General features: G+C 41.4%; 3 protein-coding genes, 1 non-coding gene and 1 pseudogene across 5 annotated transcripts in view; 3 read left to right on the forward strand and 2 right to left on the reverse strand.

The window, feature by feature from the left end:
- Positions 1-203, reverse strand: part of MRPS5 (mitochondrial ribosomal protein S5) — a 23,088-nt gene extending 22,885 nt beyond the window's left edge. For both annotated transcript variants that reach the window (XM_054586513.1, XM_054586521.1), the window contains exon 1: positions 119-203. In XM_054586513.1, coding sequence (XP_054442488.1) covers positions 119-179 — 61 coding nt within the window. In that variant the 5' untranslated portion in view covers positions 180-203. The remainder of the gene's footprint in view (positions 1-118) is intronic.
- A 25,607-nt stretch (positions 204-25,810) lies between these two features.
- LOC129080978 (U6 spliceosomal RNA) lies at positions 25,811-25,912 on the forward strand. Its single transcript, XR_008530249.1, has one exon. It is a non-coding gene; the product is annotated as a U6 spliceosomal RNA (small nuclear RNA).
- Positions 25,913-27,092: 1,180 nt separating this feature from the next.
- ZNF2 (zinc finger protein 2) lies at positions 27,093-38,654 on the forward strand. The gene is made up of 5 exons (XM_054586559.1): positions 27,093-27,204; positions 32,248-32,319; positions 33,520-33,646; positions 35,631-35,735; positions 36,203-38,654. The coding sequence occupies exons 2-5, from the start codon at positions 32,287-32,289 to the stop codon at positions 37,291-37,293; spliced, it is 1,356 nt and encodes a 451-aa protein (XP_054442534.1). The 5' UTR covers positions 27,093-27,204; positions 32,248-32,286; the 3' UTR covers positions 37,294-38,654.
- Positions 38,655-44,075: 5,421 nt separating this feature from the next.
- ZNF892 (zinc finger protein 892) lies at positions 44,076-54,809 on the forward strand. The gene is made up of 5 exons (XM_054586545.1): positions 44,076-44,144; positions 45,142-45,236; positions 50,347-50,452; positions 50,943-51,029; positions 53,245-54,809. The coding sequence occupies exons 3-5, from the start codon at positions 50,356-50,358 to the stop codon at positions 54,474-54,476; spliced, it is 1,416 nt and encodes a 471-aa protein (XP_054442520.1). The 5' UTR covers positions 44,076-44,144; positions 45,142-45,236; positions 50,347-50,355; the 3' UTR covers positions 54,477-54,809.
- A 6,289-nt stretch (positions 54,810-61,098) lies between these two features.
- Positions 61,099-61,483, reverse strand: LOC129080280 (ubiquitin-60S ribosomal protein L40-like; annotated as a pseudogene).
- Positions 61,484-71,752: the final 10,269 nt, after the last annotated feature.

Genomic DNA, 71,752 nt, shown 5'->3' on the forward strand with positions numbered 1-71,752 from the left:
ACGGCAGGACGAAGCCTGGCGTGAGGGGCCCAGGGTCCGCGCGGGGCTTCCCGCTTTTCTCCACTTGGAAGAGGCCCCCGCCCCACTCGCAGCCCCTGTCCCGCGTGCCGGCTCTCACCCACTGGCGCGCCACACAACGCTGGGAGGCAGCCCGCCGCGCGAACCGCCGCCGCCGCCATGTTGGAGCCCCGACAGCACCTCGTCCAGGCAGCCCTCCCCAGTGCCTGCGCGGACTGCAGCGCGCCGCACCGCGAACCTCTGCTCCCCGCGGCGGAATTCCCGAGGCTACACGACCGCGCCGCTGCGCAGCCCGGGATGGGAAACGGTGCCGACTTGCTGCTCCAGGGCGGAACAAGTCCGGCGCAGCTGCGGACAGCCTGCTAGGGTCCTCGCGTGAGGACCGGGCAGCGCTGTTTAGGCAAGTCGCCGCAGAGGGTTCCGAGTTCTCTCGCGGGTTGGGGTGGGATCAGCCGAGTCTCCAAGGTGACCGGGACGGGCCGGTGACCACCTTCTCCCGCCAGCGCTAGCTGAGCCCGGGGACCCTCCCTTCGTGCGGTTGAGGTACAGACGTCAGGGTAAGGGTCTGAGTGGAGGTCCACGGGGTAAGACGAGGAATGTGGAGAAGTCATTCATACCCACTCCAATAAGGCTCTTAAGTTCACTAGCTTTAATAGGATTGTAAGGTTTGGCCACACACTTCTATCCCACATCTGGTCTACAGTTTTTACTCACCTGGGCAGGGCTTCTTCTGGGCCTGCCAGGATGACCCACGTACTCAGAAGGTGAAAGATACTGACATCTTGCAGGAAGCTAGGAATACTGCTCAGACAGACCTCCAGCTTTTAAGCTTCGTGTAAAATAAATAAAGCTTCATGTAAAATGTTCAAACAGACAGAAAAGCAAGAATAGTTACAAGTTAAGAATCCAAGGTCATCAGGATTGATAGTTCATCTACTACTGTTTTTCCTTTGCTGAACTGAACTGGTTTCACTCCCACCTGTTCTATAATGCATCCCATTTACAAAACAAAACAAAAAAACCTTACAGCATCTCAAATGGCTTCATTTAAAAGAAAAGAGATTGATCACACCTAGTGCTGGCAGGGGTTTGGGAAACAGGCACAGAGATTGTTCAGGCACGGAGGACTGCTGCCTAATTAAGTCATGTATGGGAGGGTGCCTGAAAAGTTGGCCCCCAAAACCTCCTTCTGTTCCTGTAGTTGCATGTCATCCTTTGCCAAGTAATGGAGTTTATGTCCTCTACCTTGAATCCAGGCTGACCTACCACTACTTTGATGAACTGAGAGTGGTATTCAGGTATTGGTTAGTGTGTTTCTTATTTGTTTCTAACTTTTTATTTTAAAATAATTACAGATTCATAGGAAATTGCAAAACTAGTACAGAAGGGTCCCATGCACCCTTTATGTAGCCAGTTGTCCCAATGGTAACATACAACATTCAAACAATACCAAAGTTAGGGGATTGACATTTAGATTTTATCAGTTTTACATGCATTCATTTGGGGGGGGGTGTAGTTCTATTCATTTTTATCACATGTAGATGTCTGTAACCACCACCATCAAGATACAAAACTACTCTATCAACACAACCATCCCTGGTGCCTTCCCTTTGTATCCATATTTGACCCTCTTCCCTCTCTTCCCCCTAACCCTTGGCAAGCATTAAATCTATTCTCCATCTCTATAAATTTGCCATTTTGAGAATGTGATATAAGTAGAATCCTACAGTGTGTGTGTGTGTGTGTGTGTGTGTGTGTGTGTGTGTGTGTGGCCTTTGGAGGCTTTTTTACTTGCCATAATGCTCTTGGTGTCCACCCAAGTTGCTTGCATCAGTAGTTTCTGTCTTTTGGTTTAACCATTCATGCACTGGAGGATATTTGGTTTGTCTCCATTTTTTGGCTATTTGAAATAAAGCTGCTGTGAATATCCATGTACATTTTCTGACATTTAAAATTTTTATGTTTGTGTTAAAATGCACATAACATAAAATGTACCATCTTAACCACTGTTAACTGTACAGGTTAGAGGCATTAAGAACATTCACATCATTGTACAACCGTCACCAATATCCATCTCCAGAACTCTTCCCATCTTGCGTAACTGAAACTCTGTGCCTGTTAAACAGCACCCCCCTCCCTTTGTTTTCTGTCCGGTCCTTGGCAACCATCATTCTACTTTCTATCTCTATGATTTTGATTACTCAAGGTTCCTTATATAAGAGGAATCATACAATTTTTGTCCTTTTGTGACTGGCTTATTTCACTTAGCATAATGTCCTCAAAGCATGTGTCAGAATTTTCTTCCCTTTTTAAGGCTGAATTATACTCCATTGTATGTACGTACACATTTTGTTTATCCATTCATCCGACAACAGACCTTTTGATAATGCTGCTGTGAACATGATGGGTAGAAATATCTTTTTGGCTCCCTGCTTTCAGTACTTTGGGGTGTAAACCCATGGTGTATGTATTTTGTATACGCATATGCTTTCATTTCTCTGGGGTGCATGCCAAGCAGTGAGACTGCTAGACTGTGTGGTAAGTGTGTGTTAAGTTTTTAAGAAACTGCCAAACTCTTTTCCAAATGGCCATACCATTTTATATTCCCACCAGCCATGTGTGAGAGATCTAGTCCCTGTGTATTCTCAGTAGCACTTGCTATTATCGCTTAAAAAAAATTTTTTTAGCTGTTCTAATAGTTGTGTGTAATATTTCATCATGGTTTCAATTTACCCTTCCATAATAGCTAATGATATTGAACTTCTTTTCATGTGCCTATTTGCCATCTGTATGCCCTCTTTGGTGAAATGGTTGCTTACTCTTTAGTTGGATTGTTTGGTTTCTTTTACCATTTTTTTGAGCATTCTTTATTTACTACAGATATGAGTATATTTTCAAACAGGTTGTTCATAGATATTTCTCCCAAGTTTGTTGCTTGTCTATTCTTTTAACAGGGTCTTTTCACCAAGCAAAAGTTTTTAATTTTGTTGAAGTCTAATTTATCAATATTTACTTTTATTGATAAAGTTTAGAAATACTATTGATTTTTGTATGTTGATCTGATTGTATACAGAAACTTTGCTGAACCCATTCTAGTAGGTTTTCAGTGTATTTTTTAGGACTTTTTATACAAATAGGATCATGTCATCTCTGAATAAAGATAGTTTTGTACTTTCAGGCAGCTAATTAACATCTTATGGTAACGTTACTCTCTCCCTCTCACATTTCTGCACATTGCTGCAACATCCTGAATCCTGCCACTCACCTGCTCTGAACAGGAGAACCTCACGATTGTCTTAGCACAGTTGGGAATTTTCTGTACCATGCTCAGATTTATTAGAGACTCCAATTAAAAACTCTGAACTAATATTTTTTGTTAATGAATTACACCTCAAAAATGAAACTGGAGGATATCAAGCAGGATATGCTATTACTAATTTACATTCTTCTTTTAGTATATAGTCCTCTGCATGAAGTAAAATCAGCCCAAGTGGTAGAACTTATTGTTCTTACTATATATGAGGTCTGTCCAGAAAGTATATAGCTATGTGCAGTGAAAAATAGAGACATTGCCCTGGCTGGTGTGGCTCAGTGGATTGAGCGCCAGCCTGCAAACTAAAGGATCACCAATTTGATTCCCAGTTAGGACACATGCCTGGGGTGCGGGCAGGTTCCCTAGGGGCGTGCAAGAGGCAACCACACATCCATGTTTCTCTCCATTTCTTTCTCCCTCCCTTCCCTTCTTTCTAAAAATAAATAAAATCCTTTTTAAAAAAGAAAAGAAAAATAGAGATGTTATTGAAGAAGATACAAGAAACATGATACACAGGATAATGACACCTCAAGTCCCCTTCAAAGTAGGCACCTTGGGACCCCACACAGTTCTCCCAGTTGCCATCAGCTGCCCCCTCATATTTTCCTGAATCTCATTGATGGTCTGAAATCTCTTCCTTTTCAAAGGTGATTTTAGTTTTGGCAAAAGCTGGAAGTTGCAGGGCAGCAAACCTGGGCTGTAGCGGGGCTGAGTCACCTGGGTGATTTAATGTTGCACCAAAAACTGCACGAGATACGTTGCATGAGCAGGAACATTGCCATGATGAAGCTGCCACTCACCAGTTGCCCATAGCTATGGCCTTCTGAATCATCCAAATGGTTTCCACAGAGGAGTGTTCAAGCTTAACACAAAATTTGATACAGATTCGTTGCTTTACTTGCTCAGTCATTTTAAATGTGACAGTCACACAGCACACATGCTCAACAGTGTCTACTGTCCCCACTGACTAGTACAGTGAAGTTGTCATTGCTCACGCATGAGCCTTACAGTCAACTCTCCTTGGCTGCCAGGTTACACTGATGTTGTGCAAACCATTCTCATTATAGTAACAATGGCTGGACTTTTTCTGGACAGACCTTGTATAGTTTGTCAAGTAACCAAATACCAGAGAATTGGCATATACACAGGTAACAAATGTACTTGAGATCAGTACATGAGTTTGAGATGCTCTCAAATAAGTTTTCCTAACCTCTGGTGGATCCCCACCCAAAATGGACTAAGGCTAAGGAATTCATAGATTTTCACCCCTACTTCCTAGAGAGGTGGCTAGTACAAGGGTAGAGGCTCATGCAAAAGAGATAAGATGGAAGTGAAAGGAAATGCCCTAGCAGATCATTATGCCAAGTAAGCAGCCTTAACCAGGGTGAGGTTCCTAACTCTAGGAATTCGAAGAGGCCATTACACGGTATCAGTGGTTAGCCCCTGATTCTGAAAAAAAATGTTAACAGTTGGACCCTTTTACTTGGGTCATCTTTTGTTCTCCCAAGATGGCCACTTGGTGGCGCCAGATGATTTCAAATGGATTATCAGCTAATTTCCTTGAAACTACCTATTGTGATACAAATTGGTTACCACCTTAAATTAACATTGGTAAATAAACTTTTAAGACATTTTTAACAGGTTATTTTTAGGTCATGTGTTGCCTGTAAACATAATTCTTGGAAAAAATGTAAAGGAACAAAAAGCCTCAAGGGTCCTTGGACACCTTCAGATAAAGTTTATCTAGCTTTCACCTTTCATGAGATTGGAATATCTTTTAGTTATTATAAGTCTCTTTTTAGGATGGGCTGAAGCATTTCATTGCTGAAAAACTATAGTCCTTACAGTCACTAAAAGCTGATTGATTTTGTGTTCCCAGCCTGGGACACACATTTTACAGGAACCATTATAACAGAACTCCATAAGATACTAACCCTTACTCAAAAACGATGTCACCTTTACCATCCACAATATTCTGTAAAGGCTGAAGGAGCCAATGGCATTCTTAAAATTAGCAAAACTTTCAGAAACCCTCTAGCTCGCTATGTACTTCCAGAAACCCATATAGCCATGTGGTTCACTCCCTCGAGGATACATCAGTTATCCTCCTAAGAAGTGATAACTTCTTAGGCCTGTTTATTTAGTGATTTATTTCACTTTCAGCATGCAGACATGAAAATATTGCAAGGTATTCAAGTACTAGATACAGTGCTATCATCAACAGGTGAAGGCTACCTTCCCATAGAATCTTCCTAAATAACCTCTTTATTATCTTCAACCATGAGTTTGTCTGATGTCTGGAAGAGACAACAGAAAAACTGCTCTTGAACCTCATTGTATGGGACCTTATCAGGTACTGCTAACAAATACAACAATGAGACTCTAGGCTGTCCATTCTCAGTATATATTTAACAACTAAAGAAAAAGTCCAGAATCAACACAACTGGAAGCCTACTCCAACAGAGCACTTCAAACTGGGAATTCTCCAAGATAATCTGGAAGTAACTGATCTTCAGAAGTATGCAACCAAAGATCTTTGAAACAAATAGATGACCTCAGATAGTAGATGATTTCTGCCCAAGATGTCAGACCAAGACCCGTGTCAAAGCCCTGTTTTGTTTTTTCGTCTGCTTGCTTAGAGGTCCTGTTCTCATTTCCATGTATCTGTGGTTGTCATCACCTATAATCATGGCCCCTTTTCTATCTTCTGTCCTTGTTATTATAATTGTTAGGTCAAGACATACTCATTGTAACACCATTCTTAGATTATTCCAAACACTAGCCACTGCTTTTGGCCTTACCAACTGCTCGATATGCTATTCATTGCCAGACTATCATGATAAATAAATGTGAACAATTCTGGTCTTGTCAAATGAAACTATAGGGAATTATAGCCAATGGCTTTTCTACTTGCACCTACAGGGACAAATGACCTTAAAACAAACCAACCTGTGACTACTCTCTCTCTCCCAGAAAAAGAGCTAGTTATTACAATCTATTGATCAGACCCCAGGCAGTTCTAAATTTAAATTCAACAAGATTTACAGGATAATGGGTGAGTTGTCACCTGAAAGATACTAATATGGACCCAAATATGTCACAGCAAATACAGGATTTGTTCCCAATCTCATCATGAACAACTTTTTTTCTGGTTCTCTATGTGCCTCCACTGGATTCTACTTCACTGCAGCCAGGTCAACTTGTTTTGTTTTCCTCAGACTAAATCTTCATGCAGTTTAGGAATAGTATTCAAAGACTTGTCTGTACACAGAAATCCTAACTCTTAAGTCACCAATGCTGGAAATTCCAACTCAGCCAAGAGCTCCAAAATGGGATCACCCTTGATTATTCAGGCACTCTGCCTTGGGGATTGTTCATGTGAACAGTCAGCAGTATTTCCAATGGTGGGAAATACTATAAGAGACCTATAACTGCCTCTGGCAGAAGTTTATCAATGACAGCATCTCTTCCCTTGATGGAGGATGTGCAGCTGTACCTCAGCTCAATGGCACAAGTAGTTATGGGCAATTGCATAAACTTTTTTTTAAGCCTCACCTGAAGGTATGTTTATTGATTTAAGAGAGAGGGAAGGTGGGGGTAGAGCAAGAGAGAGAGAGAAACAGAAACACGGATGTGAGAGAAATGTGTCCGTTGCCTCCTGTACATGCCCCAACCAGGGATCAAACCCACAACCTAGGTTTGTGGGATTGACCAGGGATTGAACCCACAACCTTTTGGTATTACAGGATGACATTCCAACCAACTGAACCACCCCAGCCAGGGCACATAAACTTGTTATTGACTAACTATGGTAGCATCTGGGCCATTGCTATTACTTCTCACTGTATGTGGATCCATGGAACAGGCATGGTAGAACAGTCTCTGTATCACCTTAAAAAACACTTGGCTTAATGCTTCTGCACAACTTTTGTCTTATCACATGAGTGCCATGATGATACAACATGAAAGATCCATTAAGATCACCCTGGCCGGGTGGCTCAGTTGGTTGGAGCATTCTCCTGTACACAAAAAAGGTTGTGGGTTCTATCCCTGGTCAGGGCACATACCTAAGTTGCAGGTTTGATCCCCAGTCAGGGGGCATTCTGAAGGTAACTCATCAATGTTTCTCTCTCTCCCCCTTCCTCTCTAAAATCAATAAAGATATATCTGTGGGTGAGGATAAAGAAAAAATCCAAAAGATCTCATGATATTGTTTACTGTGGGACAATAGAACAATCACTGAGTGGTAAAGATCTGGATCTCTGAATTGGTCAGCCTCTCTCAAGCAAGAGAACGGCCAAAAGCGGGAACTGAGGGACTTACTATACCAGTGGACAATGGATACACCATATATGACAATAGAAATCTGACGTACACCCTTCCAGCAACCAGTCTGGAAACCAAACCATGGCATCTGCTGCTGTCAGCTCACAACAGCCACAGTTTGGTCAATGACTGCTAGTTCCCCTATTTACCAGCCACCCCACCCCATTCCAACCTAGGACCAATCATAGAAGCCAGATATGCTCCCAAACCAGTCACCTAAGATGTCCCGCTCCCTCCAGATTTCCCATGCCAACAACGTGAATTAGGGCAGACCTGAAGCTTCCTTTTTGTTTGTTCTCATTCTAATTACTCTGTTCACTCTACTCACTCTATTACTCCCTGCATGCCTTTGGTTCTCTGCCAAAAGCAGGTGATAGTGGCTGATCTTTTAGCAAGTTCAGAATAAATAGGCTCTTTGTTCTCATTTAGGGGTCTTTATTTATTTCCACAAGTGCAAAGTCCTTCATCTACCACAAGAGAAGACTGAGACCCAGAGAATATCATGCATGGGACCTCACTCCCAAATAGCTTTGGAGTAGTTGGGTCTGGAGGCACAGATTTCTGGTCATCTGTTAACACCCATCCTTCATTTCTTCTTTAGCAGTAGATCTCAAATTTTTAGCTGGGCCCATTGCTGACCAGGAAAGGACTTCAATTTCCAGACTCCCTTGGGTCTGTGTCTTAAGTTCTTGCCTGTAAGCAGAAGTGGTATATTGCAGTTATTTGTTAAGAAATGCCTAAAGTACAGTGTTAACTTTTGGGACTTGTTTATTTGAATAACTGAAGAAGCATTTTCACATTAATTTCTGTGTGTGCTTGTGTAATAAAGAACCTGGCAGACCTTTGTCCCAGGTCCCTGGAGGTAACTTCTAAATCCTTACAATTTTCTGAGAGATATTCATAGTGGGCCCCTGGGACCACACCTCACAGTTTATGCTCATAAGGTGGCTCAGGATGGGAGCTGACCATGCAAGAAAGACCAGCCAAGCATGAGAGGGCCAGGACTTTGAGCCATGTACTATCAGCCCCGTATCCAGGGAGGGGAGGGGCACTGGAAATTGAGTTCAACTGAATGGTCAATTAATCATTACAAGAAAATAAAATGTCATTAAAAACCCTGGACAAGGCTCTGGTGAGCTTCCTGGTTTGGCAGTACTCTGCATATTGTTACACATCTATATGCCGGCAGGATGATGTGTTCCTGGGGGAAATAGAAGCCTCACTTTTGGGATAGTTCCAGATCTCACCTAATGTGTCTCCTTAAGCTGGTTTGATTTGTATGTTTTTGCTGTAATAAAATTATAATAAATATAGCCCTTTCCTGAGTTCTGAGAGTTGTTCTAGAGAATTACAGAACATGAAAAAGTAATAGGAACTCCCAAATTTGTAGCTAGATAGTCAGAAGTTCACCTAGGGACCCCCAGACTTGTGGCTGGTATCTGAAGTGAGAGCAATCTTGTCTAGTTCAGTGTCCCTAACCTGTGAGGTCTGGCCTGCCTCTGGTTAGTTGGTATGAGGAGTCATGGTAGCACTACAAAAGAAAACAGCAGGGAACTTTTATGTATACACATACCAGTCCACTCCCAAAAGATGGAACAGTGGCAACCTATATTTGAATTTAAAAAATAATTACAGGAAGCAACATGATATTTTTCTAAGAAAATATTTAATTGGTGGTTTTCTAGAAGGAAAGCTTTTCATCTAGTATGAAACTGTGAAGTCAATCAGAAGCACAGAAAAAATCTGGGCAATAAAAGTTGTTTTCCAAATAAACACATGGTTAGTAAGGACATACTTTGTGCTCCTTTCTGAGAGGAAGTATGAGAAATGAGCTGCAGCAGCTGTGAATATAGCTCAGGAGCTAAGTGGCAAGATGATAAATGATTCAAATTAATAGATCAAGACAGTGGTAAGAATTACCTCAAGTCCAGATAGCTCTTATTTTTAAAACTGTATGGAAGAACAAATGCTTTTTCAATTGCAAATGATTAAGATATAGCTTCACATAGCTGTTAGAAGAAACTTCTCCCTTAGAAGAAACTTCTCCCTGAGAAGGGGGCATCTGAACATTTCTGACTTACTGGGCTTTAGGTAAGTGTGGAGGCACCTCTGAGGTACAGCAACCAAGCTCCTTTGTGTGAAATAGAGGTTCTTGTCAGGAGCAGCAGGATGTTAGGAAAGATTGAAGCAGGTGTTAAATGCCAAACTGAGGGGTGAGGATTTATCCTGTCAGCAGTATGAAGGCTTTCAGAGCGGGCAGTAGGTGCACAAGAATGTTCACTATGACAGAGTTACACAATAAGAAGGGACCAATTTCAGGCCAAGGCTAGTTACAAAGTTGTTGCACGCTTCCAGGTATATAAAGTGATTTGAGTGGGGGTAACAGAAGGGCACAGGGAGAAAAGGCGCAGTTCAGCAAATTAAGCTATTAGTAATGTAAAATATTTGCTATTTTTGCTCCTGTGATCCTTGGCTCTTTGGGAAGAAGCACAGATTTTTAGGCTTCCAGAGTGACATCCCAATCTCAGCTGTACAGATGGCTCCTGTGCATCCCACCTGCCTGCTCCCCTCTGCCTTGGCCAACCTCTTGGACCCCTAGATCCTCCTTGTCTGCATGGACCCACTTTGCACTGGTTCCCTGAATTCTAGGCTCAACCTCCTTATCTGGACTTTAAATGCTTGAAGGACTGTCCTAGTACAAGCTAACTCTTTAGTCAAGATGTCTCTGGTCTATGCCAGCTCCTGGTCTTGACTTCTCTACAGAAATTGCAGAGGCAGCATGATAAGAACTTGAGACCCAGTAAGCTTAGGGGTAATTATTACAATAAAATGTGATACAGAAGATACATAGATAGATTGATATAACAGATGAGAGAAGAAACTTAGTTTAGCAATAGTTGGTATATCTGTATATTTGATTTTTTTAAAGAACAGTTTTATTTACATAGCATAAAATTCTCCCCATTTTATATGCACAATTCAATGATTTTTAGTAAATTTACCAAATTGTTCAGCCATCGCCATAACCCAAATTTAGGACCCACCCATATAAGTAAGATTCCTTGGAACATTTGCAGTCACTCCCAACTGCCACTCACAGCCCCAGGTATTCACAAATCTGCTTGGTCTCTGAAGATTTGTTTTTCCTGGACATTTCATATAAATGGCCCTTGGCATCTGGCTACTTTCACTCAGAATAATGTTTTTAAGGTTTTGAATTTTTGTAATACCCATCTATTAGTGATTTTAGTACTTAAAAAGTTTTCAAAAATTCCAGTTTAGTAGCATAAAAATCTAATATAAATGTTTTTTTTTCCTCAAACTTAAAAATACCACTGCACTCTTAGAGAAAGGTGACATACATTAGAGAGAAACAAGTGCATGTGGGTTTTGTACAGGGAAGGCCTTCAGTTTCTCGCTCCCCAAACTACAGCTGTGAACCAGGGGAGGCCCAGCCCAGTGCAGGCCAGGGTGCGGCACTTTCTGAAGATCACTTTCCTTAGCTCTAAAGTATGGTTGGGCTAGATCCCTGGTGGACCTCTCAGCCACCATTTTTGTCGCTCACACAGTAATACCCCCACTCACACAGTGACAGGGTGGGGAGACAAGCACAAGTGTTCTTTTAAAAACAGTCCCCACCAGGTGAAAATCTCCACTTCCTTTCAGCTCTAGTATCAATATCTGGTCTGAAGGAACTTTTCTCACATTAAGCTCCCCCAGTTTCTCTTTTGGGTGAAGCCTGAACATATACTGGGGCCTGAAGTATACTAGTGGGTTTTCCCAGTTTCACTAAATTTGAAGTCACCCTAGTACAGGTTCTTTCATGTGGCAAAAGGGTGGGACATCCAGCAGAGGCTTTCCCACATGCATTCCATTCCCAGGGTTTCTAACTTGTAGGATAGTTTGCTGATGTTTATTAAGGGAAGAGGTCTGGCTGAGGGCTCGCTCACATTTACCATGTCCACAGGGTTTTTCCTCAAGAATGAATTCTCCAATGGTCAATGAGGGATGAGCTCCAGCTGAAGGTCTTTCCACATCTGCTGCTTTCACAGGGCTTCTGTCTAGTGTGTATTCTTGATAAGTAAGTTAAGAAGTATTGCTGAAGTCTTTTACCACACCTACAGAGTTCCTCTCCAGTATGTCACTGTTTTTTTTTGTTTTGTTTTGTTTTGTTTTTGCAGGAACAGTAAGTGACTAAGGGCTTCTCCTCAGTATGATGCTGAGTAATATGTATCCTCTGACAAAAGCCTTTGCAAATTCATTGCATTCACATGGTTTCTCTGACTTCAGCATGCTGATTCTGTGACCTTTGATGAGGGAGGAGGTGTGACTGGAAGCCCACCCTCCCTCTTGATACCAATAGCACGTCTCTTCAGGATGCACTATCTGGTGTTGAACAAGATGTGTCCTCCAATGAAGTCTTCCTTCATACATGACATTTATAGAGCTTTGCTCCAATGTATATTTTCTGAGGTTTAGTGACATATGTAATTCAGTTGAAAGCCTTCCTATATTCCCTAAATTCATAGCATTTTTTCCAGTGTGACTTTTCTGATGTTTAGTAAGAGATGCAATGTGAACAAAAGCTCTCCCACACTGTTACATGTGTAGGGTTTCTCTCCAGTATGAAACCTATAGTATCCGATGAGAGGTGAGCTCTGACTGAAGGTTCTCCCACATTCCTTGCATCCATAGGGCTTTTCTCCAGTATGAATTCTCTGATGTTTAATAAGGGATGATATATGACCAAAGGCTCTCCCACATTTATTGCACTTGTAGGGTTTCTCTCCAGTATGAAACCTATAATGTAGGATAAGAGATGAACTTAGGTTGAAGGCTCTTCCACATTCACTGCACCCAAAGGGCTTTTCCCCAGTGTGAATTCTCTGATGTTTAATAATGGATGAAATATGGACAAAGGCTCTCCCACATTCACTGCACTTAGGGTTTTTCTTCAGTGTGACATCTGATGGCACCTAAGTTCTGACTGGAAATGGACTTCCGCATTCATTAAATGTACAGGATTTCTTCCCTGGACGGGCTCTCTGAGAGTTATTTCTCCCTGAAGTCTCTCTGAATTCTGTATCATATGTATAGGATCCTTCTCTGGTAGTAATATCACATTGTTTAACAAGGACTGATCTTAAGCCTAAACCTCTCCCCAGTTCACTCCATTTATGATCTCCCCTAAGGGTGGAAGCAGATTTGTGAGTGAATGACATTTCTTTCACAAGTCTCCCCCATTTTTCTGGATGTGTCTCTAACTGGTCATCACAATCACAGGCTGCTTTGAGTTTGGAGGATCAGAGTTCATCTCTACTGTGTTTTTCCACTGATGCTATCTGGAATAATTCTTTGAAACGTCCCCGCCTTGGCTGGTGTGGCTCAGTGGATTGAGTACCAGCCTGCGAACCAAAGGGTCGCCAGTTCAGTTCCCAGTCAGGGCACATGCCTGGGCTGTGGGCCAGGTCCCTAGTAGGGGGCACATGAGAGGCAACCACACATTGATGTTTCTCTCCCTCTCTTTCTCCTTCCCTCCCCCTCTTTTTAAAAATAAATAAATAAAATCTTAAAAAGAAAGAAACTTCCCTGACTTAGCATTGATTCCTTGGCTTTAGGCCCTCTCTTCCGGTCTTGGGGGTGGGGGAGGCAGACATTCTAGTATTACCTGTTCTCAGTGCCAAGAGAAAGTGAAGTTCTAGAATGGCTGTAGGATAATTAACCTTTAAAATAATATCTAAAAGAGGTGTATAGCTTCTTCCAAGAATGGTGTATGTCTGAGGAAGCTTTTGGAGGTGTCAAGCAAGAGATAAGCATATGATTGGAGATTAGGAAAAGCTGAGAAAACAGTGCCTGGATTCTAGTACACGAGGTAAGTCCAAAGATTGTAAAGAGAGTACAGTAGGAAGATGACTGCCCAAGCCTTCCTCAACACCACAGTTCACACTGTACATTTATGCACATACATATAACATGTACTGTATTGCTATGATGTGGTACAGACAGAAGAATTCTCCCCGAAGATATCCATGCCCTAATCCCAAAAACCTTGTTAACTTACATGGGAAAAGGTACTTAAGATGTGATTAAAGGCACAGACTTTGAGATGGGAGATAATCTTAGATCATTCAGGTTGGCCCAATCTAATCACATGAGTCCTTAAAATGAGACAACACTTTCTGGCTTAGAGAGATGTAGTGTGAGAAGGATTCTGCCTGCCATTTGTGGCTTGGATGGTAGGGTGGAGGAAGCACACGTGAGACAAGGAATGTAGCAGTCTCTAGAAGCTGGGAATGCTCCTCAGTTTACAGCCAGCAAGAAAATGAGAATCTCAGTTTTACAACCACAGGGAACTGGTTCTGCCAACAATTCAAACAGGAAAAAGATTCTTCCCCAGACACTCCAAGAAGTAAGCAGTCCTGCTGATACTTTGGTTGTAACTATATGAGACCCATGCCAGATTTTTGATGTAGGAACTATGAGATAATTAACTGTGCCGTTTAAAGCCACTAGGTCTGTGGCAATTTATCTCAGCAACAATAGAAAGTTAATACACCTCCACAGAGAGAAATGACTGGTGAGGCCTAACCAGTGCTCCCATATGCCAGATTCTTGTTCTCATGTGGCTCCTGGGTACCTGAATGTCTAACAGGTTCCCATAAGAGATTCTGAAACACAGCCATACTTGTAGACCACTGTAAACAGATATAATCATGAGATTAGGCCCAGACATCAGACCCTTGCTCTCATTCTGGAAGGAAAAAAGACCAAGAAAGTAGTATTACAGAGGAAATCAGCATCTTTCCTCTCCATCCTCTGTTTTATAACGTTCCTGTGATGAGGCCTAGCCTGTGCGCTCAGTATTTGAGCGCTGCTTTTCTGAGCTTTAGATCTGGCCTGAGGCTATAACTCCGCCTTGGAGATGAACACTGGCACAGACTGTCATCAGCTCCAGTATGCTTGGGCTACCCATGGCAATCAGGAGAGCTTTGAGTCCAGAATTCTGCCCCAAGGAGTGGAGCCACTGGGTTCCCTCAAGTCACCTAGGAATAAACTGTCTCACAGAGATGCCATTGACAACATGCAAGGAGTTTTCCTTGTTCCTGGAAACACCTCTAGTGCAGCTCAGCTTAATCAATCTTGAAGTGTCCTCACCTGGATTTTCCTGACATCACCTGTCTGTCCTGGCCTATGACCCTTTAATTTCCGGCCTACTGCATTGTTCTGTTTGATCCTTTACTAGCTCCCTTTATTCTGCCAATATGGGATTGCCTGGCCACTTACAAATGTTGATTGTTAGATTCCATCTAACACTGTCTGACATCCACTGATGATGTGTAGCACCAAGAACCCAGAAGAGGTGAGCAGAGATGGGTACCAGGAAGCGTAAACACTAGAGGAAAAAATGAACATCTTTTCTCCTGACACTAGAGATAATTACAAAGGCCCACAAGTATTCCAAGTTCTGGAATTAAGGGTTCCTTGCAAGTGAACTCATCTTCTCAAAGGTAGCCTCTGACCAAGGGTTCAGGGCAATTTCCCACCCACAGCTGGTCCTTACTTATGTGTATTGCAGCTTAGGTCTCACTCACCTGCATGGACATCTGCTAAGATTTCTCTCTCTAACACGCAGATTTCTCCCACTTCCTCCAACTGGTAGATCACATATGGTTTGGCCACTGGAAGCCCTGATGGTAGAGAAAGAACGGGTTGTGCCAGTGTATGTTAGAGGCCAAGGCTTTGGCCCTTGGTCTTCAGAGTGGAGAAATATTACAGGTGTGGATAGCCTCCAAAGAATGGGCAATGTGAACTATCTGTGAACTATCATGAGGAAGAGTCATGAAACTTCTTCAATTTTGTAAGGAACAAGACTTTTCCTAGGAATAAGCAGCAAAAATACTGTATCTCTGGGCCCAAAAGATAATGTACATGTCTGATTCCAGAACTCCAGGGCAAAACTCAGCCAAGAGGCTCAGAAACCCCTGGCTTTTAAATACCACAGTAATAAAGATGGCCTGATGGGCAGGTTTTGGGCTTTGGAGGAGCTGAGCTCACCCAGGGAGGCCAGGTTCTCGGAGTTCTCCAGCGTGACCTCCCTATACAGGTCCCTTTGAGCATGGTCCAGTTGCCCCCACTCCTACTGGGTGAAATCCAGAGCCACATCCTTGAATGTCAACAGGTCCTGAAACACAGAAGACACTCTTGCACCCTTGGAAGCATACTCATGGCCCAGAGAAGAAGAGCAGCCTGTGTCTGAGCACACCCTTAGGATGTGCAAGAAGGGATTCCAAGAGTTCCTAGTTAACCCAATGCTCAGTTTTGGGCTTTTACATGTTAAAAATATTTTAAGCTATTTCAAGGATTGTAGCATCCCACTCAATGCACACATATCAACATCAAGCTGCTTAGAAATATAATCAGGGTCTTAAGAGAGGCGCACAGAGACATTCTGCTTAGGTGAGGGAGATAAATGCAACTCATTTCCTCCATTTTCATGAGATTTATTCTCAATTTAGTTGTATTTAATTAGAATCAAGTAATGGACATTAATACTACTGCATTTAAGGATGCAAAGAATATTCTAGTAATTTTCATTCTCCAATTCACTATTATTAGTAGTCTTCAAATTAAGTCTTTTTAAAACTTGTGACCTATGATTTTAATGACAATTCTTACTAAGGCCAAATCAAGTAATTTGGGGTTATAATAATTTATCCCTGCATCTGCTCGCCAGCACACAGTTCAGCAAAAGTAAACCAAGTAGCCACCTAGTGAATCAGTAAGACTTTTGTAAGTTTAATTGGCATAAATCCTCTCTATGAAAACCCAACTGTTTTATTAGTGTGAATCCTCCCCACCAAAACCTAACTGTTTTCCAGTTCCTGAATATACAAATTTAAGAGTGAGACCCTGGGCCCCAAGTCACCACAGGGACAATCATTCTGTGGGTCCCAGCCAGGACTATCCTGTCACCCACTACAACAGCAATAGAACACCTCCCATTTGATTTATATTGCACAGTAACCCATATACTATGAACTAAAAAGCAGACAAGTGAGGGTAGCATAAACTACCATTATGCTCCCCACAAAACGTATAAAAATCAAATCCCAATTAGTAATTATTCCATAAAATAAGTTAAAGTAACAACTTTACATTAACAAAAAAAAATCCAAAATAGTCAAAGGAAAACTCACTACCACAGTAAACTCTTGTGAAAAATAACTTCTTCAATATATTCGGTATATGCCCACCCCTCTCCCCAAGGATATAGCTTCACACCTCACTGATCTGAGGGTGGTTAAATAATCATTCACAAGTGGAATGTGGAGGAAGTGACATGAGTTATTATGAGCAAAAGCTTTTAGAGCCCGTGGGGGTTCTGCAATTGCTCTTTTCCCTTTGCTCTGAGAATAGCAAGTGATCCCATAGTGAAGTTGTGGACAAAGCCATTCCTTATGTGTGATGTGGGCAAGAAATAAATCTTTGTGGGCGTAGGTCTCTGAGGGTTTGCCATTGTTACCACAGCATAACTAGACTAAACTGACTCTTTAAAAAAACTGGTGCTCAAACTGGGGTTCTGCCCTAATAACCTAAAAGATGTGAATTGGCTTCAGGGCCAGGTGGTGAGGACACCACTGGCAAGATGGCAGCCTCTGTAATTTGGTGCTTAACTCTTTGGTAACACTGTTGCCTGCAATAAGTTGAAAGATAAACAATGTAAGAGTAGGCTCCTGATGTTATGAGAATAGGCTGGAAACATCAGTAATGTGAGTTGGTTGTTATTGGCAGCATTGGAACAAGTACTTACAAGAGGGGGGAAAAATGAGCTCAAGAGTTTTCTGGTTTGCAAAATAAAAATGGAAGGCAAAATAAAGTATCCAGAAATTCCAGGACTTGCAAGGTTGGACATTTAACCGATTCTCATTTCCAACTGGTCAAAGACATATATACAAGGCTTTTTGCATGACACTGGATGATAAAAACTCAGTGAAGTGGCAAGGACCAAGTCACAGGTGGGGTTGTCAAATCTTTTGCTTAAACCTCTGGATAATTTCAAATGGTTCCTAGTAACTCCTTTCAGTGGGACTGGATTGCTTAGAACGACCAAAAGTATGACTTTCCTAAGGAACCCCCAAAAGCTCCACAATTAAGTCTAAAGTGAGGGGCATATTTCAAAAAGGACTGTGTGTAAAGCTATTGACACATGGAGCTGATGAAAGCAAATACATAAAGAGCTGATTATGTTTTTTACATTTATTCTTAAATGTTCATAATCTGAAAAATATCCCCGGGCTGCCAACCTACTCAAGCAAGATGAAAAAGCTGTTTAGCCCTCAAGAGAGCTTCTTGTCCACTATCACCTCCTTCTGTAACCAAGGAGGATACTGCAAAAGGAAGTGATTTCCAAGGGAAGGGCTAAGAGCAGAGGAAGAGAGCACTAGACTGAGAGCTCCACCCAGGGAGCAGAACCATGGCAGAACCAAAGATGTTCCCACTCCCAAGGTCAATGAGCCTCACCAAGTCTGTCCAGTGGAATTTCATAATTGTCATGGCCCTGGGACTGCTGAGCACCTCCCATGCTTCACCTTTCTGAATAGGGGTGTTTATTGTGATTATCCTATCCCCACTGTTCCGCTGCATGTCACATATATGGACTCAGGCCACTTGTCCTTTTAGTTCACAGGTCTCCACACATTTAGAACAGGGACCCAGCCTCCAACAGCCTCCTAACCTGTCCACACCCTGCCTTCCCCAACCTTTCCAGCACAGGCTGGTTCTCCTTTTCCCACTCCACCTGCCATCAAACCTTGCATATCCTTACTGTGGCTGGGCTTCATCCTGGGTGCCAGAGTCCTCTCCCCATTGTGGCTGTGACACTCCTGCAAGGCTGGGGCTCTCTCATGCTCCTTGGTACCCACCACAGTGTCCACTGGAGAGATAAACCAAAGGTCTGAGTGTGTACTGAGCAGAGGAGAGAGCCCTGGGCAAGGGGCAAGAAGGCCAGCATCCACTTTGATGGGCTCAGCCCAGGAATTGGGGTCAGTTTCCAAACAAAGAGGCTCCAGAGAAAAGGATGCAAAGATATTCATACTTCAAGTGTTCAAGGAAAAATTAAGAGCCTCAGCTCATCTGGGGCCTGGTTTTCATGAATAAACTTGTTCCCTCTTCTCCCAGGTATCTCTCTGGAGGAGGAGCAGGGTCCTGAGAAAGGAGCACTAGGAAGGCATAAGGAAGGTTAACCCCTATGGCATTTATAGCTTCCAGACTTGCCAAGCTGGAGATCCCAGCACAGTTGGCACATTACCTCCATGACCCTGGGACAGAGCTCAGTCAAAAGGAGCTGAGGAGCAGCCTTGCCAGCCTATACTAGAGAGAACACCCTGTACACAGCTGCATGAGGCTCGCCACTATCCACAGGCCATAGCAGGCTATAAGGTGCTGAAGTGTAACCACAGTCTGGCCACATTCTACTAGAGAGTTGCTTTCTGGGCCTCCAATATGCAGGTCCTCCACTAGGCCTTGTGAAAATACAGACATGGTCCTGGCTGGTGTGGCTCAGTGGATTGAGTGTCAGCCTGCAAATCTAAAGGTCTCTGGTTTGATTCCCAGTCAGGGCACATGCCTGGGTTGCAGGCCAGGGCCAGGTCCCCAGATGAGGGAGTATGAGAGGCAACACAATGGCTGTTTCTCTCACACATGGATGTTTCTCTCCCTCTCTTTCTCCCTTTCTCTCTCTCTAAAAATAAATAAATAAAATCTTTTTAAGAAAAAGAAAATACAGATATGGACTCCTCCTGTAAGACAGGTAACAGCACAAAGCAAGTCCTGGGGCAAGTCCATGGAGAGATACAGACTTGAAGGGGAAGAAGTTATAGTTCTCCCATCACCCATGAAAACCCAGCACAGACGCTATTCTTCCTGAAAAGCTGCACTTGCTATTCCTAGAATCATTAGGACTCAGCATAACATTGTAAGAGCCCCTCTATTATAGGGCTGTGTACCATTAAAGCTTTAAACAGAGAACTAACTCCAACCAGCCAGAGAAGTGATTATGGCTGACAGTAACAGAAGCATGGAGGTGGGAAGGCCAGTGTAGCATGGTAAGTTCAGCACTCCTCACACCTCAACACGCGTGTGGATTCCTCAGGGTCCTGTGAGAGATACACTGGCTCAGTGGCTGTGGTGAGGGCTGAGAGGATGCATTTCTAAAGCGCTTCCTGGGCATAAGGGAAAAACAGGAGGTGGCAGTTCCGGAAATTGGTTCTGTCCTCCCATGGGCCAGTTTTGTAGCCTTGAGCATGTGTGCTGAAGAATAAAAAAATCAAATTAACAAGGCCAACTTGGCGAAGGACAGGAGATGCTAAAGTTTGAAAAGGAATGGCTTAGGACTTCCAGTCATGATGGTGGCACAGGCAAACATGGCTCACCTCCTCACACAACCACACCAAAATTACAGCTAAAATATAGAACAACCATCACTCAGAACAGTCAGAAATCGAGCTGAATGGAAGTCTGACAACTACAGCATTAAAGAAACCATCCAGACTGGTAGGAGGGGGAGAAACATGGAACAAGCTGGTTCCATATCCATGTGTGGTGGATAAAAATTCAAGAGGGATACCTCAGGATAGAGGAGTCCCAGCCCCACACCAGGACCCCAGCCAAGGGTTTCAGTGCCAGGAAGATAAGTCCCCACAACTTCTGGCTGCAAAAACCAGTAGAGATTGGGTTGGTGAAAGAAATTTCTGAAACAGTTCCTCTTAAAGAACCCACACACAGACTTACTCAGACTCACTCCCTCTGAGCTCCAGCACTTGGATAGCAGTTTGAAAGGTACCAGTGGCATATAGGCAGGAACTGAAATGTCTGGCATCAAGGCAAGAGCTGGGGGACAGCTTTTTCCCAGAAAGACAGGCAGAGGCGATTGTCTCTTTTCTGAACCATCCCCCGACAGAGCCACAAAGTGAGCAGGTGGGTGCCATATCTGAGACTCCATCAACCTGGCTAATACTGTTTGACCTGCCCTGCAGATCTCCTGAGATTCTGTCCCACCCAACTTATGGGCCCACCCAAGCTATTTACAGTGAATTTTCCATATGAATGGCTGGTCTTGGCTCAGGCTTCACAACTTCCTAAATCCTCTCAAACAAACAACAACCAGCCTCAGTCAGCCTCCAGTCTCCAGCCCCCATACCTCTTGCTAAGTGGCTCCAGGCCCAGCACTAGCAGCAGCCAGCCTAGATTCACAGTTTGGCTTTGCCCAGCACAAGTAGCAGCCATCTCAGATTGTTCCATAGCTTAGCAGGGTGGCCCCAGATAAAAGACAGGTGGGGGCTGACTTTGGCCTGCACCATCAGGATACCCCAGAGCCTGTGCACCCATTGGACAGCTACAGACCATTTTGGAGCACCACCACCCTGCCCTGTACAGCTGGTCCTCTACAGAGGGCAGAGGTTGGTGGTTAGTGGTCACAGCCAGTCCTTGCAGCTGACTGGCTAGGGTAAATCCCTCCTATTGACCTGACAACAGTAATCTAGGGCTCAACCACAAGAGGAGTGTGTACTCATCCCACACAAAGGGCTCACCTTTAGTACCCAGCTTGGGTGATAGGGGAGGCTGTGCCACAGGACCCCAACATGCAGCAGAAAGAAAGAAAGAGCTACTGCCCTTCGTGACAGCATGGATGGAACTGGAGAGCATTATGCTAAGTGAAATAAGTCAGGCAGTGAAAGACAAATACCATATGATCTCACCTATAAGTGGAACCTAATCAACAAAACAAACAAGCAAGAAAAACAAGCAGGACACCTACTACATTAGGCCACGCTACCAAGACAGAGTCACGGCAGCTCTACCTAATACATAGAAACAAACACAGGGAGGCTGCCAAAGTGAGGAGACAAAGAAACATGGTCCAAATGAAAGAACAGGTCAAAACTCCAGAAAAAGAACTCAACAAATTGGTGATAAGCAATCTACCAGATGCAGAGTTCAAAACACTGATTATAAGGACACTCAAGAAACTTAGTGAGGACCTCAGCAGCATAAAAAGATCCAGTCAGAAACAAAGGATACACTAAGTGAAATAAGGAACAACTTACAGGGAAACAACAGTAGGGCAGATGAGGTTGAGAATCAAATCAATGGTTTGGAAGATAAGGAAGAAAAAAAACCAACCAATCAGAACAGCAAGAAGAAAAAAGAATCCAAAAATAAATGAGGATAGTGTAAGCCAGGGGTGTCCTTTAGGCATCTCTGTACCACACTATAAGAAGAGGAGCTGTCTTGGGCTACACATTAAATACACTGCAAAATGTAATCACGAAAAAATCTCATAATGTTTTATATCAGCAAAATGAAAAGGGAACCAACCATCTGGGAAAATATATTTGCCAATGATAGCTCAGAAAAAGGTTTGATCTCCAAAATATATCAAGAACTCAAATGGCTCCACACCAGGAAGACAAACAATCCAATTAGAAAATGGGCAAAGGATCTGAACAGACACTTCTCCAAAGAGGACATACACAGGGCCCAGAGACATATGAAAAAGGATGTTCATCACCACTAGCCATCAGAGAGACACAAATTAAAACCACAATGGGGTACCATTTCACACCAGTCAAAATGGCCATCATAAACAAATCAACAAACAACAAGTCCTGGCAAGGTTGTGAAGAAAAGGGAACCCTAGTACACTATTGGTGGGAATGCAGACTGGTGCAGCCACTGTGGAAAACAGTATGGAATTTCCTCAAAAACTAAAGATGGAACTATCTTTTGACCCAGCAATTCCACTGCTAGGATTATACCCTAAGAATCCTGAAACACCAATTCAAGAGAACCTATGCACCCCAATGTTCACAGCAGCACAGTTTACAATAGCCAAGCGCTGGAAGCAACCTAAGTGCCTATCATTAAATGAGTGGGTGAAAAAACTATGGTACATTTACACAATGGAATACTACGCAGTAGAGAGAAAAAAAGAGTTACTACCCTTCATGACAGCATGTATGGAACTGGAGAGCATTATGCTAAGTGAAATAAGTCAGGCAGTGAAAGACAAATACCATATGATCTCACCTATAAGTGGAACCTAATCAACAAAACAAACAAGCAAGAAAAATATAAGCAGAGACATTGAAATAAAGAACAAACTGGCAGTAACCAGAGGGGCAAGGAGAGGTGGATAACAGGGGGAAGAAGGGGAAGAATCATCAAGGAACACATATAAAGGACCCATGGACAAAGCCAAAGAGGGGTTGGATTGAGGGTGGGAGGTAGGGGTGGGTGGAGAGGGGGGAACTGGTGGTGAGAAAATGGAGACAACTGTACTTGAACAACAACAAAAAGATAAATCTCATAATGTTTTAAGTAAATTTATAATTTTGTGTCGGGCCACATTCACAGCCATCCTGGGTTGCATGCTGCCCACCAGCCACAGGTTGGACACCGCTGGTGAAAGCAGCCTCTGGGACAACTTCAAGAGGTCCAACATTTGTAACATAGGCGTGCTTGAGGGAGACAAGAAAGGGAAAGAAATTGGGAATCTTTTTGAAAAAATAAGAAAGAAAACTTACCTAATTTGGTGAAGGAAATAGATATGCAAGTCCAGGAAGCACAGAGAGTCCCAAACAAGATGGATGGAAAGAGGGCCACTCTAAGACACATCATAATTAAAATGCCAAAGGTTAAAGATAAAGAGAGAATCTTAAAAGCAGCAAGAGAAAAGAAGTTAGCTACCTACAGGGGATTCCTATAAGACTGTCAGCTGATTTCTCAAAAGAAACTTTGCAAACTAGAAGGGATTGGCGAGAAATACTCAGTCATGAAAAGCAGGGATCTCTAGCCAAGACTGCTCTGCTCTACAAAGCTATCTTTTAGAATTGAAGGGCAGATAAAGAGCTTCCCAGACTAAGAAAAAACTAAAGCAGTTCACCATCACCAAACCATTATTTTATGAAATGTTAAAGGGTCTTACTTAAGAAAAAGAGATAAAAACTATGAACAATAAAATGGTAATAAAGACATCTATCAACAATTGAATCTAAAAAACAAACTAAGCAAACAAGAAGAGCAGAGACAGACTCATGGATACAGAAAGTGTTTTGATGGTTGCCAGATGGGAGGGGTGTATTGGGGAATAGATGAAGAGGTGAGGGGATTAAGAAATCAAAGAGGTAGTTACAGAATAGCCATGGGGCTGTAAAGTACAGTATAGGAAATGGAGTTGCTGAAGAACTTATACGCATGACCCATGGACATGAACAATGGTGTGGGGATTGCCTGAGGGAGTGGGGGGTGCTGGATGTAGGAGGGCAAACAGGGAAAATTGGGACAACTGAAATAGCATAATCAACAAAATATAATGTTTTAAAAAAGAGAGAATGACTGAAAATCAACAGGGTCACCTGAATTGCCCCATCCCCAACACTAATGGGGGAGTATGTGGCCACAGAAGGTGCCCACCTTTACACAGCTGAGCTAGAACATCTGGAAGAATATATAACTTAATGAAGTGATAAAGGGAGTGGGTGGCAAGGCTTCAAATGGCCCCACTGGCCTCTGCTCCTGGCCGAGAACCACTCTCCCAGGTGTGTTTACCCTCTGTTGTCCTCCCCTCTTTCTTCTAGCTTTTGGGAACAGCCTACTGGTGGCCTTCACCTTCACCTCCACTATGGTCTCCGGTTCCTGGGCCTGGAAGGTTAGTTGTGGCCGCAGTGAAAGCAGTTTCAGGTTTGGCCCTTCTTTGGGATGCCTGGCCTCTTCCCAGTGTCCTCCTCCTCCTAGGCCGGGTACTAACTTCCCAGGAGGGCTTCGCGGCCTCTGCACCCTGAAGAGTCAAACCTGATGCTGTGGAGTCAGTCCATAGCTGGGGCTAAAGGGTGACGTCCCTTCACTATGTCCAAGTCTGTCCTCCCCAAGGTTCGAAGGGCCAAGAGCAAGCTGGGTGACACTGGGCACTTCCACTCAGAGAGGCGACGCCCAGCCTCTCTGGGCCCAGCTTGCTGGGGGTAGGGCCCAGAACGAGGCTGCACACCTGGACTCGCCCCAGCGCGGCGCGGTGCTGTCCCGCATGAGACGCGCGTGTGCGGACCCCTGGAGCTGCTGGTGGGAGGAGAGGGGAACCAAGCTCTGAAACCCAGTGCGCATGCAGACCCAGCCACAGGGGTGTCAGGTAGAGCGGTAGCCACACCCGCGACCTCGGCGCCCAACACACCCCCGACTCCGGAGCCATGACTCCGGGAAAGGCCTTGCAGGGACACAGGCCACTCTGTCCCCAAGTCCAGGCCTCCACGGCCCCTGCAGGCGCCAGGCGGAACGACACTACCAACGCTATCGCTGTCTCAGCGCGGAGCCCGGAGCAAGCCTGAGGGCCGGGTGTAGCGGAACCCATAAAGCACCAACGACGCCTTCGCCTAGCCTGAGAAGACCCGTCCCGCGGCGCGCGGCGTTCCGGAGCGGCCTAGCGTACCAGCAACCTGCTTGGGGGTTTCACCCTGTTCCTTCCCCGGGCTGGGAACTGGGAGCAATTTCCATCTTGCGCCCGTAGCCCGGTTTGGAGCTGTGCAACTCAAGTCACTGAAACTGTGTTAAAAAGAAAAGCCTGAGACCTACCCTGAATCTGCCAGGTAAGGATTTCCAGGAGGCTTGGTGGCTTCTTGGGAACCAAGGCTGGCACAGGAGATTTTATTCTCTTCTGTGCTCTGTAACCAAAAAGGTGAAGGGATGGACAAATGAGAAAAGTTCTTTATCTCACTGGTGGCTCAATATGACTACACAGACGTGAAACTGCTTCATATAAAGTTGAGGGGCACTGCCTGTCCCTGATACTTTTCTTTTTGGCTTCAGCCAGTTAGTGTCTGAAATTTCCCACTTTTATTGAGGGATCAGAAAGATCTTGATCTAGAAGCTCATCTTACCCATTAGAGTTAATCAGGCTTAACGGAGATACCCACTTCCCTCACTCAGAGTGCTCTGGTTTGCCTCTGGATGTCAAGTACTGTTAGGGGAGCTCTGGTCCCCGGTAGCCTGATGTTTCCCTGTTACTCCCAACATTCCCTTTTGCTGCTTCTTTGTAGTCAAACACTTCTCCCATGAGAACATGAATGGGTGTCAGGGGCTTTATGATGAATGAAAAGTCACTCTCTGCCTGGCTTGGGCAGCACAAATATTAAACTTGTAAAAATACAGGGAATATTAGTATGGCCTCTGCCAAGGATGACCTGCAAATCCGTGCTCTATATCTTTAAACCCCAGATTCTGCTGTTATTAAAAAGAGTTTGGCTCTAGCTGGTGTGGCTCAGTGGATTGAGCGCTGGCCTGTGAACCAAAGGGTTGCCAGTTAGATTCACAGTCAGGGCACATGCCTTGGTTGCAGGCCAGATCCCCAGTAGGGAGCATGTGAGAGGCAACCACACATTGATGTTTCTCTTCCTCTCTTTCTCCCTCCCTTCCCCTCTGTCTAAAAATAAATAAATAAAATCTTTTTAAAAATGATTTTGGATGCTGAAAGAAGATCGCTCTCTTAAGGTTTCATATTGTACAATCCTGTTTATATGACATTCTGGAAAAAACAAAATAGAGGAGAGAGAAGTGGTCACAAGGGGTTGTGACAATGCCTTGCCTATGATAGGCAATTTAGGTTTTTTCGAGTATAGTGGTAGACTTGTTCCTGTAAGATTTTTTCATATTTTTTGTGTAATAAGCAGTCTTCCCTGAAGCTCTACCAGCTCATTGGTTCTTATCTTTAGCTACTCATAAGATCACCTGCAGATCTTTTCAAACTCTAGCTGCTCAGAGTGAGCCCCAGGCACCAACATGTTGTTATCTACAGCTCTTCAGGTGATTCCTGTGCAGCAGAGGTTGAGAATCCCTGCAATGTTTCCAACCAGGGCCTTTACGCGTTGTGTGCGCTCAAGCTGTTGGCCAGTTGGGCGGCTCCCCAGTTAAATACACATGTCCTCAGCTCATTTCTGGCGCAAAAATGTTCACATACGCTGCTTCAGGCCCAGCCTCGTCCTCAGAACGAAATTCTGCGTCTCACTGGGCCAAATTTCAGAACCAGATTCCTGAAAGTGGACAAACTCAAGCAGAAACAAACCCCTTCCGAGCGCCAGAATACTTGATACCGCCTTCAGTTTTTCCCTGGCGGTGAAAACCAGAAGTGGGAACGATCCCAAGGAATAGAAAGACACATTTCCCACCGCAGGACAGAAGGAATATGACATTACACGTGGTCAGTACTTCCAGGGCAACCACAAGCCTAGGCATCCACACCGCTTCCCTCTCCCTATAGCGACTACAACATAGCCACTTCTCACTAGCTCCACCGTCCACGGGTTCTCAGAGGCGTGGGCCAGCTGAGAGTGTCATACGTCATGTTTAAGCGCGCAGGCCGCTTAGACTTCTGGGAAACACAGTCCGTGTGAAGGCAGAGAGTTGATTGGGCGCGCAAGCGTCAGAGCCCTTTGCGCAGGCGCAGTGCTTTCCCAAATTGAAGAGGCGCAGTCTTCCTGGTTTCTGAGCACTGGTTATCGGAGGTGAGAGCTGTGGATTTGTGTCTTGGACACGCGGAGCGCGCAAAGCGGCCGTGAGAAGGGGACGCCGAGAATCTGGGGGTGGTGTTATGGAAGTAGAACAGGGTAACGCGGCGGAACCTTCCTGTGTGTGTGCGCGCCAGCGCGGAAGCGCGTGCGCACTCGGTTACATCCCGGCTCGGAGCGGTGAGGACTCAAAGTTGTCTCTACCCGACCGGCTTGTCTGCTGGTAGAACGGGGTGACACGAACGAGCTTATATGTGTGTGTCCGTCCGATGGGTTCAGGCAACAGCCACTGTACACTATATGATACACCCCAACTTTCAGGTTGGAAGTTTGGAGGCTTCCTCCTGTCAACGAAAACTTGAGACTTTTCTGAGAGACAAAAGACAATTTTGTTCAGATATGGTTTGCAGACCGGGAGACAGAGCCTCCGGGATGAACCGCAGGGGAAGTGGGGCAGAGTTCTTAAAGGCAAAAACCGCAAGAAGCTGACCGTTAATGGGATTAACTGCACAGGGAAGCAAAGCCATAGATATACACTATACGTATTCTGATTCGTTAAAGCAACCGGGCTTTCTAGTTTACGTTAATTCGTGGTCAGCAATTAGAGTTAGGAGATGTGGCCAAAGGTTGGCGTCGTGAGACGTGGGCAGCAGGGGGTATCACAAGACTGGGACCATTGCCTCAGTTTCCCTTGGAACTTGTAAAACAAGTAATGATTGAACAGACAATATAGGAAGTGCAGTTTGTGATGTGGACAGAGTCAGAGTCCAGGCTACAAAGTTGTTTAGTCTCTCAAGCAGAACCAGAAACCAAATTGCAAAATGGCCAGATATTTGACCACAAAGTTATATTAAAATACTCCTCTCCTCCCGTCCCTTCTTCCCACTGAGTGTTCACTAAACGTGGGTGGAGCTGATACTACATCTAGCATACTGTATGCCCACTCCAGTCCCCTCCTCTTTCCCACAAAGCTCCTCAGATTATTTAGTTCCCTTCCTTGGGCCTCCACACAAGTGTTCATGGGTGCGCTGGGTATTTATGGGGATGGTTGCATAGAGGATCAAGACAAGACACACAGAAAGGTGGATTGTATGGGTCTCATCTAGGGGCTAACAATAATAAAACTTTTAGGGGACAGTTGTTAAAGCGGTCAAATCCAGGACTAGAGAGAGGAAGGGACTAGTGGCAGGGAGCCAGTTAGGAATGGTTGGTAGTGGTAGTCACGCCAAAGCAAGCAGTTATGGGCCTCAATTTTGATGGTGTCAGTGGTAGGGAAGGATACAAATGACACTGCAAAAGAAGAGTCAAAAGGACGTGGTGACTGGCTAGATTTGGGAAGAAACAGAGTGAGGTAAGAGTGAATTTGGGGCACCTGGGAGAATACTAGAACATCTGAAAGAAATGTAAAAACTGGGAGAGGAATTGATATAGACAGTTGAAGAGGGAAAGATGATTTTGAAGTGCTGGCAGAATGCCTAATTCAAAAGTGCAGTCATCTGGAAATGCAAGGTGAGTTTGAAAGAGGTATTGGGACTAGACTGAGAACCATCTCTGTAGAGGTGGGAAATTGAGAGCCAGTTGTGAATGAACTTTCTTAAGGATAGCAAGAAGAACATTTTACAAAGACTGAGCCTTGGGCAACATCTGTGTTCCCAGGGCAACACTGGGGCAAAGAGTCACAGAGAGCTGCAGTGTTAGTGGAATGAAGAAAGTTAAGCTAGTGCAGTATCAGAGCAGCTACAGCAACTTGCAGAAGCAGAAACTCGTCAAAAAACAGTCAAAAGCTGCAGAGAAATAAAGATAAGGCAAAAAGGATCATTGCAACTAGAGCTCAGAAAGGCATTGTTAATTTTCAAGCATGCAGATTCAGGTGTGTGAAGGGTGGCAAGAGCAGAATAGTGATTCAAGAATAGATGGTGGTGGTGTGGAATGGATAGGTATATAGTACTCACCCAAGAAGTTTGGTCATGAAAGGAAAAGCTAAATGAGAACTGTTTTTTGCTAGAGGGAGGCCATGGGATCCAGTGAAGATAGTTGCAGATAGAGGAGGATTGTATCTGTTTGAACATATGGGAAGAAGGTATAGGAGAGATGGGAGATGCTGGAGGAAAAAAAACGAAAACTGAGTAATGCAGCGAGCTGATTCTGATTAGGTACAATAGTGAAAAAGGAAGTAAGTTAGAGTTGTGGGACACTAAGGTAAAGTCCTGGAAACACAGCCATTTCTCTTTTGTTGCCCTCACTCCCCTGCTACCTAGAGCATAATAGTCATTGAGTGGTAGGATGAATGGGTTTCTGTTGGGCAATAGAAAGGAAAGGAGCTTTAATTTATTGAACAGGCTGTAAGATAAATGTTTTACATTAATTGTCTCGCTATTTACAACTACTCCATGAAGTAGACATTAAACAGCTGGGACACACTGTTAGCATAATGCCAAGTCTATAGACTGCTTTCTATCTCATGGTCCTGCTTCCCTTGGAACTCACTGTTGTGAAGCTCAGTATAGTAAAAGACAATGTTCTGCTAAAATTGAGCGGTAGCCATGGAGATTTGGAATAGCTACAGAACTGAACAAGAATAGTAAAAGCTTTTAGGCAAGGGCTTATTTGAAGATCAAGAATGAGAATTTGAAGAGCATTTTCTCCAGAAACACTGTGAGATCCAGTAATGGCACTGTGCTAAGTACTCCTTATAAGGATAGTTTAATTCATCCTCATAAAGTCAATAAGCTAGGTACTGTGTTACAGTTTAGTAAATTTAGGCCTTGTAAGAGGCTTGAGTAGAATTTGAACTCAGGTTTGTCTAGTAGTTTTTTTTCTTCTTCTTAAGATTATATTTATTTATTTTTAGAGAGAGGGGAAAGGAGAGAGAAATTGAGTGAGAGAAACATTGACGTGAAAGAGAAACATCAAGTGATTGCCTGTTGTATATGCCCCGACCAGGGACGAGACACACAACTCAGGCATGTGCCCTGACTAGGAAGCAAACTAATGATCTTTTGGTTTGTGGAACAACACCCAGCCAACTGAACCACACTGGTCAGTGATGTCTAGCACTTTTTAACCTCTGTGCTACAGTGATTTATTTTCATGAAAAGAGCATAGCGCCTGGTCAGTAACAAATGCAAATGCTCAAAAAATGCTGGTTATTAATATGATGTTCAGTGTCGTTCCATTGTATAGATGGGCTGGATCATAAATTAATAAAATCTCCGATTTAGAAATTTAGGATATTTCAAATTTTGTCTGTATTATTGTAAGATTAAATGAGGTAATACACAAAGTGCTTAGAAGGTTTCCACACATAATGCTCAGTAAAGGTTAGTGTTGATGATTAAGAAGAAGCTTTGCATATATTTTTACTGATTTCCTTAGGATAAACTAGGAGAGAATGGCTGGGCCAAAGAATATGCATATTTCAACGCCCTTGATACAAATTGCAGTGACCTTTCTAAGATGTGATAATGACACTTCCATGCATAAATCCTTCATGATCCTCATGCCATGTGTGAGAAAGGGAGGATACAAAGCTCTCCTGGATCTCACCAGCTTCCGCCTGCTTCTCCAATCTCACCCTTTCCCACAGCTCTGCTCACAACCTAGACATCTGCCATTCTAAAGTCATTACAGTTGATAATCCTTTCCACGTAAAGACCTGCCTCCTTGTTTTCAAAAACTAGGTGTTTTTCCTGCCTAAAATCACTTTCCCCAAATCACAACTTATCTTAGTTTCCCATTTCTGCCCAGGTGCCCTTTTCCTCCGTCCCTGCCATTTGGGTTAGGCAAGCCTCTGATGGCTCTCATAGTTTGCTGTGTATATATCTTTACAGCACTTACCCATCCTGCAATGAAATATTATTTTGGTTACTTGCTTGTCCAATGTGCTAGGCTACATATAAGCTTTTAGAGGACAAGGAAAATGTCATACAGTTTTTGGCCTTGGTATCAATAGTTGGTGCTGAATACATGTTGGTTGGATAAATGGATGAATGAAAAACAAAGATCAGTGAGCATGCTCCCTTCACTGCAGGAGAGCAGTCAGTAAGCCATACCTCTTCCACCTTCTTCCCAGGACCACACTCTCTCCCTATCCCACTCATAAATCCCTGCAATGCTTGATTTAGCTGTATTTTAATTAGACCCTTGATAGTAAGAAACTGAGACATACTTAGCTAACTAAAGTTAAGAGGGTAGTGATAAGCATTCACAGAAAGCCTAAGAAAGAGGGTTGAAGTCTTATGGAAGTCATGAATATATAAGGCAGGTTTCTATGCAAATTGAAGCCCATGGGTGATACTAGGGAAATGGACAGACTTTGCTTCAGTGCTTTAACACTAATGTGACTGGGCTGCTCTTTCCACTGACTATGACTAACCCTACCTGCCACATACTCATGAGTTCTGCTTTCCGGTAACTTTGGTTCCCCTAATCCTTGTGGCTACTCTGTCCCTCAGAGTACCTTTTAGCTCAACATCCATTTGTTGGCCTTATGTTTCTTAGTTCACCTTCCTGAAGATGGATGTTCTCTCTTCTAGTTAGATCACATTTCATTCTGCTGGTCAGCCTGTAAATTGCCCACTTGTAGCCTATTAATGATTGGCTGTCGTTGCGCACAATGTTAGAGTATCTTTGAAGGGGCTTTCGTATTTACTTGACATGTTATCTGTGAAGTCATTTATAAAATTTCTCATGTTTTTTTATCCAGTAACCATCAGGGCAATATTGAATGAATTTATAAGTACAGAATGAGCCTTAACCTGTTTTTGTCTCCCAGGAACAAAACTTTGCCTCTAGAATCATCGTGAAAGAAGTACCGCATTGTGTTCTGAATAGCAATAGCCATGCCTTTTGCTCTAGAGCTGGGGCAGAGTGACTTGCCCCTGATCTTGCTTTACTTTACTTTCCCTTATATAGGGTATTGAGTTGAGGACAGATATAAAACTCACAGGTATATGGAGAATTCTTGTTTCATGGCTCAGAAAAAGTACAAACAAGACTGTTCTTTCTCATACTTACCTTCTCACCCCACACCTTTACTAGGACTCTGCCTTTTTCCACACGGAGAGCACACAGGAGGGAATGGCTGCTGTGGCTCCGGCTGCCAGATGCCAGGTGACGTAGGCTTTTCTGTTTTTGAAATACTTTATTAGTCTCTAGAATGTAAACCCTTTTCTTTCCCTGTCCTGGAGCTTTTTTGGTCGGACCCACCAGGTACATGAAGGATTCCATGGGGAGTGCTTCCTTCCTCTTTGACCTGTGGTGCCCTTCAGTGACCTTTTCTTGCCTTGAACTTGGGCTCACTAGCCTGTCATAAGGCACACAGGCCTTGTGGCCTTTGCTCTGAATAATTTTGTGTAAAAAATTATGGTACAGGTCTGACCAGAAAGTTTGGGGAACAGTGGGCTGGTTTAGTTCTGACTTCTCTTTGTACATCCATGTATGAACTGAAAGCAGCTCGCACATAATCCAGGGTGTGCTGTATTAGGCTGGGGAATGTGAGCACCTCAGTGAGGTCAAAGGAGTCCTGAGGAGAGTTTGGTGGGCAGAGACAGGTGCTTGCCCCATTTCCACGCAAAGGCAGAGGGTCTTGAATTCCAAGCTTTGGCCTAAAACTTCTGCAGACACACTGGAGACTTATCTGGGGTTTTAGGATAGGAGAAAAAGATGCAGTCTTACAGAATCACACACCTTTAGAGAAACAGAGAGGGATCCTAAAGACTTTCTAATCAACATCATTGCTTTAAGTATTTGTTACATTAAAAAAAAGACAATGGGTAGAATTTGAGTAAGGTTGTAGATTAGATAATAGCAAAATGTCGATATTATTTTCTATATTTTATAATTATACTGTAATTATTAAGGAGAATATCTTTGTTTTTTCAAAATGTATGCTGAAGTATTAGTAAAGGGATATCCTGTTTGCAGGTTAACTCAGGAAGTTCAGAAAGAATATAGGAGAAGATAAATACACTCAGAAAGACAGGAGGAATAAAGTAAATGTGGAAAATGTTAACATTTCGGGGAGCTGGGTGAAGGGTCCATGGGAATTCTTTGTTTCTTTCTTACAAGTTTCCTGCAAGTCTGAAAAAAGAGCCTGGATACTCAGAGGCTCAGCTATGACTATAGTGGTGTGGGGTTATGACCAGGGGGGGATTATGCTACTTTTTCCAAGTGCATCAGAGCTCTACTTTATCAGACCATTTTCCTTCCCCTCCCTCCACAACTTCCAGGGCTCTTGTCTTTATGACAGTTTTGTCTGGTCCATGTAAAGAGAAGGGTTATGAGTAAGGGACAATCTGATTGTGTTTCCAGGAATCAGTGACGTTCATGGATGTGGCTGTGATTTTCACAGACGAAGAGTGGAGGTATCTGATCCCTATTCAGAGGGACCTCTACAAGGAGGTGATGCTGGAGAACTATGAGAGTGTTGTCTCACTGGGTAAGAAGAGCTTCCCATGAGTAGCTGGACTCTGTACTGTGTTAATATGGGGTTGAGGGGCTAATAAATTGATACCTCTCCTCCCACTTGAGTTCTGAACCACTGAAGGACAAGATGGAAGAGTAGGAGGATGTGGCTTAGGTGTGCAGCAACAGTGGGCCTCCTAATCTTGAACCCCAGCATTGGACAGAATTGCTCCCTGAATGGTAAGCAGGGACCACCACAGGCTCCCTTGCTCAGCAGCCTGGCCCTGTAGCACAGAGGGCTTGGAGAAGCAGAGCAAATGTGTACCTGCTGCGGGGAGCTGACTCTCCAGAGGGGGTGAACCGAAGAGGCCGAGTTATTTAAGCCCAGCTCTTTTCCCAACTCATCAGTCAGGTAACTTACTCAGCTCTATCCAGAGGACTAAGGGTGGGCGAGGGGCCATCTTTTTGAGGGAACGTTTCTCCTCAGAGAAGCAGATGAGGAGAGAAGATGTGTTTTACTTTCAAAGAGAGTGGTGTGGGAGTGGGAATACTAAGTTGTGCCTCAGAGAAGGGCACTAGGAATGTTTGATTTTGAATATTTGTCTTAGGTGCAGTCTTAGATGCCCACAAAAGACACTCTATGATTAGAGACTTTCATGACAAAGGGAAAATTAAGAATGACTGCTGGTGTCAGGTACTCCTGAGAAGTAAAGTTGGGTTCCTGTAGGTAATGGAACCTCTTAGGAGCTTCTAGAATAAGAGGCTGAGAGAGTGGTCAGATTCAGAACCAGGCTTACAATAAGCATCAGGTAGCAGTAAAAGGAATCAAATTGCAGATTTTATGCGAGGCAGGTCAAAAAAGCAAGTGTAATACCCCCTGGATTTGCCTAAACAGGCCAAATATGGAAAACAGAATAGTGTTCATAGAGTATTAAGGGAGACTACTAAGCCTTTGTCACAGGCTTTGGTGGGATGAAATACTGGGGACCATAGAATGCAGGAGGTTAGAGACAGGAAACCCCAGGGAAATGATAGATGTGGCCGCATTGTCCACAGAGAATCAGCATACTGGATGGCTGATCCTGGGGCCCAGTAAGAAAGTGCCTCTCTTTCCCAAGTTGGGGGACAAATGCAAGGGAAGTTTAGAACTCAAGACACTTTCTAGGAGGAGAATTTGTATAACCAAAATGGATAGGTTCACTTCTAGAAATTTGTCCCAAGGAAATAATAGGATTAGCAGCCCATGCTGTACATACATGTTCATTGTATTGTTTTAAAATATTAAAACAAGTCTGAAAACAAGTCAGCAGGAGATTAAATAAATTAGATTATTCCATACAATATAGTATCAGATAGTCATTAAAATGGTGAGATAGATCTGTGTTAGTGGAAATAATTTTTAAGTTTATTCTTATATGAAAAACATCAAGTTTACAAATCATTATTTCACTTTCCAGTTTTTAACAGTATATCTATAGGTATCTTTCAGTATTGAAATGAATAGAAATAAAAAAATAGATACAAAGTACAAAAAGTGGTTTTTCTTTTGACTTATATATATCTCTAATTTGCCTGCAATGAGCATGACCCACTTCTTTAAATAAAAGCATAATACTAAAGGGTAAGCAAACAAACAAAAATGCTTTCATTACATATTTTTACTCAGGATGATCTTTTTTTAATTCTTATATTCCCTGAGCCAAGGACTGTTTCCACCCATCCTACCAACACTAAAGCCAGGAAAGTCCCGTTCACCTCTGGAGGAAGAATAAACACATTCATCGAAGGGAATTTTGTCAGTCTCTTGACCAAGTGCTACTTGTTCCTTTTTAGAACCTCAATTTTGACCTCCATCCAGATGTGCCTGCATCTTCTGCATTACTTTGTATTCTGCATTCTTAGCATGCATGGTCTGCCTTCTGTATTTTCCCTATGATAGTCCTAGAGGCTGAGATTAAGCTGTGGCGTAGTTGTGTATTTTCATAACATACCTGGCTTGTTTCTTTGTCCATGAGCAGGACTTCCAGTTCCTCAACCTGATGTGATTTTCCAGTTGAAGAGAGAGGATAAGCCTTCGATACTTGACCTTCATGGATCCGATGAGAGAAGGAACATTTCTCTAGGTAACTGCATATCAGCAGGGTAGGGCAGTTTATTTTGTGGTTATTTGGGGGTTTGTGGGAGGGAGTATTGGCTATCACCTTTTTTCATATCTTCTGCTTTAGTACTATTCTCTCTCACCCACTAGCTTTCAATTTTTCTACACCTATAGGTATTACTCATCTTTATTCACCAAATACTATGCTCAGATGTGTCATGTTGCCTGTTCAGTTTGATATTCCTATTTTTCACCATCCTCTCCACGTTGCACACACTAATTATCCTGACCATGTTTCCCATGGAAATCCTTTTCTGAGATATCCAACATCAGATCTATTCCCTGCCTTTTTTTAAATTCCCAAGTCTTGGTCTTTTCCTAAAGTGTATGGCTCTTTGTGGGAGTATTACTTGTCAGATTTATCATAGTACCTCTTCTTTCTGCTGTAGTATTTTCTATCCCTGAAAAGAAACTGTTTTCTGTCTATTCCAGACTGGGAGACTAAGCCTGAGATTCAGAGTGCTTCAGAAGAAGAAAAATCAGAAGGAATGTCAAGGGAAAAGCTTGGAAGAAAAGGTCCTCTGTGTCTTAAATTTGAAGTTCACACACTGGAAGGTGGGTTGGAAACAGAGAAGGAAAGCCCAGCAGTGGAGACCTGCAATAAATCCTTTTCCCTGGAGGAAAGCTTGCGACAAGGGTCAATTCCTCCCAAGAGAATTCTCACTAAAGACAGAGACCAGGAATGCAACAGTTGTGGGAAGACCTTTTTTGACCACTCGTCCCTTATCCGCCATCAGAGGACTCACACAGGAGAGAAACCCTATGACTGTCACGAGTGTGGGAAAGCCTTTTTCAACCGTTCATCTCTAACTGTACATCAGCGAATTCACACTGGAGAGAAGCCCTTTAAATGCCATGAGTGTGGAAAAGCTTTCAGTCACAGGTGTAGTCTCAGCAGACATTTGATGTCTCACACTGGGGAGAGCCCCTACGAATGCAGTGCATGTGGGAAAGCCTTTTTCGACCGTTCATCCCTAACTGTACATCAGCGAATTCACACTGGAGAGAAGCCATTTAAATGCAGCGAGTGTGGGAAAGCTTTCTTTGACCGTTCTTCCCTCACTCGACACCAGAGAATCCATACTGGAGAAAGTCCTTATGAATGTAGTCAGTGTGGGAAAGCCTTCAGTCAGAAAAGCATTCTTACTCGACACCAGCTAATTCACACTGGCAGGAAGCCTTATGAATGTAATGAGTGTGGGAAAGCCTTCTATGGTGTCTCATCACTGAATAGACATCAAAAAGCTCATGCTGGAGAGCCTCGCTACCAGTGCAGTGAGTGTGGGAAAGCATTCTTTGACCGGTCATCCCTTACACAGCATCAGAAGATTCACACTGGAGATAAGCCCTATGAATGCAGCGAATGTGGGAAAGCCTTTAGCCAGAGAAGCCGGCTAACACGACATCAGAGAGTTCATACAGGAGAGAAACCCTTTGAATGCAGTGTATGTGGGAAAGTGTTCAGTTCTAAATCATCAGTTATTCAACATCAACGGCGCTATGCCAAACAGGGAATAGACTGAGTTGGGCGAAAGCTTTAGTCAAAGGAATTCCATGAAAATTCAGAATAGGTCTTCCCCATCTTAAATCCATCAGTTGATCATTCTACCTATTCTGTCTCCTACTCTCCTTTCCTGTTTCTGCTACCACAGTGTTTGAATAAAACTCTACTATGTTATAGAATTGAAGTGGGATGCTGGAAATTAAGGTGCAACTTTAAAGAGTCCACAATCTGCAGAAGTTTCTCAGACAATAGGATATTAGGAGGTGATTCTCACACACCTATTAGCTGAGGTGCCTGGTGTCACTGCACTTTAAATAATTGGAGGCTACAACAGGAGGGGAAAGGCAAAATTATATCAGCATGGCTGTTGTTTTCCAAATAGTTCTTTTTAGGACTGTTAGTCCCTCTCTTCGAGCTTTTTTGGGCACTGATTTTTCTTTTTTTTCCTGTCCCAGCTTTAGAGCTCTATAATACTGTTCTACTAATAGCTAGCACTTACTGAACATTTGTTATGGGGTAAGCACTCAGCTAAGAGTTTTGCAAGATTATTTGGTCCTTTCAAAAACCCTATTAAGTAGGTACTCTTACTACCTGCATTTTACAGGTGAGCAAACTAGGGTTTAAAGAAGTTAAATAAGTTACCCAAGATGACAGCTAGGAAAAGGTGAAACCAGGTCTTGAACACAGGTCTACCTTCAAAATCTATTCCCTTTACCATTATGCTATATAGTTTGTTTTATAATTTATGTGCGTGTATTATCTACCTAATTAGATTGTAAGCACTTAGAGGCATGGCCTGTGTCTTTGTAGCTCACACAGTGCCTTGCAAGTAATAGGTGCCCAATAAATATTTATCTGAATTAATGACTTTTCTTCTTACCCAGTTCTATTTAAAACAGCTCTTGTATTCACATCCTTTCTCTGAATTCTCAGTCAAGCCTGTCCCTTTATTATAAAAGGGATCCATTATTGCAATAGTCACTTTCTGATTCCAATTATTCCCTCTTCACCACTGAAGAGGGATATGCTAAGCTATGATGTCCTAACAAATAAAACCCCAAATAAACAAAGATTAATTTCTCACATAAAACCTGATGTGAGTAAGGAAGAGAAAGCTGGAGGACTTTGTGAGCTATGTTTAAGGGCCATCACTTCTATCCACATCTCATAGGCCAGAACCCAAGAAGAGAGGAGGAGAGTATACCCTGACTGGTGTGGTTCAGTGGGTTAAGAGTTGGCCTGTCAACCGAGTCTTGGTGCATGCCTGGGTCTCAGGCCATGTCCCCAGTTGGGGGTATGCAAGAGGCAACCAATCAGTGCTTCTCTCGCACATTGGGGCTTCTCTCTCTCTCCATCCCTTCCCTTCTCTCTAAAAAAGTCTAGGAAAGAAAACAAGCACCTTAATATTTGGTTAACATCAAGAGCTGTTGGTCACATTTTGCCATTACTCTTAGGCCATTCTTTCCAAATGAACCTTCTCATCTTTGTCTCACTCAGGACCCAACATTGTGCCTCAATTAGTGAGTGTCCCCAGATAAAAAGGTTTAGCTTGACATGATCCCACTTTGCTGAATTTTTAAGTCTTGACTTTCCAAACTTCTGTTCCCTGGGCTCAGCCCAATTTTTTTTTTTTAATCAAGTCAGGCAGCAGGCAACTTTGACTCGGGATCTGCTTAAGGTGAAGCCTGGAGAGGACTTTTCCAACATACTAACATCCCTGTGGATCTTGGCCCCCCTTTCTTCAAGCATATGAGTGGCAGGGAAGACTTCATGTGTGGACTTTTGAAGCAACTTGAAGAAAAACACTACAAAATCTATTGGAGAAGATTATATCGGATATTATTTAATAACATTAAGTAGAAAATAAAAGGGACTACTGATAACCCTTTGGCTGATGACTGTGTCAGAGTTCTGCATCGTTTTTTTAAAAGATTTTATTTTTAGAGAGGGGGAAGGAGGGAGTAAGAGAGGGACAGAAATATCATTGTGTGGTTGCCCCTCACACACCCCCTACTGGGGACCTGGCCCACAACCTGGGCATGTGCCCTGCCTGGGAATCAAACCAGCGACCCTTGGGTTTGCAGGCTGGCACTCAATCCACTGAGCCACACCATTCAGGGTGAGTTCTGCATCTTTTATTTACTGCCTTGTTAAGTGTAAACTGAGCATCAAATATTTCCCTACAATATTCTGGCAATGTCAGCAAGATGAAACTAGAAATCAGAATTTTAACATTTTTGAGTACAGAGGTAAATAAAACCAAGTAGGGACACAAATTTGGTAGTTCTTTGTTTCCTTTTTAAATGTGATATTCTGCAGAGGTTTGTTTTTTGTTTTTTTTTTTTTAAATGTGAAATACTGTTCCATTTCCTGCTGAAAGTTCTGAAGAAAGGGCCATTTTATCTTTTAATTGGTATCTCACAATGGGACATGCAGTAGTGGAAGACTTAAATTTTGAGGTTTTAGCTTCACTTAATGGCCCTTAGTAGGATCCAATCTTGGAATCAGAAACTGACCAAATTAGAAGTATGCCAACTTTTTTTTTTAACAAATAGACACACTTTTTAAAGAAAGATGTTATTTTTAGAGAGAGGGGAAGATAGGGAAAAAGAGAGGGAGAGAAACATCCATGTGCTGGAGAAACATCGATCACTTGCCTCTCATACACCCCCTGCTGGGGACCTGGCCTGCAACCCAGGTATGTGCCCTGGTGGGGAATTGACCCAGCAACCTTTTGGTTTGCAAGACAATGTTCAACCCACTGAGCTACACTAATCAGGGCAGACACATACTTATTTGTGTGTTTGTGCTCACCCAAGGACATGCTTATTGATTCAGAAAGAAGGAAAGGGAGGAAGAGAAACATTGATTGGTTGCCTCTTTTATGCACCCTGACCAGGTATGGAACCCACAACCTACGCATAGGCCCTGACCAGGAATCAAACTGATGACCTTTCAGTTTATGGGACAACACTCAACCACCTGAGCCACACCAACCAGGGTGAAATTAGTTTTGAGGTAATGAAATAATTTCTCTGGTGCTTAAATACAACCTAACTACATTTTAAAAGAGAACCAAATAACACAAGTTAAGCACTCCACATATCAACTTGCAAGGGAAGTCTGCAATGCTAGAGAACTTTGAAATGAAGAGAATGTGGTAGATAAGCTCTGTGCACTGAATTAACAAATACATGTCTAGTCATGAGAACTTGAGTCCCAAGTCAAATGCACTTTCTGTAACTAAAAACGGATAGGAAAGTAAACATCAAATTAATATTGATTTAGGACTGCAAATACCTTCACTGTTGGGTTACTAGTTCTTAATCTAATCTACATGGAGCTTCATGTAGCTCTCATTTGGGTTGTATGCTCTTGTTCTTCAGCTCCTGAAGGCCTTTAAATTTCATGATCTTGGCTCTTCTGATCTCTGGTGGACCAACCTGTCACCCAACTGTTTCTAAGGTGGTGGTCGTTTTTATCTTTGTTTTAATCTTATTGATGACTAAGTTTCCTTAGCTTGGCCCTACTGTCCCATTGATACCCTGAACAAGTTGCCTTCCCTTTCTCTTCACTTTTTCACTTGTAGCTCCTGAAGGTAAGAATATACCAAAAAGTTCCAAGTGCAGTTGAAACAGTCAGCTGCAGCCCTGTGAGCTGTGGGGTGGGGGGTGGGGGGGCAGTGTGCAGGCTTAAGAAGTCAGCCACAATGAACCAGGAGATGGTCTATGTTTTATCTCAAAGAATGTCACCAAGTCAAAGTTAACTCCAGATACAGTTCATCCATGAGTGGTCATCCTTTAGTACAAAATCAGCGGACATGAGAATGTAACTGAAATCCAGGCCAAGTCCTATTAGACATGATGTCCTTCTTGCCCTCACATCACATATCTGTGAAACCAAATGCAGACCCCTACCCTCATCTACACCATAGAGACAGATTGACTTCCTCACACCTGCATCTCTGAGAATTCCTGCTTAGTAATAAAGCAGTTATTCCAGAGAACAGAGAGAGGTTGGGCACCAAGGTGAGAAGAATGAGATCCTCATGTCTAGGTGTTTCCTAAAAAGCACATTATTTTAATTTTTGGTGCCATACTGGCACTCCAGTGGATGAAGGATGGAGAATTAACATGGCATTCTCTCCTTTCATCTTGTTAATAAGCAGGAATCTGGGACTTTGGGACAAATGGGGTGATGGTGAAGTCCAGTAGCAGAGGCCACAAAAATCAGTCCCCAATGACCTGGCCTCTGCAATAGCACCCAGCTTGTTGAACATGCCAGAGGTACTGTGTAAGGATGTAGATTTCTTTCCATAATACATGTGTATTAAACCTGTGCAAAGTCTGCAGGAGAGGCAAATGACCAAATATCCTAAGATCAGCTGTTCAATATATTGAGCCATTTTATAGAACCTCATGATAAAGTAACTTGAAATAGCTAGATTATAAGCATTGAGTAATGCTTAACTATGGCGGAGGTTGTTAGTTGTCTAACTTGTCATTCTTATTAATTAATTTATTTTTATTTTTAGAGAGAGGGGAAGGGGTCTTTCTTTAGAAAGAGGAGAGAAACATCGATGGCAAAAGATGATCAGTTGCCTCTTGCACATCCCCAACTGGGGACCTGGCCCACAATCCAGTCATGTGCCCTGGCTGGGAATCAAACTGGTGACCTTTCAGTTTGCAGGCTGGCACTCAATCCACTGAGCCACACCAGCCAGAGCACTTCTCTTGAATAATAGGATATCTGAGTTCCTGAGCAGCAGAGGGCCATATTTCTCAGCCTCTCTTGCAGTGAGGTATCAGGCTAATGAAATGCTGCTATATCAACTAACAGGCCAATGATATTTTGATATATTTGGAATTTGTTGGATAAAATTTCTGGAAATGCACTCTAAGAGAGAGAGGGACAGGTTAAAAAACTTTTTGCCCTTGTTCTTTGTTTCCACCCGGAATGTGGATTTAATGGCTGTAGATATAAATTGGGAATTGACTACATTTGGATGGTACAGGTATTCCCCACTACCCATTGAGTCCTGGGACACTGCAACATTTATGTAGTTGGCTCCCAAAGAGCAGCTTCAGTATTACTTGGGAACTTCTTAGAAATGCAAATTCTCAGGCCCCACCCCAGACATCCTCATAGGGGTGTTTTCAGCTTAGTGTACAGCAAGCCTTTCAGGTAATTCTGATCATGCAGCAGACAGAGAACCACTGGTTTAAAGGCTGGGAAGAGGAGGAACTACTTAAAGAGAATGAGGAGTGACCAGTCAAGAAGGAAAACCAGGAGAGAATAATCAATTTGATTAACTAATGTTGGTAGGTAAAATGAGAGGACAGAATTGACCATTGATTTGGTAACAAAAGACAGGGGATTTCTGTGATGGGGATGGTTAACCAAAGCTAGCAGGATATTTCCTGACGTTCCAGTCATGCCAGCTGGTGGAGACTTTCATATACACCTTTTTTTCCTTTTTTAAATAAATTGCCTGTTTCTGCTGATGGAAGGGTGGGGGACCCCCTCTAGCAGTTCTTTTGAGCTGGCAGGGCTATTTTTACCACATGCCCCCTCTCCCCCAGGCCTAGCCATTATACCAAAAGCAGCCAACCTAGAAACCTGTTAGGAGGTAAGTGTGGCTATCTGTGTAGCAGAACCCCAATATAATAAGGGCTTACACAAAATGCCAGTTTATACCTCTCTCATGTTAAAGCCCAAGCTCTGTTCCAGAAAACTGTCAGGTGCTCACCTCCTTCTCTCTTGTTGGTTCACCATTCCTAGGGTGTTAACCTTGTCCATATGCTCCATGAATATTTGTCTGTGTTCCAGCCTGCATGTAGAAGATTTCCTGTTCATTTTAAGACTCATACCCTGGCTGGTGTGGCTCAGTAGACTGAGTGCCGGCCTGTAAACCAAAGGGTCGCTGGTTGGATTTCCAGTGAGGGCACATGCCTGGGTTGTGGGCCAGGTCCCCAGCTGGGGAGGCGTACAAGACACAACCCACACATTGGTGTTCCTTTCCCTCTCTTCCTACCTCCCTTCGTCTAAAAATAAATAAATAAAATCTTTTTAAAAAGAATCACTTTCATCCCTCTGGCAAGAGGCAGGGGTGATGAGAAATGAAATCTTTTCTGAGAAGCCTGAGACCTAGCTAAAAGTGGGGACTTTATTATAGAGAAAGAACAAACGGACATTGTGGCTTATACTGAAACACGGACAGTCTGGCTGAGTTGATTTTTCCTTGGGATTTGAAATGGATGGAAAATTGGTTACTTCATAACGGGGTGATAAGCAAACGCATGCACCCGCAGCTCCTAGAGCTCGTGGGGGAGTCTGGAGGACTTGCAGATTCCAGTCTCCCTGAGGTCAGCGGGACTACTGGGGACCTGGCTCTTTCTGGGTTGAGATCCTACTTCTTATTCCGAGGTGCAGCCTGGAATAAAATCCCGGGGGGGGGCGCCTCCCCTCAGAACCAGGAAATAATCCTGTGGGTGCGGGACCCCCTCCGCGGGGTCCAGTTGCAGGGAGTGAAGGGTCCCTGAGAGGCACGGTTTGGCGCGGCCGAAGGCATCTTTCGGGGCCAGAGCCCAGAGGCGGCCTCGAGGAAGAGCACCCACAAAATGCTTCCCGAGCGGCCGAGCCCTCCCGGGCTCTGGTATCAGCGCAGGGGGTAACAGGAGATACAGCCCAAACTGCGAAGGTTGCCTGACAGGAGTGCAGAGGCATCCCGTGGGATCTGGCGTCCGGTGACGCGCCTTGCCGCGCGGAAGGTTCTGGGAGTTGTAGTTTGACCTTGTTTTCGGCCGGCGCGTCTTAGATCCCAAGGCTCCTACGTTCCTCTGTCGCCGCCCCGGCTTCCTCGAGTCCCGCGTGAGGTCCAGCTTGGGGGCGAGGAGGGCTGAGTGCAGGCCTTTCTAAGCCTGAGTGGCTGGAGGGAGGGCGGCAGGCAGGCCCCCGGGTGGGTGCCAGGCCATCCGGCGAGGGTCGCGCGCGTCCCCAGGCCTCTGGGTGGACAGAACAGTGAGCCTCTGGTCCCGCGGCAGGGTCTCCTGCGCGGCCAGGGGAGGGAGTCGCCATTGGGCCTGGGGGCAGAGGTGAGAATTTCGGAGTAAAGAGGAGCGGAGCCTGCCGGAGAGATGAAAGGAGAAAGGCTGCCCTCCGGCTGGGGCCAGCTCAGGAACAGGTAGCATCCGTACTCTCTGGGAGAGCCCTTTTTTGCAGAGGCGCTACCTGCATTGCCTGCTGGCCCGTAGGGTGCACGGTGATGCATGCCTCGGTTGCCCCCTAAATCAACAGAGCTGACAATTGGACTTTTTAGAATGACTTCCTCTTGTCCTTACAGGAACCCCTAAGGGGGTAGGAAGGAGACTGTTAGACCCATTTGGCAGATGGGAAGTGAGAATTTGAGAAGTCACAGGATTTGTTTAGAATCCTGGAGGTTTCTCCGTAAGACCCATCGCTTTTCTGCGAAAGCCAATATTCTAAATGAAAAACTAGTGTTCAAACAGAATTTAGTCTTCCTTCTTCCAGTGAGCCTGGAATAGAATAAGAGTGAATCATTAAGTGAAACACAGATTGACACAGATTCTTTGATTATTTTGACCATCACTCAGCAGATGACAGATAGAAATATGTATTTAACTTATGCGTCCAGATTCTCATAGCGGAGTTCTATTGGAGTTTAAGGGCAGAGGAAGATAGAAGTAACCTGAGACAAGCGTGGTCATGGCTCTCTTGATCCACAGACGTTGTGAGATTGACCCTTGGTTCTCTGAGTTGAGTCTTCTTAGGTGACAAGTAGCTGCGTATGGCAGTTTCTGGGAGTTCACTGCAAGGCAGAAGTAATCACTATGGTTCCCATCTCCAGTTCTAGGGTCATTTTCTGAGGACTCAGACCTCCCCCACACTGGAAACCCAGAAGAAAATAGTGTGACCACTGTGCTGCTCACCCCTGTACCCCAGGTGGGTCTAGATTCCTTTTCTTTTTTCTTCTTTTTCTTCTTCTCAGAGCATGGATATGGTTTCCAGTATTGTTAGGGAATTGCTCAGCCCTGAGTCCTAGAACACTGTGTTCACCCTGATAAACTGACAAGTGATGAACTTAATGAAAAATGTTCCTCACTTGGGCAGAACTTTCCCTCTTGACATTACTTATTCCCTTCCCACTTAATGCACTTAGTAGCTCTGCAGTAGTGTAATTGGCCTTATGGTGAGAGGCAAATGAAAGTCAGTTGCTCCTGTCTCATGAAGTTTACTGAGGAGGTGAGATGTAGGTAAGTAAAATAGTTCAACAGCAAGAAGAAATATATATTTTTTTAAATGCAAAAATGACTGGTACAGACAATAGGCCACAGAAAGGTTTTTCATCCTCTAGAAGCTATATTTGGTTGGGAGGGGGGAGGACTGGGGCCCCAGCCAGTGCTGCTCAGGGGAGTGTGCCCAGGCCTGCAAATCAAAAGATTGCTGGTTTCATGCTGGTTTCATTCTTGTTCAGGGCACATGTTTGGGTTTCAGGCCAGGTTCCCAACTGGGAGTGTGAGAGAGGCAACTGATTGTGTTTCTCTTGCACATAGATGTTTTTTTCCCTCCCTTCCCCTCTCTCTTAAATAAAAATAAAATATTTTAAAAATATTGGGATAAAAGGTGCACTTTGAAAAACAAGAGAGCAGGGAGTTGGAGAATAGAATACAGGAATATTCCAAGAGAAACTTCTTCAGCAAAAAAAAGTCTCCAAGTGATGAGAGACTTGGGGGTCTTCAAAGGGGTATGCGTGTCACTGTAGAGTGAGTTCGAGTGTGGTGAGGAAAGCTGGGATATGTTGAAGCCAGACAAACCACAGGAAGATCTACTTTGGATCTTATTCCAAAGGCAAATACAGCCCTTAAAATTTTTAGAGGCCCAGCAAGATAAAACATGCCACAACTGACTGGAGAAGGAAAATGGGTCAGAATGCTCTAGGGTCTGGCATAGGACACCGAGTGAATGGCAGACCCTATGGTAAAGGCACGGGAGCTCCTTTTAGCCTCTTTAACCCATAACCACACAGGTGCTGATGCTTCATGCGAAACGCTGGGAGAAAATGCCAGTACTGGTTCTGATATGTGAATCTGTATTTCCCCTTTAGAAGGAAGCAGGGAGAGAAAGTTGTGGCATCGGCTAGACAGTGTCTACTTAGTCTGCTAATGCCCCTCACTGTAGCATATGCACACCGAGCAGTAGCTCCATAAATGAGTTTGATTACTGAGGTTTTCTCAGGGAACTAAAGTCTGAAAGGAACTGCCAGCTCTTCTGTATTGTGAACGTTGTAAAGAAAGAAGACTATAAAGTACAGTTGCCCCTTGAGCAACACAATTTGAATTGCACAAGTCCACTTATATGTCAGTTTTTTTCAATAAGTACTACACATTTATTTTCCTTAGGATTTTAACATTTTCTTTAGCTTACTTATTGTAAGAACATGGTATGTCATATTGGATTGGCTAAAAAGCCTGTTTAGTTTTTTCTGTAAAATAAAAGACACATTTTTTTATTTTCACCGAATAACTCTATTGAATTGTATATATTGAGTATGTTGGCTGTCTCCCTCTATTGGCTTCTAGTGGGTAGAGACCAGGGTTGAAGCTAAATACCTTCCACTGCATAAGACAGCCCCCCAGCAAAGAATTATTTGGCCAAAATGTCAGTAGTACCAAGAAACTTCGCAAACCACTTTCGACACCTTTGATCAGTCACAGTGCCTTCTCTATACACTGCACAAATCCTTTTTTGTTTCAGTTGCATTTTTACCTTTCTTGAAATAATATAGCATAATATGCTGAAAATGTTGCATGTTTTCTTCCATCTTCAATATTAAAATGGCTGCACAAAAAGTCACCAATTTAGATTTTTTTTTTTTAAGTGCACACTGATAGGACAGCTGTCACAATACAATTAAACAAAATTGTTTTCGACTTTTTGGCCAACCCAATACATGGAACAGGAAAAAAATGTGTTAATTGATTGTTTATGTTATTGGTAGGCCTTCTGGTCAGGGGTAGGCTATTGTAGTTAAGTTTTTGTGAAGTCAAAAGTTATAGGTGGATTTTCAACTGTGCAGAGTGGGAGGTTGGCGCCCCTGAACCCCCATGTTGTTCAAGGGACTATAAACTAAAATAAAGAGAGTAGTGATTTCATACTTTCAAATATTAGAATAATAAATTATTTTGAGCAGGAGATTTCAAAGTAGGTAGTTTTTTTACCTTATTATGTGAATTGCTTTACCAGTTTTCTTGAAGACCTGTATCATAAACATTAATATACTGCATATATGCAAAGTTAACCATTATATTTGTACATATATTCAATGGGTCTGTGGCAACAGCGGTGGTTCTAAAAGGGCTAAGACCAGTCCATTTGCTAGCATCCCCTATGTTAATGTGTCTCATTTAAGTCAAAGTTATATAGAAATTTTTTTACAGAATTAGAAAAATTATTAGACATTTCTCTTCTCAACGATAAGCAAACTCAGCTATAGATTCAAATGAGCATTACCTATCCTGCTCCCTCGCCCACATCTTGGTAGACAGTCTAAAGTTTGTGCCTATTGTCTAGATCAGGGTTAGGCTACAGTAAAGATTCCTCCAATGTTTTCAGTATTTGATACACTTCTGTTCCTCTCCACATTTCTGTTCCCATGAGCACTTTTGTTGAACGCCCCATGTGAAAAGTTGTTTCTACTAATTCTTTTTTTTTTAAGATGTTATTTATTTATTTTTAGTGAGAGGAGAAGGGAAGGAGAAAGAGAGGGAGAGAAACATTGATGTGAGAGAGAATCATCAATTGATTGCCTCTCATCCAGGATGGAAACTGCGACCCAGGCATGTGCTTTGACCAGGAATCAAGCCAGCGACCTTTCACTTTGTGGGACAACACCCAACCAACTGAGCCACATCAGTCAGGGCTCTACTAATTCTTGTTCAAGTGTTCCTTCCTTCCTTCAACTATCTCACAAATACTTACAGGGTTCCTGCTGTGTGCCAGGTACTAGGGCTACTTCAGTGAGGAAAAACAGACCTGACTACTTTTATGGAGCTTATCATGCATGGGACAGAGAGATGTTAATCAGAAAGGCCCCTCAATGTGTGCATGATCTGAGACAAGGGAAGGAACGTGCTACTGCACAATCCAGAGAGTCAGGGAAGGCTTCCCTGAGGAGGTAACACCTGCGCTGAGGCCTGGAGTGTGAGTGGGATCTAAAAAGCTGAAGGATGTGCAGCGGGGGAGCAGTCAGGAACAGGAAGCAGCATGTGGAAAAGGGCCAAAAGGAGTACAGCACACACTTCAGGCAGCTGAAAGGTGGCCACCAATTGTATCACAGAGGCTGTAGGAGGAGTATGATGGGGTTGAGGGCAGATGGCGAGGCAGGAGGGAATCAGAGCCATCGGGGCCTCTGTGAGAAATAGCAAGAATACTTTGAGAACTTTTTTAATAATACTGTTTTACAAATAAATCTGTTTCTGTGATGTGTGTAGCAAACATCTTAATGTTTAATATTTATTGGACTGATTTTATTCTCAAAGGAAAATTAGAGAGAGAGATATTTCATATTTCTTGAACCTTTGGATTTTAAAACTATACCATAAGGAAAATACCTCATTCATAATTATATTTTCTTCACTTTCCCATGTCTAAATATGAGGGGGGACCCAAAAAACCCCAGAATTTATTTATAAAAATAGTGTATTTATTCTTACATATTTAAAATTCGGTCACCTTCAAAGTACTCTCCATTGGATGCAATACACCTATCAAGACATTTTTTCCACATCTCAAAACAGTTTTGAACTTGTTGATTTTAATACCTTTTAGTGCTTCTGCCATTTTTTCAGCTCTTCCACATCAGCAAAATGGTTCCCTCTGAGGCCTTTTTCACCTGGGGAAACAAACAGAAATAGTCACTCAGGGGCGAGATCAGGTGAATAGGGAGGGTGGGGCATGGGGGTCATGCTGTTTTTGGTCAAAAACTGCGGAATACCCAGCGTGATGTGGGCAGGTACACTGATAAATCACCCATCATGAAATGGGCAAATGTGTTGAAAGTGTCTTCAAAAAAAAATTCATTGAAGCTGAACGGAGCCTCTGACAACACCACCAGCTGGTACACTGATACAGGTGGTTTCCTAGAACACTCACCTAGCAAGGAAAGCCTGAACTATAAGGGGCCTGACCTCCAGGAGATAATTCTGTTTTTTGGGGGGAGTCCCCCTTATAGTAAGGCTTTCTATAGTTCTGTAATTTAATCTACTGATACATACACTAATAACTTAGTATTGTACCTTCAGATTTTACCTCAAAGGTCCTTTCCTTCCTATTTGCAGGTAACGTGTAGTCCTAACGCGTGGAGGCAAGAAGCTAGTGGCTACAAACACAGCCGTCTCCCTTTATCTACATTTTCATTCTGCAGTTTCAACTACCTGCAGTCAACCATGGTCCAAAAATATTAAATGAAAAATTCCAGAAATAATTCATGAGCTTTAAATTGTGCCCTCTTCTGAGTAGCATGATGAAATCTTGTGCTGTTCTGCTCCATCCTGCCTAGGATGTGAATCATCCCTTTTTCCAGTAGCGCCCTGCTGTTTACACTACCCACCGGTTAGTCACTTAGGAGCTGTCTCGGTATCAAATCGACTATCACAGTATCGCAGTGCTTGTATCACAGTCACCCTTAATTTACTTAATAATGGTCCCAAAGCACAAGAGTATTGATGGTGGCAATTCAGACATGCCAAAGACAAGCTGTTAAGTGCTTCTTTTAAGTGGAAAATATGTGTGTATAGGAAAAAACATAGTATATACAGGATTTTCTACAGTCTGCAGTTTCAGGCATCTGCTGGGGATCTTGAAACATGTCCTGCATGGATAAGGGGTGACTGCTATTCACCAGAGAATCTTAGTATTGGAAAGCCTATTAGAGGTTATTTTGTCTAACCTTCCGGCCCTTCCTTGTCTTCCTTCTATGCTGTCAGTTCGAGTCCTTCCTGGAGGCCTCTGTAAGGAGGTCTGTTGGTGAGCACAGATGTGTTTGGTTTTTCAGGAGTCACTGATGATCAGGGATATGGCCGAGGCTCTCACCCAGTGGGGGCCGCTAAACCCTGCTCAGGGAGATGTGCCTGAGAAGCATAGGAACCTGGTCTTGCTGGGTAAGGATGGCTCCTCATCCCCCTATGAATTTACTCAGTGTGGTAATTTGCTTCCTCAGTGCCTAGGAGCTCTGAGAGTCTTAGATTCAAATAGTCTTAATTCCTGAAAGGCCCAAAATGTGTGATTTCTGTTTTTTGTGTCTGGATGTAGTTTTAACACTCCTAGAGTTAGAAATGAACTCCTTTTTATTACATCTGCCCAGATAGTAGCAGACTTTTTTCCTACTCCCTGACTGGGGATATTGAGATGAAGTTCTAGTGAAAAGACCTCTTAAGAAATAGGTGCTTATTCTTTTAATAGAGAATGGTAAAACAAGTGACTCAATTGTACTGAATTCAAATAGACCTTGTATCAACCTTTCTGCCTTTTTCCTGAGTACTGCTGAGGGAGAAATCCAGAACCTACCCCTCTTTTATACTGTCTTTCCTAACAACCAAAGAGCTAACCCTGGGCTTTTTACCAGGTTTCTTTTTCTTTCCCCATGAACAGGGCTTCCGATTTCTAAGCCTGATGTAATCTCTCAGATGGGGTGTGAGGAGAAGCTGGAAAGAGAAGCCTCAAAAGCCACTAGTCCAGGTAAGTGAGTGTTGGAAACAGGGAACCTAAAACCTAGATGGTCAGTGGGAAAAGCATCTTTGAAATACTTGTGCAGGAGCCTTTCCGGATTTTGCTAGGTCCATGGAAAAGTTGAAGTCCCTTTCTTCCATGCCACACTTACCCTGTGTGGATGATGATCTGCTATAAATTCATAATTGTAGTTTTTAGAAAGTAAATACTTTCCCCTCCTTCAAACTAATTCTTTTTCCCCATATGGTGAAATGAAATCAGCATTTTAATGTATATTAACAATTTTCCTGGATACAAGGCTCTAAACCAGGCTTTTTCATGTATGTTATTTTATCTCTGCAGAATAATGTGACTTTTTGTCTGACAGCAATGACTATAAATTGATCTCTGACTTTTCCCTTGCCGCCTTCTCTCTCTAAGCAGAGGCAGCATAGCATATGGTTAGGAGTGCAACTTTAGACCCAGTCTTCCTAGGTCCAAAGCCAATCTCAGTTACTCACTAGCTCTGTGACCTTTAACAAGTGAATTATCTTCTCTGTGACTCAAATTCCCCAACTATAAATGAGGATAATGATAGCACTTAACCCATATGGTTGTTGTGAGGATCAAATGAAAAAATCCAAGACAAATGCTTAGAACAGTAACTGACTATATGCCAAGCAAATGATTATTGTTGATTAAATCCTGGTAACTTTTTTTAAAAAATGTGGATTTGACCCTGTTGCTTCTGTCAGGCTGAATTACTGTAATAGACTCTTAGCTGATTATACTTTCTTTAGTCTAATCAATTGAGGCAGTGGAATCCTGCTGACTTCCCCACAGTGAATTTCGTACTCTGCCAGTTCTGTATTTCTCTACCCTTTTTTAAGGACTTTCAAAGTCTTCCTGCCTAACCATTTTACCTTCTCTATTCTCCAGCTTGAACCCTTAACACCAGACAGGCAACTGTCTTACTCTCCCTACTAACTGTTCTCCATGCACACTTGGGGCTTTAATTCTTCCAACTCCTTTTACTTGAAAGTCCACTTACCATTAACCTATTTCTGCCTATTTGTTCTTTAAAATCCTAGGTACTTCCCAAATTAGAATATGTAGTTAAGAACATTGGATCATGTTGGTTTATTTTATGTACCATCATGGTTGGTATGGATATTAAAGACTGTTTAAACCTGGAAATAGTGTAAACATTTTTAGCAATGAAGCTTTCCCCTCAAACTCTTACTAGGAAGACTAGGATTTTGGGGGCAGATATTCTGACAGGTTGGGGACCAATGTGAGCACATGGGGATTTGACCTTCCCCTCTCTACATGCTATTCATTTTTTTTTAAACTTGGTTTTGTTTTACTCTTTGCAGTTTGTTGGTTGTGAGACAATCAGAGATGACCAGTTGCTCCTAAATTAGTAAGCTTTGTGATTACTTGAATTTACAGATCTTGACCACTTTGAATGCTAGTTTCTAGAATATGCATCTCATCTGAGGACAGTGGAACCCACAGAGATTTTTGTGTAAGAGGGATAGTTTGGTAATGTTAGTCTGTTAGGGTTGAGTGGGATATTTTGGAATGGGAAAAGACTGGTGAAAGGGGATCAGCCAATGATGGTTCTTCTTGAGACACAAAGTGTTAAGGGTTCAAGTTCGAGAATAGAGAAGGTAAAATGGTTAGGCAGGTAGACTATCAAAGGCCTTAAAAGAAGGTAGAGAAATACAGAACTAGCAGAGTAAGAAACTCACTGTGGGAATTCAGCAGGATTCTGCTGCCTCAATTAGACAAGATTAGACTATAGAAAGTATAATCAGCTGGAAGACTCTTGCACTAATTCAGCCTGACAGAAGCAATTGGGTCAAATCCACATCTTTCAAAGTGTGATGGTGGCCAGTGAGTGGTCTCTGGGAAACCATCTTCCTCTGATCCAGCCCTGTTTTCCCACACTCTGTTTTTTATCACCTGTGCTTAGCTTTATTTTTTTTTATTATTTCTTGTTTCCTACCCACTGGATAGAGGAATAGGGAGTGCCTACTCAACCTCTCCATTTGCAGCTGTACTTCTTTGCCCAGTCATCTTTCTTTCCTTGCATTCTCTCAAGATGGCAAGGCTATTTTCAAGAGCTTTCGAATTCATGTGTTCCCTGTAGCACTTTTGCCTGTTTTATTATTTTCCTACCACAGTAATTATTTCACTCTCAGTGTAGGAAATGATACATGTGCCTTTTTGTTTCTGTTAGACTGGGAGACAACACCAGAAAGCAAGGAGCTAACTCCAGAGCAGGATGTTTCTGAAGAGGAGTCAACTCCTGGTGTGTTAATAGAAAGAGTTACAAAGGAAGATGACAGTGGATGTGAGGATTCTTTAGAGAGTCAGCAGGAAAACCATGAGAAACATTTAATACAAGAAGTTGTCACTCAGAAGAAATCTGGGGAAAGACATTACCAATGTAGTGAATTTGGAAGAAATTTTGGTCGGAGGTCATTACTTGTTCAACAGCAAGGAAAAAAACTACGTAATTGTGATTCGTTTAAAAAGAACCTAAAGCAAAATTCAGATCTCATGAGGCATGAGAGAATTTGTGCAGGAAAGAAACCCTGGAAGTGTAACGAATGTGAGAAAGCCTTTAGTTACTACTCAGCTTTTGTCTTGCATCAGAGAATTCACACAGGAGAAAAACCCTACGAATGTAGTGAGTGTGGTAAAGCCTTTAGCCAGAGCATACACCTTACTCTCCACCAGAGAATTCATACCGGAGAGAAGCCCTACAAATGTCATGAATGTGGGAAAGCCTTTAGTCACCGCTCAGCCCTTATTCGGCATCACATAATTCACACTGGAGAGAAACCCTATGAGTGCAATGAATGTGGGAAGGCCTTTAATCAGAGCTCATACCTCACTCAACATCAGCGAATTCACACTGGAGAGAAACCTTACGAGTGCAATGAATGTGGGAAGGCCTTCAGCCAAAGTACATTTCTTACCCAGCATCAGGTCATTCACACTGGGGAGAAACCCTATAAGTGTAATGAATGTGGGAAAGCTTTTAGTGATCGTTCAGGCCTCATCCAGCACCAGAGAACTCATACTGGGGAGAGACCTTATGAGTGTAGTGAATGTGGGAAAGCCTTTGGCTACTGTTCAGCCCTCACTCAACATCAGAGAACTCACACGGGGGAGAAACCCTATAAATGCAACGATTGTGCCAAAGCCTTCAGTGACCGCTCAGCTCTTATCCGTCATCAGAGGACACACACTGGAGAAAAACCTTACAAGTGTAATGACTGTGGGAAAGCCTTCAGCCAGAGCTCATCTCTCACAAAGCACCAGAAAACTCATACCGGAGAAAAACCTTATAAGTGTAAGGAATGTGGAAAAGCCTTCAGCCAGAGTTCATCCCTTTCTCAACATCAGAAAACTCATGCTGGAGGGAAAACCAAGGAATATGGACAAACCTTTACTGAACATTGAGCCTTTGGTCAGCAAAAGAGAATTCATACTGGATAAAAACTGTAAAATTTTTCCTGGGTGTGAGTAATAATGGAGTACTTATTTCAAGCAACAATTCCTGAGCAGAAAATTTTTTACTGAGATAGCTATTCAGAAGATTACTCGCACCCAGGAAAAAATGAGACATGTGAGTTAGTAAGTTGGAAAGTTCCCATGAAGGTAGCTTCTCCTGAAGCCAGAGAATGCTGGCCTGGCAGTTCGTGCCTGCACTTTATGTCTTTTAGACCTTGCTTATTGAGACATCTACTGAGAATCACGTTAACTCCCAGGGTCAGATCTGTAGCCTAGAAAAAGGGAGTATAGAGGGACCTTTGATGTTTTTGGCCTGTTTTAAGTTAACTGAGTTACCTGATAGTGTGCTTATTTATGAAGATTTACCTTCATTGTATGTAGTTTGTACTTTAGACTTTCTCATACCGTGGTAAAATTTAGTTGTAGGCCTGAACTGTCACTGCATATTAGCTTGTGAAAATTTGAAGTCTTTGAAATACTTGCCTTTCACCATTTTATTCTTGGGTAGAGGCAGATGACATGATATATATATATATATATTTTCTTATTAAAACTTTGAAGGTTATTATTGGAAACATTTTGAATGTTTGTAGTTTGCATGTTTGACCTTATGTGTATGTATGTGTATTTCTTTGAGTTTATCCTGTTTGCTGAGCTTGAATCTGTAGGTTTATGTCTTTTGCCTGATTGGGGACATTTTCAGACATCATTTCTTTTAAAAAAATGTTTTGATTGATTTTAGAGAGAAAGGGAAAGAGAGAAGCATTGGTTGTTGATCCACTTATTTATATATTCATTGGTTGATTCTTGTATGTGCCCTCACTGGAGACTGAACCTGCAGCTTGTTATATTGGGAAGACACTCTAACTAACTGAGCTACTCAGCCAGGGTCAGCCATCATTTCTTTGAATACATTTCCAGCCCCAACTCCCACCCCATGTCTCCTTCCAAGACACTGATACAAATGCTGGGTCTTTGCTTGCAATCCCACAGGTTCCTGAGGCTCTGTTCATTGTCTTTCAGTATATTTTTATCTTAATCCGCTCAGACTGCCATAACAAAATGCCAATGCCTGGGCAGTTCAAACAACAGAATTTTATTTCCCACTGTTATGGAGCCTGGAAGTCCAAGATCCAGGTGTTGACTTTAGTCTCTGGTGATAGATTTCTTCTTGGCTTCTTGCCTGCTGTGTCCTCACATGGCCTTTCCATGATCCATACATGTGGAAAAAGAGAGCATGCTTTTTCTTCCTCTTCTTTAAAGGCCACTCAGATTAGGACCCTAGCCTTATGACCCCATTTAACCTTAATTACCTCCAAAAACTCTTCTTCAAATAGAGTCACATTTGGAAGTAGCATTTTGACATATGAATTTTGTGGGGACACAATTCAGTCCATGGCATTTTCCCCGGCCCTCAAATTTCATGTCCTCACATGCAAAATATGTTCATTTCATCCCAACAGCCCTTGAAGTCTTAACTTATTCCTTCATCAACTCTAAAGCCCACAGTTTCATGTAAATCAGATGTGGGTGAGATTCAAGGTATAATTCATCCTGAGTCAGATTCCTCTTCGGCTGTGAATCTGTGAAGCACATAAGATAAGTTAATTGTTTCCAAACACAATGATGGGACAGGCAGAGAACAGATGTTCCCATTCCAAAAGGAGGACTAGGAAGGAAGGAAGGGGTAATGGGTCCTAAGCAAGTCCAAAACCCAGTGGGACAAATTCCGTCAGATCTTTTTGCATTTTTAAAATACTTGTATTTTCAGAAAAAGGGAAAGGGAGGGAGAAAGAGGAGAGAAACATTGCTTGGTTGCCTCTCACATGCCAGCTGGGTATCTGCCCTGAAACTCAGGCATGGGATAGGTTGCCTCTTGCACACCCCCAACTGGGGACCTGGCCTGAGACCCAGACATGTGCCCTGACCAGGGATTGAATGGCATTCAATCCACTGAGCCACACCAGCCAGGGTAAATTCCATCAGCTCTTGATGCCTTACCTTCCAGACCTACTGAAGCAGGGGCCCCACCTTCACAACCCACTGGTACAGCAGTCCCAACACCAAGGCTCAGCTCGGTAGCCCTGCCCCCCTAAACTTTAGTTTGAGGCCATGTGGCCTGTTGATACTTCAGGGACATTACTCCTGCCTTTGAAACTGAGGAGGCAACCTGATGATCTCTGAATTTATATCTTCTCCCCTTGTCTTGCAGTGTAGGGCATGTTTGTGGTTCTCCTGGGTGGTCCTATAGAACCAAAGAAGTCTGACAGCCTGCCTTCATTTTGTCTAGCATTTTCTGAACATCTAGTCTACTTTACCAGTTGGCCACTCAGATACCAGTTGGCAGTATTTCATCTCAACTTCTGGCTTCTGCTGGCATGGTTGATTGAATCCATGAGTCATGCCAATGATCTCTTTATTAAAAGACTAGTCAGCAACAGCTAAACAAGCTTTCTCATATTTTTCAATATAGGTAGACAGGATTTTTCAAGTCTCCAAGTTCTTTTTCCTTTTTGCTTAACAATTCTTTCTTCAATTCGTCTCTCCTCTGTCACATTTTACTACAAACAGTGAGGAGGACCCAAGCTGCACCTTCAATACTTTGCCTATAAATCTCTGATGAATATCCAGTTTCACTGCTCACAAGTTCTCCCTTCCACAAAACAGTGCAACACAGTCTGGCTAAGTCCGCTGCCACCTTACAACAAAGATCGCCTTTCTTTCTGTTTCCAGTAACATGTCCTCATTTCTGACTGAGACGTCATCAGAATGGCCTTTTACATTTGTATTTCTAGCATGTACCTCAAAACCCCTCCAGCTGCTACCCATCACCCAGTTCCAAAGCTACTTCCACATGTTCAAGTTATTTGTTATAGCAGCACACCAAATCCATCTTAGCAGTACCAAAATCTGTCATAGCTGACTTGGACTGCCATTTCACAGACTGAGAGTCTAAAACAACAGAAACATATTTCTTACAGTAGTGGAGGCTGAAAGTCTGAGATCAAGGTACCAGCTGAGTTGGTTTTGGTAAGAGCTTCTCCTGGCTTACAGTCTCCCTCTTGCTGTGTCCTCACAGCCCTTCCTCAGTACATGTGTGTAAAGAAAGAGGGAGAGTGAGCCTCTTAGAGGATACCAACCCTGTCAGAGTAGGATCCCACAGTTATGACCTCTTTTAACCTTAATTACCTTCTAAGGCCCCATCTCTCAATACCGTCACATTGGGGGGTAGGGCTTCAACCTATGAATTTGAGGGGACACAATTTTCCATAGCAATATTCTCTCTGGCTCAGTATTTTTTGTTGTTCTGTCTCCAAGTTCACTGATTTTTCCCCCCTTTTCTTCCATTTTGCTGGCAAGCCCATCATTGGGTTCTGTTACTATACTTTTCAGTCTCATCTGATTCTCCATTCTGTTTTTTTACTGAGATTTTCTGTTTTTAAATTTGTGGCAAGCATATTGCTAGTTGCTTAGCGAGGGATCTTTACTGTGGCTGCTTCAGTCTAACATCATTCTAACATCTTGGTCATCCCAAGTGTTGGCACTTGTGGACTATCTTATCATTCAAGTTGAGATATTCCTGGTTCTTGGTGTGATGAGTGATTTTCAATTGAAATCTTGACATTTTGGGTATTAGGAGACTCTTTACTGTTTGCATCTTCTGTTTGGACTGGCCTCTGACACTGCTCTAGTGGAGGAAATGTAAGTTGGTGTTGGAAGTCTAGTTTCATCATTGGTGTCTATTTGGGCAGAGATCCTCAATACTGCTGGGCAGGAGTGAGAGTTACAGCTCCTCACTAGGGCTGCGCTGATACCATTCAGCCAGGAGGGGCAGCAGTGCCTCCTTACTTTCCCCGGCATGGCCTCCACTGACACCATGGAGGCCATACTTCCACCCTCACCCTTGGTGAGGGTGGAAGTGTAGGCACCCCACTCGGCCTTTGTTGTTACGGATAGGGCTGAAGTTTTTCCTTATGGCTTTTGGCTGGAGGAGGGTGGTTACTGTCTAAAAATTTTCTGTCTTGAGAGGCTGCTTTGCTAGTCCTTTGGCTCAAAACAGCAGACTTTTCTTGGACCTTTTTTGGTCTATGCCTGTGGCATTTCTGGATTACCAGCTTCCTCAGAACCCATCCTGGGATAGATGAGGCAAAAGGAAAACCCAGGAGACTCAGGGCTATGTCATTCTTCAGATTCCCTTTATCTCCTCCACTTTCCAGAATCTTCTTACATTATTTTATCTGTTGTGTCCAGGGTTTTAGCAATACTTAGAGGAATAGGGAAGAGTGCTCCTCTGCTTTTCCCATGACATACTTCCTTTTGACCCTGAAGTGACATGTCAGCTTGTGTCAGGTGTTGTGGCATACCTAGGTTGTTTGTAACCAGTCAGGATTAAATACCAAAAGGGAATGCTCACTTGTTACCCAGAGAAACTGCCAAGTTGGTAGGTAGAAACTACCAGGCTGCAAGCTTCATTCAGCTTTGAAGAAACTGTAGTTTTTAAATGGTGGAAATGCCAATCTTTAATTGTAGATTACAAATTTGGAAGGAAAGATAGGACTAAGAACATAAACTATGGAGTTAAACATTTTTATTTGTTCCAAGAGCATATGGGAAACACTAGAGAATTGGATTCAGGTTTTTGTTTTCTAAATCACATATTATCTATATTTAAATATCTGCCATTTTTAACTTGATATATAACACAGGACATCAGAGAACCAACAAAATAAAGAATGAAAATAATTGGGATTTGGGATAAATCACTTGACCCTTTTAAATCTGTTTCTCCATTTATAGTTTTTTGAAAGTGTGATGCCTACTTTAGAGTGGCTAGTTTAGGCAGATAATGGGTACAAAGTGATTTGTAAACGATCAAGTGCTATATAACCATTATGTATTGTTTATAGAGTCCTTTATATGACGTGTCCATCATGTATGCTTTATGATGGTATAGTCTAATAAAAATGACTATGGATATAATGGAATGTGTCTTTTTTATCTTTTAAAAATAATTTTTCAAACACCAATTAAATCTGCATCTTTTGAGATGATACTATTTTTTTTAACGTGTTAGTATAGTAAATTATGTTCTTGGATTTTTCTACTTATTTTTTAATTAAATTTGGGATGGCATTGGTTAATAAGGTTATATTTAGACAGGTTTCAAGTGTACATTTCTGTGGTATGTGATCTGTATTTTGCATTGGGTGCCTACTGTCCACAGTCATCATTTTCTGTCACCATGTATTTAGCCCCCTTTACCCTTTACTAGCCGCCTCCACATACCCTTCATGGATTTTCTAATGTTAAAGAATACCTGCATTTCTAGGATTTACCCAATTTAGTGATTTTCTCACCCTGGAAGAGTTTGTGTTCCCTGAATGTTTAGAATTCACCTGAAAAACTGAGGTTATTGTGTGTGTGTGGTATAAGTTTTGATTGGTTTTAGAGGCTCTTCAGATGTCCTATCTTTTGAACAATTTTTTCCTTTTAAATTTTATTTATTGAATTTGAGAGAGAGAGAGAGAGAGAGAGAGAATTTGTTGTTCCACTTATTTATGCAGTCATTGTTTGATTCCTCAATGTGCCCTGACCAGGGATAGAACCTACAACCTTGGCGTATTAGGACAATGCTCTAGCCAACTGGGCTACTTGTCCAGGGTTCTTCTTAAAATTTTTAAGGCTAGGTTTTCCTAAAAATATATATTTTGTATGATTAAGTGTTCAAAATATTTTTATTTTCTTTAAAATCCCCATTTTATCTGTAGCTATGTCGTTTTTGTTCCCAGAATTGCTTGTTCATATTCTTTTTTCTCTCTCTTGATTACAATTACAGAGATTTGTAATTTAAATGAGCTGACTTTTGGGTCTTTTATAATACCAACTTTATTGAAGGATACTTTACATACATAAAATTCACCCATTTAAAGTGTGTGATAAATTTGACAAATGTAATACCTGTTTGACCACCACCATAACTGTGTGTGTGTGTCGTGGGTGTAGTACAGTGTTTTCCTTCCCCCTGCCCCATAAATTTTCTTGGCCTTTTAAAATACACAACTCTTAGTTTCATTGTTTTTTCTATTTTATTTCTTTCTCTTCTAATATTTATTATTTCCTTCCTTCAGGTAACTTTGGACTTAGTTTGTTCTTCTACCTTCTTGAAGTATAAAGTTAGGTTGTTGGTTTGAGATCTTCTTTTTTAATATGGGCATCTGCTACTATGAACTGCCCTGTTAGTACTGCTTTAGCTGCATCCCATAGGTGTCAGTATGTTGTGGTTTTGTTTTCATTTGTCTCAAGATATTTTCTAATTTTTCTTGTGATTTATTCTGTGACCCATTGGTTGTTCAAGAGTGTGTTGTTTGATTTCTACATGTGAATTTTCCAGTTTTCCTTTAGCTACTAATTTTTAGATTCATTCCATTGTGGTTTGAAAAGATACCTAGTGTGATTTCTTTTTTTTTTTTCTCCTGCTCCAGTCAATGAAAGGGAAACTTTATTGAGGCCCCAGGGCCATGAAGTTCAGGCAGAAGGTTGCCATATGAGTCGGTGAGGTGGTGGAGAAGCCTTATTTAACCTTCTCCTTGGGGCACAGGTTTTCACTGTGGCCACACTTCTTGCAGCAGTTGACAGCACCAGGGTATAGGTGGGAGTAACATTTGCACCAGATCATCTTGTCACACTTGCACTTCTGGGCAAGCTGGCAGAGGGAGGGCTCAAATGATGCCACCCTGTAGACAAAGCACCAAGTACAGGGAGGACTGTTCTTGAATGTTGTAGTCTGAGAGAGTGTGGCCATCCTCTAGCTGTTTGCACACAAAAATAAGATGCTGCTAGTCAGGCAGGATGTCTTCCTTGTCTTGGATTTTAGCTTCGACAGTTTCAACAGTGCCACTGGGCTGAACCTCGAGGGTGATGATCTTGCCAGTAAGGGTCTTCACAAAGATCTGCATCTCTTGTCTGCTGAGGAGGCTGCTCCACCATTTTGTTGAAGAGATATTTAGTGTGATTTCAATCTTCTTAAGCTTGTTAAGACTTTTTTTGTGACCTAACATGTGATCCATCCCGGAGAATGTTCCATGTGCACTTGAGAATTTGAATCTCTGAGTTTATCCTTTTTTTTTTTAACACTTTGTCCAGCAACATTAGCAATAACCAGCCAACATTATTATATTCATTTGTGTTTTGTATTGGTCTCAGCTATGATAATAACGTATGAGGTAGAAATGCTGGACATTTCCCTGACTGGTGCCAATGTTGTGGCTGGAAAAGCCTTTGTAATTCTTATTATATTGCAGGATGCACCTCAGCACCATCCATCAGGGAACTTAAAAAAGAATTATTATTTACAAATCCTGGAGGGTACATGGCACAGACAAGGGCCACATAGTAAATTCAAGGGTAGAGAGGAAGAGTGTGGACCTGGAGCTCTGCCTTTATACAGGGCCAAGGGTGGGGTGCCTAGGGTTTCACAGCTTCACTTGTTATTGGCAAATTTAAAACATAAGAGCCAGAATTAGGGTGTGGGAAGGGGCAACAAGGGTCACTGAAACAGTCAGTTATCTAGGTTACCCAGGGTTCTCTAAAAGGGGACTCTATGGTTGTGGTGGCCTGGCTCTTTGTCTGCGTAGCTGGCTATGTGTTTATTAGAGATGGATGCCTTGGTGATCAAAAGCCTAATGTCAGGCACTACATTATGATCAAAAAGCTTAATGTTGGGCACTTACACTACAGCTAGTTTTCAAAAAATGTTTCATCTAGCTCTATGCTTCTATAAAAGGTTGATTAGAAGAATCTGATGCAGACATTTTGTGTATCTCTATTGCCAGACATTCTGTGGACTCTTAATGTTCTCTTTATTACTGGAGATAGTCATCAGCATCTTTAAATCTAATCAGATTAGGCAGCCAATTAGAACTCAAGGAACCAACTCAGAAAACTGACCCTTAAAATTCTGTTCTTCTAGAACTGCTCTTGGTACCAAACTCTGTATTAGTCAGGGTTTTCCAGAGAGAAGTAGAACCCACAGGACTTAGATTTTTGTTGACCAATGTCTTTATTTTTGCCCCAGTTGATTTTCATTGGGTATAAAGGGCTATGGCACCTGTTATTTTTCTCTCAGCCCTTTAAGGATATATTTCTACTTTTACCTAGCTGAGTTTTTCCATAACTTCATGATGATGAGTTGTGAGCCTAAATATTTCCACTCTTACTATGAAAGACCCGTGTTGTGGGTATTTCTCCAAAGAAGAATTGAATAAATTCATGTTTGGAACTAAGATTTCCTGGACCACACAGGAAATATTACTTCAAATGCCAAACCCTCCTGGGGACAGGTGTATGATTATTATTTACTAGGGGAAAATCACCCCAGCTCCAGCTTTTGTCATAAAGTATGCGGAGTGCAAGACATATAAGTGTCCCTATGTGCTCCCACTTTTGGTGATTAGAGTTATTTTCTACCTCCTATTTCACTGAGGGTCTGGTCTTCATCATGCATGGTGTCCTAGATCTACATCACCAGCACTCTGTTCCAGTCACGTCAAGTCTTCTGGCTTGAAGTGGCTTTTGAATCCCAAAGTCCCAGGTTGTTATGATTGGCATGCAAAGTAGGAAATTTCTGGTTTTGTTTGTCTTAGAAATGCAGCATTTTATCAACCCAGTTGTTTTCACAATGAAACCATTGCTGCCACAATTATTGCTATAACTACAAGAGAGAAGAGGGAGGGCCATTCTTCCCTCCCTCCCTTCCTTCTCCTTCTACCAAATTTCCTTTGTCTATCTATGTTATCTTTAGTTTCTAAAGTATTTAGAAACTAAATTTCTGACATCATTACATTTCATTTGTAATGTCATATCTTATAAGAATATGTATCAGCATAGATCTTTTATGAGTAAGTACATGCTCCAACTTACTCAACACAAGAAATCTAAGAGTTCTACAGTAATATTATCTAACATATGCTTAGTTTTAATTTATCTGCAGTGATCCCTAAGTGTTATTTCCAGTTCCACTGTCCAATTTCCAATCAGTGGTTACACATTGCATTTATTCATCCTGTCTCTTAAGTCTTCTTCAGTCTAAGATGATCTTTCCACCTCTTTTTGTCTTTATGACATTAACCTTTGAGGAGTCCAGGCCAGTTTTCTGATTATTTTCTCTTGATTAGATGCAGATTAAGCATTTTTGGCAATAAATCTATATAGAAGTGTAATTTTCATAAAGTCACAAGTAAGAGACTCAAGATGCCCATTTGTCTTATTTTCCTAATGTTGAGTTTGATTGCTTTGTTCACATGTTGTCCAAATTCCCTCATTGTAATTGACAATCTCTCCTTTGGACTTAATATGTAATCTATGAATATTTTGTTTCCCAACAGGTTTTCATCTAGTGTTTTTGGACTCTATTGATGATCTTGCCTGAATAATGATTACATTAGTGCTTACAAAATGTTGTTTTCTAAATTCTATTATTGCTTCTCCATTTGGTGGCTGGCATTTGTATGAAAAGAAGACCTTTCTGTTTCCACCACCCCACCAGTCAATCCACCCCCCACCTCATCTTCCCCACTTCTCACCCCCTTGCCTTCTAGTAACCACTGCTTTCTTTTTTGTCACCCTCAGCTAGTTTTCCCTGTTCTTGGTCATCATTTAAATAAAATCATATAGTGTATAGCATTCTTTTCTATATGGCTTCCTTGCTCCATGATTTGTATGATTGAACCATCTTGCATGCCTCAGTAATTTGTTCTTTTTCATTGATGCTACTATTCCACTGTATGAATATACTACAGTTTGTTTCTACATTCTACTGTTTATGACTATTTGAGTTGTTTCCAGTTTTTGGCTATTCTAAATAGAACTGCCAAGAGCATTCCTGCTAGTTCTATATTTTTCTCTTGAGAATATAAGACTAGGAGCATAATTCTGGGGTCGTAGAGCAGACATTTGTTTAGCTTCAGAAAATAGTGTCAAATGGTTTTCAACATCTCTATCAGCAAAGCACCAGAGTTCTAGTTTGTCAACACTTTGTAAGTTTAGTCTTTTAAATTTTAACCACCTGGTTCATGTGTAGTGGTCTCTTGTATGATTTTATCTTTCATTTTTCTGAGAACTAATGATATGGATCACTGTTTCAAGTGATTTTTGGACATTTGGATATCTACTTTTTAAAAGTGACTACTTAAGTCTTCTGTTCATTTTTTAAAAATTTGTCTCATTCACTTGTGGAAGTTCTCTATGTATTCTTGACACAAGTCCTTTGTTAATTATCTGTACTGATAAGTGAATGTTATCTCCATCATTTTATTGTGATGAAATGTGGGAAGTGAAGGCCCAGCATGCTGGCTCCTCCATCCTTTCCTTTGCACACAACCTTTTTTCTGACATGGTATTATGTTCCAGGCTCACCTGATTCTTTCCTTGCACCTAGGATCCTTAGCTCCTTCTAGTGGGGAATGATTGTTCTTTTTGACATCTGGAGGTGATGCCTATTTTTTTTTAAATTGAGATATAATTGTAGTAGTTTTAGATGTACAACAGAATGATTTGTTCTACATATGTGAGGTCTATCTGGAAAAAGGCTAACCCTTGTTAAAATAATGAGAATGGTTTGCGCAACATTGATATAACTTGGCAGCCAAGGAGAGTGGACTAGAATGTGCATGTGTAAACAATGACAACTTCACTGTACTACTCAGTGGGGCCGGTAGACCACCCTTGAGTGAACATGTGTACTGTGTAGCCATTGCATTCAAAATGACTGAGCAAGCAGAGAAATGAATCTGCATCAAATTTTACATTAAGCTTGAACATTTCTCCACAGAAATTATTGGATGATTCAGAAGGCCGCAGCTATGGGCAACTGGTGATTGGCAGCTTCATCGTGACTACATGCCCGATCATGCATCAAGTCTCATGCAGTTTTGTGGCAGAACATCAAATCACCTGGGTGACTCAGCCCCGCTACAGCCCACATTTGGCACCGGATGACTTCTGGATTTCCCAAAAGTAAAATCACCTTTGAAAGGGAAGAGATTTCAGACTGTTGATGAGATTCAGGAAACTACGACAGGACAGCTGATGGCGACTGGGAGAACTGTGTGAGGTCCCAAGGTGCCTGCTTTGAAGGGGACTGAGGCGTCATTGTTCTATGTACAATGTTTTTTGTACTTTGAATCTTCTTCAATAAATGTCTCTATTTTTCACATTACATGGCTGGATACCTTCTGGACAGACCTCATATATTGTAAGATATCACCACCAAAAGGTTAGTTAACATCAATCTTCATGTATAGTCACAAATGTTTTTACTGTGCTTAGAAATTTTAGATCTATTTTCCTAGTAACTTTCAAATATACAGGACACTATTACCATTATTTGTTATTGAGTGTATTGGGGTGACATTGGTTAACAAAACCATACAGGTTTCAAGTGTACAATTTAACAAAACATCACCTGCATACCACATCATGCACCCATTGCCCAAAGTAAAGTCTCTTTCTGCCTCCACTTATTCTTCCTTTGTCCTCTTCCACCTCCCCCTACATTCCTTTCCCTCTATCACCATACCTTTGTCAGTGTGTGTGTGTGTGTGTGTGTGTATACACACACATAATATATTATATTATATATACATAATGTATTATATATTTTAATAATATATAATAAATAAAAATAAATAATGAATAATAAATAAATTTAACAATATATTATATATACATAATATATAATATATAATATAATTATATTATAATTATAATATAATTATAATTATATGATTATATTATGACTATATTATACTATATTCTATATTCTATAATTATATATTTATATATTATATGATTATATTATATATAATTACATATATACAATTATATAATATATACACATATAATTCTATATAAAATTAATATAACATATATTAATATTAATATACAAATATACAATTATATATTGATAATATATAATGATAGATACATTATTATATATCATACCATATATTACCATATACTATGTTATATAATATATGATATATATAACATATAGTTATGGTATATAATATAGAATATGATATATGAAAAATATATTTTATATGTGATATGATATAATATATCATATATCTATATTCTATATGACTAATAAAAATATTATAATATATAATACATTATATAATATAGTATATCATTTACCATATGTGATATATTATATATGATACATATGACATATAACATCATATAGTATGTGTTAATCATGTATCACATATAATCATATATGATATATTTTGTATATTATAATAATATAATATATAATATAATATATTGCATTGTATTATATTATATTATATAGTATGTGATATATAATGATATATATCATATATTAATTAGTATATCATATATATTATATCTATATGATATACTATATTATATGGTATATTCTTTCTATAGTATACTATAGTATACTATATACTATAGTATACTATATATTATATACTATATTATACTATGTATTTTAATATATATTTACTACATAGTATATTCTGGTGTTAATACTTTCTATCTATGAACACGATATATGCTTCCACTTATTTGTATCTTCCTCAATTTCTTTATTCAGTGTCCTTGGTTAAATTTATTTCTAGATTATCTTATTTTTGTTGTTGCAATAGTAAGTAGGATTGTTTTCTTAATTTCTCTTTCTGATAGTTCATATTTGTTATCATATGTAATATATATTTATTTTTATGTATATGTGTATATATGTGTATAATTAATACATATAATATATACATATTACACATATGTATAATATACATATATTAATATATGTAGATATTCTATGTATGTGTACACAATATTATTATATATCATAAATATATACACATATTACATGTCATTATGTAATAAAATATATAAATTATATAAGATAATATATTGTATAATATATAATATATAAAATATGTAATATTATATTATAATTTATATAATAATATAATAATAAATATATATTTAGTATTTACTTCTTTTGCCAGATGATATATCAGCAAAAATATTGTTATGAGAAATGTCTGAGGTTTTACTACCTTTTTATTTTTTTATTTATTAATTGATTTTAGAGAGAGAAGGAAAGGGTGAGAAAAAGAGAAACATTGATTTGTTGTTGTTCCACACATTCGTTGGTTGCTTCTTGTATATGCCCTGACTGGAGATTGAACCCACAACCATGGGCTTATCGGGATGATGCTCTAAGCAACTAAGCTATCTGGCCAGGGCTCACTGCTTATGTTCTTTTCTAATATTTTTATGGTTTTGTAACTTACACTTAAGTCTTTAATCCTCTTTGAATTTATTTTTGTGTATGATTTAAGTTGATGATCTAGTTTCATTTTCCCAACACCATTTATTGAGGAGACTGTTTTTACTCCATTGTACATTCCTGCTTCCTTTGTCAGATTTTTTTATGAGCGAATTTTATATATTTATTTTTTATCCTTGCTTGAAGGCGTGCTTATTGACTTTAGAGAGAGTTGAAGGGAGGGAGAGAGAGAGGGAGAGAAACTATCAATTGCCTCCTGTAGGCCCTGACCAAACCCACAACCAAGATATGTGCCCTGTCCGGGAATCGAACCTGCAGACTTTTGTTTTACAGGATGACATCCCAACCAACTAAGCCACACTGGCCAGTGACTTTGTCAAATATTAATTGACCATAAAAGTATAGGTTTGTTTCTGGGCTCTCTATTCTGTTGCATTGATTTGTATGCCTATTTTTATGCTAGTACCACGCTGTTTTGATTACTGTTGCTTTGTAGTATAATTTGATACCAGGTAGTGTGATACCTCCAACTTTGTTTTTCTTTCTCAAGATTGCTGAGGCTATTTGGTGTCTTTTGTGTTTCCATATAAGTTTTTGGAGTATTTGTTCTAGATCCGTGAGATAGGCCATTGGTATTTTAATAGGAATTGTGTTGAATCTGTAGATTGCTTTGGGTAATATGGACATTTTAATGATGTTAATTCTTTCTGTCTATGAACATGATATATGTTTCCACTTATTTGTATCTTCCTCAATTTCTTTATTTAGTATCCTATAATTTTCCAAGTACAAGTCTTTTACCTCCTTGGTTAAATTTATTTCTAGATTATCTTATTTTTGTTGTTGTAATAGTAAGATTATTTTCTTAATTTCTTTTTCTGATAATTCATATTTGTTATATAGAAATGCCACCGATTTCTGAATATTAATTTTGTATCCTGATGCTTTACTGAAATCATTTTTCAGTTTTAGTAGTTTTTTGGTGGAGTCTTTAGGGTTTTCTATATACAGTATCATGTCATCTGTGAATGATGACAGCTTTACTTCCTTCTTTCCAATTCGGATGCCTTTCATTCCTTCTTATCTGATTGCTGTGTGTAGAACTTCCAGTAATTTTAAAAATAAGAGTGGTGAAAGCAGATATCGCTGTCCTGTTCCTGTTCTTAAGGGAAATTCTTTTAGCTTTTGCCAATTGAGTTTGATGTTGGCTGTGGGTTTGTCATATATGGCCTTTATCATGTTGAGGTTTGATCCCTCTATTCCAACTGTAATGAGAGCTTTTATTATAAATGGGTGCTGGATTTTAGCAAATGTTTTTTCTGCATCAATTGATATGATCATGGGATTTTTATCCTCATTTTGTTTGTATGGTGTATCTTGTTTATTGATTTGTGATAATTGTGCCAACTTTGCTTCCCTGGAATAAATCCCACTTGATCATGGTACATGATCTTTTTAATGTGCTGCTGGATCCAGTTTACTAATATTTTGTTGAGGATTTTAGAAACTATGTCCATTAGGGATATTGGCCTATAATTTTCTTTCTTTGTAGTGTCTCTTTCTGGTTTTGGAATTAGGATAATGCCATCCTTTTAAAATGAGCTTTGAAGTCTTACTTCCTCTTGAATTTTTTATAGAATATTTCGAGAAGAATAGGTGTTAATTCTGCTTTGAATGGTTGGTAAAATCCATCTGTGAAGATACTTGGTCCAGGACTTTTTTTTGCTGGGAATTTTTTGGTTACTGCTTCAGTTTCATTTTTTATTATTGTATATTCAGATTTTCTGATTCTTTCTGATTCAGTTTGTATGTTTCTAAAAATTTATCCATTACATCCAGGTTGTCCAATTTGTTGGCATGTAGTTGTTCATAATATTTTCTTACAATCCTATCTATTTCTTTGCTGTCAGTTGTTACTTCTCCTCTTTCATTTCTGATTTTATTTATTTGGGTCCTCTTTTTTTATTGATGAGTCTGATGAAAGGTTTGTCAACCTAGTCTGTCTTTTCAAAAGACCAGATCTTGATTTCATTGAACTTTGTATCATTTTTTAGTCTCTACGTCATTTATTTTCACTCTAATCTTTATTATTTCCTTGCTTATACTCTTGGCTCTCTTTGTTGTTCTTTTTCTAGTACTTTTAGGTGTACAGTAAGATATTTATTTGAGATTTTTGTTGCTTCTTGAGGTAGGCCTGTAATTTTGTGAATTTCTTACTCAGAACTGCTTTTCCTGGCTCCAATAGAATTTGGGTTCTTGAGTGTTCAATTTCATTTGTTTCCAGATAACTTTTTATTTCATCCTTGCTCTCATTGTTAACCCATTCATTGTTTACTAACATGTTATTTAGCCTCCGTATGTTTCAGTGTTTTTGAATTTTTTAGTTGTAATTGATTTCATTATAGTCAGAGAAGATACTTGATGATTTCAATCTTCTTGAATTTATTAAGGCTTATTTTGTGTCCTAACATATGGTCTATCTTAGAGAATGTTCTATATGCACTGGAAAAGAATGTATATTCTGCTGCTTTGGAATGAAATGTTTTGTAAATATCAATTAAATCCATCTAGTCCAGTGTGTCATTTAAGGTTGCTGTGGCCTTGTTGATGCTTTGTCTGAAGATCTATCCATTGATGTTAATGGGGTGTTAAAATCCCCAACTATGAATATATTGCTGTCAAATTCTCCCTTGATGTCCACCAAGATTTTCTTTGGTGCATATATTGAATATGTTTACATTTGAAGATTTTATGTTTGGGTGCATATATGTTTACAAGGTCTATGTCATTTTGTTGGATCAATCCTTTTAGTATTACGTAGTGTCCTTCTCTATCTCTTGTTATGGTCTTTGTTTTGAAGTCTGTTTTTTTCTGATAAAAGTATTGCTACCTCAGAAATTTTTTAGTTTCTTGTCGAATGGAATATTTTTTCTATCCATTCACTTTCAGTCTGTGTATCTTTTGTTCTGAGGTGGGTTTCTCGTAGATAGACTATATATGGCTCATGTTTTCTTATCCATTTAGCTACCCTATGTCTTTTGATTGAAGCATTTAATCCCACTTGACATGGTTATTAATATTTTTAATATTCACCAGTTTGCTAATTTTTTTTGAGGATTTTAGCATCTATGTTCATCAGGAATACTGGTCTGTAATTTTCTTCTTTTGTTGTGTCTTTACCTAGATTTGAAATTAGGATGATACTGGCCTCATAAAAAGAGTTTGAAAGTCTTCCCTCTTCTTGAATATTTTGGAATAGTTTGAGAAGGATAGGTGTTCTCCTTTGAATGATTGGTAAAATTCGCCTGTGAAACCATCTGGTCCAGGGCTTTTGTGTGCCAAGAGTTTTTTTATTACAGCTTCAATTTCACTAGTTGTTATTGGTCTATTCAAGTTTTCTGCTTCTCCTTGACTCAGTTTTGGAAGATTGTATGTTTCTAAAACTTTATCCATTTCACTCAAGTTGTACAATTTCTTGGCGTTTAGCTGTTCGTAGTAATTTCTTACAACTCTTTGTATTTCTGTGGTATCTGTTGTTACTTCTCCTCTCTCATTTCTGATTGTATTTATTTGGGTCTTCTATCTTTTTCTCTTAATGAGTCTGGTAAAAACTTTGTCAATTTTATTTATCTTTTCAAAGAACCAGCTCCTGGATTCATTGATTTTTTGAATTTCTTTTTAGTCTCTATGTCATTTAATTCCGCTCTGATCTTGATTATTTCCTTCCTTCTACTTGCTCTGAGCTTTGTTGTTGTTTTTGTAGGTCTTTTAGGTGTAAGGTTAGGTTGCTTATTTGAGTGTTTTCTATCTTATTTTCTATGTATTTTAATACATATATTTTATCGATTATGCTGTCACAGTTGTCTCGTTTTTTTCTTCCCTTTATTTGCCTCTGCCCTGCATCCCC

This window comes from Pteronotus mesoamericanus, unplaced genomic scaffold (assembly GCF_021234165.1).
Source record: "Pteronotus mesoamericanus isolate MK-2021 breed Mesoamerican mustached bat unplaced genomic scaffold, CSHL_Meso_final contig_121, whole genome shotgun sequence".
Taxonomy (NCBI): Eukaryota; Metazoa; Chordata; class Mammalia; order Chiroptera; family Mormoopidae; genus Pteronotus; species Pteronotus mesoamericanus.

Excerpts from the sequence above, each read along its gene's own strand:
- ZNF2 (XM_054586559.1), top strand. The coding sequence starts at position 32,287 with ATGGCTGCTGTGGCTCCGGCTGCCAGATGCCAG. Across the intron at positions 33,647-35,630 it reads TGAGAGTGTTGTCTCACTGG|GACTTCCAGTTCCTCAACCT; the intron begins GTAAGAAGAGCT and ends GTCCATGAGCAG. Across the intron at positions 35,736-36,202 it reads GAGAAGGAACATTTCTCTAG|ACTGGGAGACTAAGCCTGAG; the intron begins GTAACTGCATAT and ends TGTCTATTCCAG.
- ZNF892 (XM_054586545.1), top strand. The coding sequence starts at position 50,356 with ATGATCAGGGATATGGCCGAGGCTCTCACCCAGTGGGGGCCGCTAAAC. Across the intron at positions 50,453-50,942 it reads TAGGAACCTGGTCTTGCTGG|GGCTTCCGATTTCTAAGCCT; the intron begins GTAAGGATGGCT and ends CCCCATGAACAG. Across the intron at positions 51,030-53,244 it reads CTCAAAAGCCACTAGTCCAG|ACTGGGAGACAACACCAGAA; the intron begins GTAAGTGAGTGT and ends TGTTTCTGTTAG.